A 71,422-nucleotide genomic window follows, 5' to 3' on the forward strand; every position below is an offset into this window, starting at 1 on the left:
GCTACAGAGGTAAATCTGTTCTGTCAAAACATGGGATTGTTACTCTTGGGCTGTTACTCTGAGATCCAACTGAGAAAGTACAACTTTCACACTGAGATATGTTTCACAATATGATTTTGATTTGTAACTAAATCAAAAAATAATAATGGTAAGTGACGGCCAGTGAACTTTGCAGAACTCTCTGCTCAAAGTCTTTAAGCGATAAACCAAACTCTTCTTGTCTTCTGCCGGGCTACATTTTAGCAATGAAAACAAAAACGGACAGGAAAAAAAGACAAGCACCTGGACTTATTTATGTTGTGTACTCAGATGATCAAAGCCCACAACACCTGACCACGAGGTTCAAAGCCCCAGCTGTTCCCAGTGTTCCCGGCACTGGAATGTGTGTGTGTGTGTGTGTGTGTGTGTGTGTGTGTGTGTGTGTGTGTGTGTGTGTGTGTGTGTGTGTGTGTGTGTGTGTGTGTGTGTGTGGCAACAGAAGAAGACATTCATTACAGGATTAGGCATCCCACTTTGTACGGACAAAGAATGAGGGCGATGAAAGCGAGATTCAAGCGGCGTTTCTCACATGGGAGGAGACGTGGGTGGTGTGAGGGTTGTGTCAAATGGTGGACATCAAAACGAAAAGGTGCAAAGACCTCTCCCCGCCTCCCCACACAAACACACACACACACACACACACACACACACACACACACACACACACACACGCACACGTCTGAAAACCAAACAAAAAAAAAACATGCATTTTGTGAAACGTGCTGGCGCTTTCACAAAACCCTTCTCAAGTCAATGCTTTCGTTTCATGTCTTGTTTCGGAGGGCTTCCAGAAAACAAGGCATCCACTTAGAATAACACACAGTGGGAGAGAAAGAAGGATTCATATTTGATGAGGGAGAGGGAGACATCCCATAAAGCACAGGGAGTCTCAAACCCCTGGCAATTCAAGGAAGAATCCACAAAAATGTTTCAGGAGGGGAAAAACATTTCATGGGAATGCTTCTAGTCTTCCAGAAGCTTCCAGTAAGAGCAGATTTTTCTGTACAACGGGGAGGGGTCGTGGCGTATGTGCTGTTCTTCAAACGGTCCGTTCTTGTCATGAAAAACCTATTCCCCCCCCCCCCCATACCCCTGACCCCCCCCCCCCCCCCCCCCGCACCCCAACCTAAACACAGCCACTGCATATCAGCTGCTGCTTGTTTATTGAACGTTCCAATAAGAGGTCACTAGTCCCCGGAAACTAGAGAAAACCCTCCGCAAGCTAGGGCCTCGAAGGACGACGGGGGCCACAGCATGTGTGGTCCCCGGCTACCGTTGTTACCGGCCCCCGAAGGCACGAGGACCAACACACAGAACGTATGAGTGGTGAACTCCCAGTAGGGGAGGGCTGGCCAGAGCTTGGGCAAAACATGGCAGGCCGGGAGTCTTTGTACTCTCACAGCCGGTGCCAAATCGAAGGAATGGCTTCCATTGGCCACGTATCAGTTACCCACTCTAAACAAACTTCCCAGGCTTTTAAATATCAACACGGTGCACGCATGCATCCCAATAGGGGCTGCTGATATTAGGAGACCACACACAGGGACCTGTATCCTCTGGCCCAGTCATCGCACCTCGGTCATCGTTTCCCACACACACACACACACACACACACACACACACACACACACACACACACACACACACACACACACACACACACACACACACACACACACACACACACACACACACAGACCACCCCCCTGAGCCACTGTAAGCCTGGTTTATACAGAGTAAGCCCTGTTTTCCCGCTGATGTTAATGATGATGATCCGTAGCTGGCTGCTGATTGCAACGGTTGTTGTAAAACTTGCACTCGTTACTGTGGGTGAGCTTGTATGCGTGTACCGAGAGGACATATTGATGGCATCTGTGGGAGAAAAGGACAGTATACGGCCGAATGTTCTTCAAAAATCTGTGCGGTCGAATTTTTTACACGATTCCTCAAAATAGCGCATTAGGAAGCCCATAGAAATTGTTTCAGCAACCCCCCCCCCCCCCCCCCCCCGCCACCACACACACATACACTACCTCCTCCCATCTGGTCTGGATATGAGAGTCACTTCAAATAACCGCACTCTAACGCTAACGCACACCAACCCTCACGTTACATTTGATACGGAGACGGCCTCTGTTATGATGAAACTGTGAGGAGGAGAGAAAAAGTCCATGATGATGAAGCGTCAACCACAGGGTGAGAGACAGGCTGTGTGTGTGCGCGCGCGCGCGCGCGCGCGTGCGTGCGTGCGTGCGTGCGTGCGTGCGTGCGTGCGTGCGTGCGTGCGTGCGTGTGTGTGTGTGTGTGTGTGTGTGTGTGTGTGTGTGTGCCATTGAAGGTGTGCATCGTACAATGGATTCATAGCTAAAGAGCGAAGCCGTCAGTCACCGGACGTGAGGCGACGAACGGCAGTGCGGTTAGCCGTGAAACCCGGAGCGGCACTCTTTACGTCTGCAACAATGCTGCATGCTTTAGCAACGGTTTGAAGAAAGGAAGAAAAAAAATACAAAAACACGAAGGGTCGAAAGTACATCGCCCAGCGAGAGACCGAATACATGGCCGCGCTTTTCGACGAGGTTCGACAGCGGGAGGCGACCGGATAGGATGAAATGAAAAACTAGAACCCCGCCCCCCTGATGGGGTCCCGGAACCCGAGCCTGTGTCCGGGCGACAGGGTTTAGACCCTCACCGTGGGGGGGGGGGGGGCGCACACCGTTTGACGGCGCTCTCCGCAGCTCCGGATGATGTCATTACTTCATCTTCACGAGGAGAGTGGTTTCGCGTGTTTTGATGGCGCTTTAAGCCGCGTCTGGTAAGGTAACATTACTTTGAGTGACCTTAAATTGAATTTTTTAAAAGTGCAGAAGACAGAGCCTGCTCTGTTGACTTCTGTTTCATCCATTATAACTCTCTGATATATATATATATATATATATATATATATATATATCTCAACTGTCCACCTCCACTGCCTAGAATATTTATCTGAACAATTAGACATTAAAACACACACACACACACACACACACACACACACACACACACACACACACACACACACACACACACACACACACACACACACACACACACACACACACACACACACACACACACACTGCCCCCCTCCCCCAATATAAAACCAACACAAAACATAACCAAACATTGGCAGTAGTTGATTCACTGTTCCACAGAAATGGAATCCAGGTGAGAAAACTGAAGCGGATCTCACAGTTTTGCACAAGTTTGGGGTTAAACAAAACCACAGTACATCTAAAACAAATAATGGGCCTACGTCTTTAGTGGGCCTGGTCAGTCAGGAAATGATTTGAGGCTACGGATTGGAGGAGGAGGTTAGAGGGGAGGGGGGTTGCGACACAAAAGGAGAATGGTTCTCAAGAAAAAAAAAGCGAAATTAAAAACATGGCAACTTTCCATGTGAAACTAATAAAAGTCATATGGAGAGAAATTGGCATGGGGGGGTGGGGGAACTGATGTGGAGGGCTGAGTGAGAGATCATGGCAGAGCTGTGTTGCTGCGGTTGCCGTTGCGAACACACACACACACACACACAAGCACACACACACACACGCTCTGACTTCCCGCCAGTAGCAGGCTCTCCGCACACACATACGGTGGGGGAACTCAATGACTCACTGAACAATAGCAACTGTTAATACTCTGCACTCAGGCCTAAAATCTGTCCGTCAATCAGCTCTCTCCCTGTCTCTGTCTCTCTCTCTGTCTCTCACCTCCTCTCTTTCCCCAAAATCTCTCTCCCTCCCCCCTCTCTTGCTCTCCCTCTCTCTCAACTGCAACAAAATAAATACTAGTGGTCAGTTTACAACATTTACATTTACATTTACTTTTAGGGCATTTAGCAGACGCTTTTATCCAAAGCGAATTACAATAAATACATTTGTCATAAGAAGTGCATAAGGCTAGTGTCGAGGTGGACAACATGCATGGTCATCATCACCCTACTTTCATATTCATTTAATAAACTGCTGCTCTTTAATATGTATTTAATATAGGCCTACTTCTGTATTTTCATATATATGTATTTTAGAGCTGTCAGTTAAACGCGTTATTAACGGCGTTAACGCAAACCAATTTTAACGGCGTTAAAAAAATTGTCGCGCGATTAACGCAAATATTTTATTTACAAAAAAAAAAAAAAAACTATAAGACGATAAGAGAATTAAAATGAGAAGAATTATGGGACAAAAAAATCAAGGGATATTTAGCATAGAAAAAGAATTTGTGATTAATCGCGATTAATCGTGAGTTAACTATGACATTAATGCGATTAATCACGATTAAATATTTTAATCGCTTGACAGCTCTAATGTATTTACTTCTGTGCTTTAATATATATTTCAATAACCGCTGTGCTTTAATAAATATTTGACATAGGCCTACTGCTGTGCTTTAATATAGCCTACATCTTATACACTGTGACTGACATATATTCAATACATAGCCGACGTCATGCTTCAAGACGAAAGGCGGTTGGCACAGCCCTCTGCCCCGCAGTCAGCATATCTGCGCTTTTACTGTGAAATGAGGCGGAGCGATGTGTTCAACAGAAAGCCGCCGCAGAGTCGACGGGAGGAAAACCATTTACCCCCCCCCCCCCTTCCCTTTCCGTTGGTTTATCTACCATGCCTCCGTTTCACTGGGAACCCTATCAGTTGCATCATGCTACATTTTTATATGCTGACGGTTATTTCTGGGAGAGAGAGAGAGAGCAGAAGGAAAAACCATGCAATCATAACCCTACAGTGGGAACTTCTGTTGAACTTTGATATGAAGATTTCGACGTGCCAAGGAGATTGCGCCACCACTTGCAACCGGACTCTGTAAAATAGGTATTATTTTGTATATCTATGACAAAAACTTGTGAAGCGAGCACTCACATTGACACATAAACCCAAACTACTGTATCAAATACACTTATAACCTATAAACAGTATATTGAAACACTGCGGCTTAACGCAAACATGCCGGGTTATAGAGCCCAGCACGGTTGAGTTAACCAACGCTGGGTGTGATGATAGTCTTTATTTGGACTCTTCTCTCCCTGTAAGCAGTTGGCTGCTCCGAGTTGATGCCGGCTCATATGTTCAGTGTCCTCGCCCGGATCAGAGGATGGCCAATCACTTGTTAAACAACCTGGCCTATCACAGTAGATGATGTCACTTTTCCAGTGTCTTTTCTATTATCCCCGGTGATTTCATTCTCCGTTTGCGGTTTATTCACTTGACTTTTTCCAGAGAGAGAGACTCATTTCACCTGGCTCAAAGCGAAGACATGAAGCGTTTACAGTACACCGATCTCAAAGCTACACAGGGCCAAAGGGCAGACGGACAACTGATGCGACCAATCAGAGATCTCGCCGATGACTCACACGCGTGTTTCGTCCAATAGTTGCCGAGCCTGCCAGATGATGCTGGACCGGACCGGGAATAAACAGGCCAGAGAATGACTCAACCGCAGGCTTTTGGCGGGGGCCGAACGCAAAGTTGTACAACACAATGTCACGTGATTCCTTCTCTCCTGCCTCAGACTTGAACCCTTTACAGTCAGATCCTGTGCGTTCAGGACACTTCTTTGAAGAAGTAAAGTTTGCGTCAAAGTTGTTCTGCCTGACACACAATGAGGCCAGCGTTGGTGTCTATAATGTGCGGGTCCAACGAGCAGACCTTCTGGTGGTCATGCGCACGTTCTTTCAGTTGTTATATTCTCGCGTTTCAGACATTTCCAGTCGATTCGCTTGATTCAAAGAACTTTCCCAACGATATCTCTGATACCCTGTGATTTAATGTGTTTATTGCAATGCAAAGATAAAGATCACACAAACAAATCCAAATTAAATATAAATCATAAAAAAAAAATATTCTTAGAGTGCAGAACACTGTGCACAAGCTACCGCGATGTGTGTTGTATTCTGGGCTGCTGTACAACAGATGTACGATTTGATGGTCAAACTACAATATTGGCCATGTGTTGTGAGCCAACTGCAGATGGCTTTGTTTGGTGAATCACTGGGTGTGTATCTAATCTCTCCCTCTCATCTCTCTCAGCTTGGCTCCATCCTCGACCAGCTGATGGATGTCTTATTCGTAGTAAATCCTAAAATGATTGGTAATCAAATCGTTGCTATTTCAATGGTTCAATGGTCAGCTCCTCCCCTCTGCTTTTAAGAGAAGAAATCAAATGTGTTTTGAATGACTCGTGTCATTCATATCGGAACGCATGCTGGACAAAAGTTCAGGAGCAAATTTACTTACTTTAAAGTTTCCCATTTCTGAAAAAAATCTGCGTAGAAAATATATTAAAGAGCATCACTTTTATAATTATATTTCACAAAAGCATTATTTTGTAACAGTAACTTTTTATTTTTTTACACTTCATGAATGAGTGAAATGTAATGAATGCATTCCCTGTTCCCTGGGGGGGGGGGGTCAGTAGGGGTGAGGATTAACAGGAGTCCAATACGCGTTTAAGTCAAACAAACAGTCGACCGGTCACCCAGCACTGAGCTCATTATTGGCGGCCATTGATAGCGGCTGGCGGCTAACTCAAGCTACCCTGGCACCACAAAAGCTGGAGGAGGATTTGGGAATGAAAAACCGAAACAAGAGAGTAGAGAGACGTAGAGTGATGGGGTGGTGGGCTGGCTGTGTGTATGTAGTCAGCGTCTCGCTTAAGAGCGTATAAAAGGAGGTTCTGGCAGCACAAACCTTCGACATATGAATAAATGACACCCACTTGTTTTGAGAGAAGAGCTTGTTTTTAAAAGAAAGGCCACGGCTGGGATGTTCCCCTTGTGCTGTAATCCAAGTCCGATAACAGACGTGGATGCGCGCATGTTGGCGCGTTTGCCGCGGGGATAACAGCAGCAGGGAAATCAGTGTCCAGGGGAAGTCCATGACGTCCCCACGTTGTTCGGTACGACAGCCGTCGGTGAATCCATCCGGGAGATTTTGAACAGCTTCCCATCGCTATTGATTGTGATCGTGTGAATGTTTCTGTTTTCTGATTGTACCGAGGCGTGTTTGTTCGTGTTTGTTTGCGTGGTTACTAAATTAAAGCAGTAGTCTACATCTTCTAATTCGTTACTCTGTCTGTTTTAGGGTGTTGCGGTGAGTACGACTCCACTCTGCATCCCTCCTCAAGATTTCTTCCTTGCTAATTAACAGAGTTTTTTCTTTACCTCTGGGGTGCTAGGATCAGGGGGGTGATGACATGAATATACGGCCTGTTAAGCTCTTTGAGACTGGACCTGTGAGTGAGGGCTATACAAATACAATTCAATTGAACTGAACTAAGTACAGAGAGTACAGAGAGCTCCTCCCCAGAGTGCATTACAAACCTCTGTTCCATAGGGTTGATTCGGGTTCACACAACGGTTGAAATCACGGCTACTGCTTCGGACTTCTGTCTGAGCTGCCAGACTTGCATGGAAAAAGAAGAAAGTGCAGCGATACAGCCCAGGCCCAGATGAGAGGTCAGGCCATGCAGCACCCAGGTATTAAGTGTCTGATGTCTTACGATATGTAATTCTAAAAGCCCAGACTACAGAGCTGATTGTAAAAGCATGCGGGGAGTGGGTCATTATATTCCGATGTGTGAACGCTGTTTATTATCATTGGAACCGAACGAGGTAGCCAAGAAGAATCGTTTTCTAATCCCGCCGGGTCGAGTGGAACAGCAATTACCGACTACAACGACCGAATTAAGGGTGGGACAGCTGCTGCATTAAGAGTAATCAATTATTCCCCAAAAGCAGGCCTGGAAATAAATTCAAAACGAGGCCCATAATTCAGGGCCGAGTCGTAATGTTACCGACACATGCTTCCAGGGGCGAACCGGGGGTCAGGCGGACGAGGGGTCCACCGGTCAGGGGGTTCGAGCTCAGAACCGGGGGGATACGGGGGACGGGGAAGGCTCCGAACCGGGGGTAGACGGGACGCCACCGGGGCTGATTGAAGCCAGGCTCCGTCGTCTTGGGCGCGGCTGGCGAGGACTTACTGAGGTGCTTTGGTGCCTGAGATCCGGTTTTTTCGAGACCCGTTCCCCCCCCCCCACACACACACACACACACACACACACACACACACACACACACACACACACACACACACACACACACACACACACACACACACACACACACACACACACACACACACACACACACAGATCAACATTTGGCAGAGGGCTAAATTATGAAGCGAGCTAGCTTGGGGGTTCCCCATACACAAACACCGGCTCTGTTGTTTACCATACCCACTGCCGTCGCCATGGGGACCTGGCGCCACGGGGACTCAGCTCGACCTCACTGCCCCCCCCCCCCCCCCCCCCAACCAGATCATACAGCCACCTGCTTACAATGTACCCATGCAAATCATCTACACACACACATCATCTTCATGTACACAACAATGACCTACTTATTCCCACAGAGGGGGGTGGAGAGAGAGAGAGAGAGAGAGAGAGAGAGAGAGAGAGAGAGAGAGAGAGAGAGAGAGAGAGAGAGAGAGAGAGATTTAAACGGCGGCTCTAGATCGGATCTCAGGCTGCCCGTTTTGATGTCGTGCTGTTGGTACGGGAGGAGGAGGTAAAAAGGAGAACCAGGGGAGGTCTAATTAGCGTCGGCCAGGTGTGGTGCTCGGGTGGTGGTTGGTGATGGTGCCCCCGCCTACACCACTGGCGGTGTGACGCTCCCCCCCCCCCCCCCCCCCCCCCCTTCTCCCTCTCTACATCTGACCTAATTGCATCATCAGGAATGGTAGCGGTCGCGGCGGCCGTGAATCAAGTAGGATCATGGAAAAGCAACAAGCAATAATGCACGCTTCATTCATGCGAGGCGTTCATGCGTTTGCCAAACCATGAGTGCTGCCAAGGCTCACACGGCCTCGGATCCCAAAGCCAGCTCTGCGGCCGGGGGAGAAGTGCCTTGCTCAAGGGGAACAAATCGGACAAAGGAGCTTACTATTTTGTAGTCTACCTTTAATGGATGCCTTCCGTCAGTCTCGGTGTGCATACTGTGGACAATAAAAGATGGAATGCCACAAAAAATTTTACTTTCTCTGAAGATGAGGCGGGAGGGAAAGGGACAGTAAAGTGCTTAAGCCGGCAAACATGGCTTTCAACCCCTAGTACAGCAACAAGCTGTGGTGTTCGTCTTTAGGGTGAACCACACTAATCCGAGGACACACACACACACAAGGTTAGGCTGTAATAATAACATATTACAGAGCAAGCAAAGCAAATTCTACATTCTTGAATGTCTATTTCCAGCCACACACACACACACACACACACACACACACACACACTCTTTAACTCTTTAACAGTGTGTGTGAGTTCACCGTGTTGGGGTGTCTGTGTGTGTGTATGTGCGTGCGTGGGTGCGTTGGAGTATAAGGTAAACAGTGGTACCTTGCAGAGCTGTTTGGCGTTGGGCCAGCGCTAACTGTCATGAATCACTTCACAGTTCAACTTCCCCAGCAGCAGCAGCAGAAAAAGGCCCCCCCTCCCCTCCTCCTAACCGCCTTCATCGGTGAGTGAGTCGGACGAGGCCCTCACGTTCAATAGCCAACTCAAACTATAGCCACTTAACGGATTAAATAACGTCTTACAAACGTCTTACATCATCTCAAAACGCCGCAGAGGAAGGCCAACATTTGTGTTATGCCGTAAAAACTTTTTCCACGTTAGTTCAACCTTTGCATTGTTAGTAAATCAGGATTACCTTGTGTTGCTTGTTTTGCTTTCCGTAGTTCCGGATCGATTGTTGACAGAAAGCAGCAGTTTTTTGCGTGTATTCCGGCACCAATTTTCAATGTAAGGTGAAGCAGACATACGTTTGGTTATAGAAAAGGCATTTTTATCAAAGTATACGATAACTGTTCAATTAAAAACTCATTAAAAACTCTTTGGTTTCAATTGCCATGCAGAAATCGACGCTAATTGATGATCTAATCTCCTTTTTCATTTCCAGTCTCACCACTAGAAGGCAGTGTTGTCGCATATTCACAAATTCGTTTTCTTTATATGCAAAAGTAGGTAGGCCTACATTTAATCCCTCGTTTCCATGTCAATTATTGAATAAAAATATAAATGTATTCAAAATAATCTCACACCTATTTGATTCACTGTCACTGTCATGTAACTCCTGGCTTCATCATCCCATGTGTGTCCTGATCAGTTTAGAGACGTGATCATTCCCCCCTTTACACAGGACCCTGCCAACAAGACGGTCTGCAAGTTAAGAAAAACAAAAAACTCGTAGTTTTACTCCACACACCAACACATACCAAGGAACAAGCCTGTCTATATTGCTACACCATGTGTGTTTATGCTGCAAGGTGTGCAGGCCCACCTCTGGCCTGATGGGCCATGCTTCGATTCCACCGCCCGAATGTGTAGACGCTCTCCCCGCCAATATGCCTACACCCACCCAGACATATATACACACACCTACACACTTAAAGGCACACATCATAAAACTAAAGGAAACATCTAGAGACGCCACCCATACTTGCATGCGTATTAATGCAACAGTCATCGTTTTGTCTATGTGTGCTCTCTGGGAGTTTTAATGCAAGGTTTCGGCCCACGTCCGCCACACAGCCAGGTGGTAGTCGATGGTAATGCCAGGGAAACCCTAACATACCTGCTTTTGGAGGAATTTCAACTGTAGGCTAATGTTAGTGTTTTGTAGTATAAGGAGTCAAGCTGTTGGCCTATGCATTAATAATCTCATAGGCAGTCATAGGCCACACGGATACTGCATTATAAGCAAACGACAATTATTCTTAAATGCAACTCTACTGATCACAGGTTTTAATGTCTAATTGGCCTTCATATCTTTAATAGGCTTCATGCTAGCGTTTATCCCAGTTAAAACGTTGAGTCATTGAAGCCCCTGTAAACTGGATTGCAACAGTGTCACCGTGTGGTCTGAACACGTTATTGCATTTTTTTTTTTGGACGTTTGATATACGAGCAATATAAAACAGTTTATTGCAACTTGAATGATGTCGTTGAGTTCGCTTTTTCTTGATTCATAGCCAGCTTTTCGGTTATAAACAGGTAATTAACCAGTTTGGAACATACGTTTACTTATAGGTTACTTTATTAAAAAGAGGAGCTCAAAATATTTAACAACAATGTGTTCTTCATGAACCAACCAAATTGAATCCAATCTGCTGATGAAAAGATATAGAGAACAAGGCATGTGTGGTTCAATTGTGCACACACACGTTCACATGAGCTGCGCTCATACAAACGTAGGCTACGTGCGGCAGCCATTGTTGTGTTAAATACAGATTACTATTAACTGCATTTTGATACGATGGTATTGTATGTGATATCTTCACCACTTATGAAATTATTTTCATCCCAGTTCAACATGTTTAATGTCATGTTTCCAAAGATATGGCATGGTTTGGAAGACTCACAGAGACTTCGAAGTAGACAGCCATGATTGAAGATACAACTAAGCATATTTTTCATATTTCACAGATCTGTTGCTCTTTTAAGGCATTTTTAAAATGTAAAAACATACAAACCACAATAATAGCAGATTATTCTTCACAACAAATTAATCTTTTTCCCTCACAAAAATAATAAAATAACTTAAGTCATTAAGAAATAACCTACACAATTTCATTTCTGCTGTGTGGTTTCCCAATATCTTAACAATCAAGTTTGAACACATTTTAAAGTGATAGAAGTTACGTATAGAAAGACATTGAATTGTACTCTAATACATACAAAAAATATTTAGGCACTGACATTATCCAGAGTGCAATGATTTTGTGATTTCTGTGGTTGAGATTCCATACAAAACATACCAAGTACAAGAAAGATTAACAAACTATGTGTACAACAATGTTAATTAGAAACCTTTGATATAGGTATAAATTAATAATGTTTAACACTTTTTTGAATTCAGTCATCTTAATTTACTTTCACATTCTGTTTGATCATAAAATGATCGTGTGTGTGTGTGTGTGTGTGTGTGTGTGTTATTAACACTTGAATTCCCTCAAAATGGTTGTTGAAGGTGTGCCAGTCATAGAGTCAGGATCCTGTCAAGTAACAACAAGGTTATTTTTTCATCAATAGTAGTTAATAAAAATATAGCCTTTGATGGGCATTTTCTTTACAAAAGTGTTCTTCCTGCATATTCCCAAATGTTATGTTGATATTCTATAAATATACATTGAAAGAACTGTACTGGTAACCGTGTGTCATTTTATCCAACTGACATCCATGACTGGTCGTTTCGTTGAGTGACCGTTCAGTTGAACATGCACACACCAACCACCAGGTGGCAGTCCTAGGACGGGTGTTTTAAAGCTTCGGGGAGGATATTGCATTCAAAATACACGGAATACTCAAGGACATGTAATAATCAACCAACCCTAATGTTAAAAATACATTACTCTTATATTACCTACTTATTATTTGAAGACTGACTATGTCACTGATACTGTAAACCCAAAGAGCAAAATACAGTACAAACAGTGTGGAATGACAATAAAAACAGAAGATGTGTAAAAAAGTTGAACAACCACTTAGAATCCACAGAGAAGTATCAACTAAAAATGCTGGTCGGTTTGACACACTGTGTACCAATAGTTCGCTCGGGCGCATCTCCACATCCTAAAGTAGGTAACGCGTCCGTGATCGTACGAAAACACAACGCAGGAACGTGAATCATCGATGGAAGAGGAGAAAGGAAGAGTTAGTGGGATGGGGAGGACATCCAACAGGCAGGTGTGTGTGTGTGTGTGTGTGTGTGTGTGTGTGTGTGTGTGTGTGTGTGTGTGTGTGTGTGTGTGTGTGTGTGTGTGTGTGTGTGTGTGTGTGTGTGTGTGTGTGTGTGTGTGTGTGTGTGTGTGTGCAGCGTGCTGATTACCAGTAGCGTGATGGGATTGGGGGTGAGGGGGGGGTTGGGTTGGGTGGTGTCAATAGTCGGTGTGCCTCAGCCGTGACCTACCTTCGCTCGTCCGCGGGTCGCGCTAGGATTTGGTTCGATTTTGGTTTTTGTCGAACCCAACAAGTGTTTGCTTGGTTTTGGAAGTGAAAGGGTGGGGGGGGTGAGGGGTGGGGGCGGGTGTGATGGTGGTTGATTGGTCAATCTCTAGAAGGAGGCGGGACGCTCTGCGGCTGGATCATTGGGGTGACGGCCCTGCACTCCTTGCCCGGGTCCGTCATCGCTGCTGCGGCCTAAAATACACAGCTGGTGGTCAAAACTCAGACCCCCGGACCACCACCTGGGGGCCTACGGGGGGGGGGGGGGGGGGGGGGGGGGGGGGGGTCATGCAGGAACGAGGCGCCACAGAAAGACAAGTACACCCGGGCCCCATGATGGGGTAATGCAGGACAATACTCAACAGAGACACACGAGCCAGCGGGGGCCCTACCGCTCCTAGAGTCATGTAGGAACCCGGGCCTTAGGGATAGTCATGCACGGACCAGGCTGCACAGAGACACACCAGTGAACTGGGGCCCTACATATAGAGTCATGCACGTACCAGGCTGCACAGAGACACACCAGTGAACCGGGGGCCCTACATATAGAGTCATGCACGTACCAGGCTGCACAGAGACAAACGAGCCAACCCATATGCAAATGTTTGTAGTGTGTTTTCTTTCTGCAATTCAAATGATTATCATAATGTTTGTAAGCGGAATACCGGAAATGACTTGAATAATTATTTGTCTATTAATAATATGTTATGGAAACGTTTGTCCTTTGTATTTTCTTTACAGACTTTTTGCATATGGGAGGTGTAAGCGTAATTATATGTGATGATCTCACCACGTATAATAGTATTTTAAAAGGTTTTTTGGATTCATTAGTTCTCATTAGTAATGCATAATAATTAGTGGTTATTAGTGACATTAGCCAATAAGGGTCTCTCAAAAGGTGAATATAGTGAGACTCGAACATGCATCATATCACTGTATCAAGTGAGCCGAATGATCATAAACCCATTCAACGCATTCTGAATTCAACGTAATCCCCTCTATCACGAACACAATCATCCGCCGAAAGTTTGTAACCACAAACATGTGTTTTTTTCTTTATTTGTTTGTGTACCATCCTTCCACAAAGTCATGTGAACTCTCAGGTTTTGAGCGACTCGGTAGAAGATCAGAATCAAAGTTCTGTTTAATTTCCGTTTCCTTCTTACTTAGTAATTCAAAACGCATTATTGTTTGTCGAACTGCCACAACATAATCAGCGACACTGGTGCCACGTCATACATCATCACCGTGACAACCTCTTGTCTTGCTTGGCCGCTGTCAAACACACCAATAATCCACAATCACTCTACATCCCAGTGTGTGTGTTTTATCGATTATGGCTAGACACATGAACACACGTTTTTGGACTTGACCCATCAGACTAATCTTATCTCCAAAAGCCAAACAGCAGGGCTGCGCCAACACAAGGTCAAAGTTCAGGTTGACGCATAGAGAACAGAGAGTTGGCTTCCCGCTTGCGGGGGCGTACCTTCTTATCTGAGTAAACAAGAACAGTTCAGACCACGACTATTGCTCTCCCCTCTATTCAAAAGCCAACACCCCTGCCCGGCTCATGAGCAAGGCAATGGCACCGAAACCTACCCTTCGTTCCCGTTTGCTGTGCTGGACGAATTTCTCCCACAGGGATTAATGAAATAAATCTTCTACTTCTCCCTTAACTCTGTTCCAAGCAAAGCACAGTGCGCTCGGCTAACCCTGTGAGGGGCTGAGCGTTCCACGGGGGCACGGTGTCATTTTGACATATGGCTGTCGTAACGTTACGTAAACAGTGCAGAGATAGCTGAAATATTTGCTTTAATGGTCAGCAGGAACTGTTAGTGCTCAGGAGACCCTCAGAATCGGACCTCTTGGAAAGGTCTCCGACGTCCAAGTCCGGGAGATTTGTTTTATGTATATAAATGTTTCATAAATAGTACAAAGTTCTGCTGGTGTCTCAGAATATCCCAGCCCGGCTCTGTCTTCAAGCACGAGCAAACAGACATCCCTTGATGAATCAAACAATCAATCAATCAGGAGGGAGTGAATGAGACGGTCAGAGTGCTCACGTCAAGTTGTTTTTGTCTCGTGCCAGGGAAGCCCTCCCTTCTGTTTACTGTATAATGTTTAACACTTTTTGAATTCAGTCATCTTAATTTCTGTTCACATTCTGTTTGATCATAAAATGATTGTGTTTACTGTCGCTGTTTAATTCAGATCGTTGTTTATCATTGTTGAAAAATGACTTATTTTAAATTGTGAGGCAGTGTGCGTTGTGGAATATGTTCTTGCTCAATGCGAGTGCGCTTTACTGTTGGACATTGCAGATTTTCCCTGTTAAATCTTTTCTGTTTAATCTCCTGGAATCCAATAGAAACCCGTGACTTGGCAGCCGTGCTAACGATTAATATCTTTAAACGGCCCGCCGAAGTTTTCTAAGGCCAACCGTATCTGTCAGGCCACATATAAAGCGATTAGTCTAACGGTCTCATGCTCAAGGTTGAAGTACAAGCCAATGTTGGAAATGAAGGACGTTCGCACATCGGATTATGGGTCTTAACTTTTTGTACTCGCCAGGTTAACAATATGACAGGATCAAGAATAAATTCACGCAGAGCTCCTTCTGCAAAGTAAACGACACATATTCTCCTAGGCGGGGGTTCATTATTTCATTAGAAACAAATGAGGGGAAACTATCTGGGCATTCAAGTACCTAACAAAGCGGTTGGTCAAAAGGCTGCTGTGGTACACGGTAACTACTGTTCTTAGCGGATGAACACAGGAGTTCAATAAATCTTTGTTTAGCAACAAAAGAAAAGTGGCGGGGGAACATTTAGAAAAAAAAAAAAATGATAATCTTCCTCATGATACTCCTGTGAGGTAGTAGTGACATCACACAAGGTGACAACCCCAGTGAGTGGAATAACTTGCATCGCTTTGAACGGCCAGAAAGGTCATTAAAAATAGACGAGGCCAATGTGGTGTTCAGCACGAGCCCTTCATAGCAACACACACACACACACACACAAACACACACGCGTATGTATATTTTGTTATAGTGCTAATCACGTGACTGTACAGAGTTTCAGCAGAGGAAGAATCAGAATGAGTACAAAGCAGCATACGGCGGCTGGCCTGCGGTTATATCGAGTACTGCTAACACGAGGCACTACTGCTAACACAAAGCAATAACACACAGCATGACTCTACGCTGCTCTGATCAAGTTTACAGAACCATACAAAAATCATGGCTGGTCCAACTGTTGTCGTACAGAACCAATCACTGCTCCGATCTTTGCTTTCCTCCACCGTCATTTCTAAAACTGCTTTGCGTACTATTTGAGGAGAGGAGGAGAACTTTCTACACCGACAGACAGAACCAGGGACGAACTGCCCCGGGATTATAATTCTCCAGTTTGATACTCAATCAGGTCAACATGCTGTTGGGAAATCTTGAGCAATGGGAATTGTCAAGTTTCATTGACTAAAATATCCACATATTTAAAAAGTTCCACCTCGTACTGGTGAGTTTTTCTTTTGGTATTTGTAGTGCAAATATTGTCTAAATAAGGTTGTAATTTTATGGTATCTAATTGAGTAGCATCAGGATAAGCAGCTTCAGGATTAAACCAAACCCACCCATTAATTAAGTCACCCATAGGACTTAATTTACCCCAGCACATGCATTGGTTAATGACGGATCCAAACACTTACTGCTATTTTGACCAGCTTGTTGGCTTTTTGTCGACGAAGATCCGATTTGATCAGAGCTGTGGGAACGAAACAGACACACTTCGAAGTTAGATGAATGACAAGTGAATGTGAGTTACTGTATTAACCCCTGGGTTAAAGAAGTCTTTAAAGGCACCCAGTGCAACTTTATGTAAACATTCAATGAAAAATAAACATTCAATTTCTAGTCTTTTTTACACGTAGTAAGTTTCAATAACTCCATACCATTACATATCGACATTCAAGGAGCAAAGATGAGACGTCGTTGTGTGGTGAGAACTGATAGAAAATCGTAAACAACAACAATCGCCGGTGGGGAGAAGCCATTTTTCCATTGACTGGAAGCCTGCTTTATTTATTGTAGGTTACAAAAAATAAAGAAAATGGCGGCATTGTTGTTGTTATCGATTTTGTATCAGTTCTCACCACACAACGACGTCTCATCTTTGCTGCTTAAATGTCGGTATGTAATGGTATGGAGTTATTGAAACTTACTACGTGTAAAAAAGACTAGAAATTGAATGTTTATTTTTAAGCCTCGAAAGTTGCACTGGGTGCCTTTAACCCAGTTTCTTCGCGTATAAACATAACATGTGAAACACATAGATTTGTTTTTTGTCAAGCTATTACAAATATGAATAATGATTAATCATGGATTATGTACAATTTATCATGAATATAATATAATATAATTATATAATTTGATCAATCGTCTTTTTTTAACAACAATGTAAAAATATAAAACAGTGAAAGTACTGTAGACCGCCAGCAGGTGGCTCTCAAGCGCAGCGAGACTCTTCACAGAAAGTTGGCACCGCAGCATTCCTCCATCAACGCTTCTTTATAAACAATGCATTATTGTTGACAAGGACAAAACTTTCTGTCTCCTCCGAGTCAATTTTGTGTACCGAGGAAGAACGACCTTTGTTCCAGAAAAGTTTTCCAAGGTAACCGATACATAACTCCTCTATGGCCTCAGAGTTATTCCTTTAGGGTTAAAGCTAGGAAATCATTTCTCGATCATGTCCAGACTAAGTGAAAGGGCTCCGCTTTTATTCCCCAGGACAAAGATGGCAATGTGAATCTGGGCACAAAGTGGTGCATTAGCAGTGGGTGTCTCTGAATAAGTTAGGCATGGAAGAAGGAGGTCTCTGTGTGGTCTGATCTCTGAGAGGAGAATCATTGTGACCGTCGGCGTCTCTTGCCCTCCTGTTTCCTAGCCAAGTTATTTATTGCTCATAGAGCGTTAAATGGACCATGAAATGTAAGCTACCTAACCTTAATCCGTATTTAAGACAAATGTGTAACGGTGCCAAGTGGGGAACAGACGTGAAACTAGGTTGTAGTTTGAATAAAGAAATGTTTTTATGTGTTATGGTTGATAATGGCTTCATAAAAGTACATTATCAAACGGCTGTTGACGCTAAAGTCCAGATCCTCCTACTAATCTCAACGTGGCCCCTGGGTAAATCCCGGTGACAGGGCGGACCGGTGCGTTATTGCGCTGTTCGTATCGCGTCGTAGCGCACACACGTGTGCGTCCTAGTCAGCGTTGAGGTATGAAGATGTCATTCTGGGAACAATAAAACGCAAAGGTGACCGCACGATCGATCAGCAGAACGTCTTTGAACCTCTGGAGTTAATCAGTAACCACGGTGACCAAAGTCGCCCGGCAAAAACTGTTGGCAAACACCTTTAAAGTATCCTCTTATGATCCCTTGTATTTTAAAAGTACAATATGTAATAATTAGCAATTTCAAACTAGCTTCATTCTAATAAAAAATAATATTAAACCCTCTGCCTCCCTCCCTTTCTCCCCAACCCCCCCCCAAAAAAGAGAGGCTGACTCAGTAAACGTAACATGAGATTAACAAGGCATTTCAAACAAGTGATTTAGCACACTGCACCTTTAAAAGGGTCACGAAACCCCCAAAACCGTTTGACCTCTCACCTGTCAGTCCGGCGCCGATCAGCAGGAACACGCAGAGGAAGATGTTTCCCGGCAGCGTGCCGTAAGTGTCAATGATCTTCCCCTGGCATATCGTGAATATGATCCCGAACACCTGTCGGCACGAGGGGAAAGGGTGAGTGGCACACACACACACACGCGCAGACGTAGGCTGACATCTGGGCCGACAACTACAAAGACGGCAGCTGGGGCCGTCACCTGTGCGGAACAGTTGAGCAGCCCGGAGGAGGTGCCCTCTGACTCGGGGTACGTCAGCTCCACGGCGAACTCAAAGCCCAGCGGGAGGTACCCCGTCATGAAGAACCTAGAAGAACACACGCAGGGACGGACCACACACACACACACACACACACACACACACACACACACACACACACACACACACACACACACACACACACACACACACACACACACACACACACACACACACACACACACACACACACACACACACACACACACGGTTTTTAATTGGTTGCTCATGCGGACGGGGAGTGGGGGAACTGTTTCAATTAAAATAAATTAGGAGCAGATTAGGTAAGAAACAAATCCCAGATGCAAGCAAGTATTTTCCTCTCTTAAGTCCTCACAACAGGAAGGCTGCATACTGACATGGCTCTCGAATGGTTCTCCAGTTCGTTGCCTCAAGGATATTTATACATAGAATGCATGTTTACCCGTACCTCAGAGTAAGTATGCAAACGCCCGATTGAAGAGTATGCATGTGTACACAAACAGACACAGAATATTTTAAACTCAGTCCATCTGCTTGAGTCTGTGCATGTGGATACAAATGGTGTGTGCATGTCTGCAACACCTATGAAATAAAGTGACAGGTTGTTGTTGAAAGATTCAATACATATACCACTTTCTTTTTACATTATCCACCTTTTGCCAACAACAACTAAACCCCTTTCCTGTGGTTTTGCTCCAATAACCATAACTATGGAATCACCTGCCCAGAGGTGAAGATCTTATGGGTGCGCTGGTCTTGGCCTCGGCTATGTTTGCAATGGGCCTGAAGCTACGATCGACGTCCCTGCCCCTGTGTGTGCACACGCTGGACAAATACTGCCACCGTATAGTACTGCCCCGACGGCTGAACGAATAGAGAGGTGGCCGCTGGCTGTCTTAAACACACACGTACGGAACCTTCTTGTGTGTGTGTATGTATATATATATATATATATATATATATATATATATATATATATATATATATATATATATATATATATATATATATATATATATATATATATATATATATATATATATATATATATATATATATATATATATAGATATAGATATAGATATAGATAGATATAGATATAGATATAGAGAGAGAGAGAGAGAGAGAGACCAGTTTTGATTCAGTTACAAAGGGTTTCCTTGATGTGAGTGACCCACATTGACGTCCGCAGAAAACAACACGATGGGCCGCGATCGAGGAAGTCTGAAATGTTGAGTCTGTTGCTAAATGTTTGCCAGTTGGGTATTTTACTGTCTTTTCTACATGCTGTTAAAAACAGATGAAACCCTCTCGTTTATAGCCCTGGAAAAGTTTTAAAAAAAAACACGGTAGTTGGTATGTGAACCCAAACACATGTTTAGTGCGGACTGCCAGGAAACCCTGCATGTATTCTTTATTCTGATTTGTAGACCTGCTGTGGTTTGGGTTGCCAGATCAAAAGGATTGAGATAGAAGGAATCATCTACTCTTATCTGATCTTCAACGGTGACATTTTCAACATTTAAATAACAAGACAATCAGATGCATGGAGGAGGGGTTACCCGAGAGATCCGGCCGTGATGAAGACCACCCATAGGTGGCCCAGACTAAGGGTTGAGGTGTATACGACCATCCCCACCAGAGACATGAAGTACACCACCAGGGTCGTCTGCCTGGGAGAACACACACACACACACACAACCACACACACACAGATAAGTGTTGAAACAAAAACATACACTGGGTCCAGCTGGTTCCCAAGGTCTCACGGCCCGCTAGACATGTGTTTGTTTTACAATTTGGGTAAAAAGTGGGAGTTTGAATAGGCCGTTGAAGGTGTATCTAATGAAAATAAAATAAAACCTGTGTTCGGATCAGTCTGATGGAATCGGGAGCGATAATGAAATAGCTTAAATACATTTAAATAGACTTAGCCCGGTCTCGACTAAACTGCAAAGCTTAATAGACTTTAAGAGACAATACACTTCTGCTGCATCGCAATATAAAAATATACCAAAATCCTGCCCTCATAAAATAATCGAGGTGGACAAATAGTGTCACAATATGAAAAAGAAAAGCCAACATGTAGTCCCATATCCTAATCTACGATGAGATGAGATAGCCCTTTATTGTTTCCCGTCAGGAAATTGCGATCAAGATTATTTCAATATAGTGTCCCATCTTTAGTTCAGGCACCCACGCCTGTTTGGATAGCGCTGGGTGGCTGGGGGGGCAGGGAGGACTGGGTTGAGACCCGGGGGGGGCTGTCAGTGTCCCACCTGGGTCAACAGGCCCCACAGAGTCCCAAACAGCCACCGCGACAAAGCAACATCCACGCTCCAAGCCCCAGACGTCTGAAACAGCGCCGCGAGCACAACAACACATGCTCAGGGCGGGAGCCTGATGTGAAGGGAGGGCGGAGCCTGATGTGAAGGAGGGGCGGGGCCTGATGTGAAGGAGGGGCGGGGCCTGATGTGAAGGCAGGGCGGGGCCTGATGTGAAGGAGGGGCGGGGGCCTGATGTGAAGGAGGGGGCGGGGCCTGATGTGAAGGAGGGGCGGGGCCTGATGTGAAGGAGGGGCGGGGCCTGATGTGAAGGCAGGGCGGGGCCTGATGTGAAGGAAGGGGAGGGCGGGGCCTCTGGTCTCTCTTTGGAGCTGGGTTATGGCCTGGTGGTTTCCTTTGTAAAAGGTCACCTGACTGCGTTCTTCGAGGAAACCTTTTCACTGAAGCCATCGCTTTTGTTTCAAAGTCATTTGGACGTGACACTGACAATGACACGCAGCCACCAAACCGCCCATTCCAACCAGAGATTTGTCTTCGTCCCTAAAGACGACGTACATTTGGCATATCATCACGGTCGCAGTGAAAATCATGCACATGTTGTATATTCCCATTTAGTAATCTAGCCTTTAATCCAAAGCGACATACAGTGACATCAACGAGCAGTTTGGACTCAGACATCTCCTGACATGCAGGCTGCCGACAGTACTTATTGTATTCACCAGTCTGCTGCTAGTCCTCTTACTTGTATGTCTTGGTTTTGTCCAGCCAGATGCCACAGATCAGAGACCCCACCATGCCGGCGATCACGATGGTAAGTCCGATTCTCCCAGCATTCACCTCTTCACCCTGAACAAAGGTCACACAGCAACCCACAGATGTTAAAGGACGACGTCATCATTCTCTTCATTCTTCTGTGGTTGCGCTCTTAAAACCCAGTTGACAGGTAAAACAGGGCGATTGCAGATGTCAACTTGAACAGCATTGGGGGAGGTGCATGGGTGGGACAATTATTAGGTATCTTTCTAGGAGAACACACCTCACATACAAGATGGAAGACACACTTTTCTCGATCCGCTAGTCCGTATTGTGGCGACAGGTGACGTTCAACTTGAGTGTCAAAGAATCAAAGGAGGTTTTGGCCAAATAACTATATCCTTACTGGCAGAAACAATGGCTAAGTCTGTAGCATGGTGACTGGCCAAAAATAATTTGAATAATTTGAATAACAGCAGGTAGGGGGGGTTTAGGGCCTCTCACTCGAGGAAGCCTATGGGCAGACTGTGGACAGGGGTTCGATCTCACAACCCTGCAGCGGGGAGTCGAACACCAAAACCACCACTATTAGACTGCCCAAGGGCAGGACTTACAGGGTAGTGGATGATGATCATCCGGTTGAGGAGGGTGCCGACTGCGTAGAAACAGCCAACGTTCAGTCCTGAGAGAGAGAGAGAGAGAGAGAGAGAGAGAGAGAGAGAGAGAGAGAGAGAGAGAGAGAGAGAGAGAGAGAGAGAGAGAGAGAGAGAGAGGAGAGAGAGAGAGAGAGAGAGAGAGAGAGAGAGAGAGAGAGAGAGAGAGAGAGAGAGAGAGAGAGAGAGAGAGAGAGAGAGAGAGAGAGAGAGAGAGAGAGAGAGAGAGAGAGAGAATAATGTCATGGTAGAAAAGATAGACATATTACCAGTTACAAACTAGTTACAAACTGTCTGACGGCATGAGGATTCTTGGCAACAGGAAAGTATGTAATACCCTGACCAGCTATCCTCCATGAACCCAAACAAAAGTATGAAAAGAAGTCTGCATATTAGGACAGGAATTTGCCAGGCCTGTCATTCTAGATTATTCATAATGCGATTAGCAGTTCGTAATAATTAAACCAGTAGTTGGTGGTAACCAAGTACTATTTACTGAATATTGTATAATTTCTATATTTGTACTCAGTACTTCAAACAACGGGCAGATTTTATTTACACTGAGAAAGTCTTTTGAGGACATTTTAGTTTTATTTCAATGCTGTTTAAGTTTGGCTGCTGAACGTTCCATTAACAAGAACCAGTGGTCTCCATGGAGACATGATCAAAATACCCCCTTGCCTTTCTTTTCTGACCAATCACACACAATGTTCAAATCGCAGTCATCTGCCATGGACTCTACAAGTTAAACAATTTTGGAGGAGTAAGTTCTGACAAAAGTTTGGCAAACAAAACGTTTGTTTATTAACTCCGACGTCACATCATTCTGTCCCCACACCTCGCCAAGCTCATCAGCCAGGTCACATCTCATCTCGTACACTTTTTTCACACAAAGTATTGTGACCTATTTAGACGGGAGACAGTCTAGTTAGTAAAACGACAAATAACTAACGAGCGTTATCGCTAGATGCGTCTTCAGCATCTCCTTTAGCTGACCTTTTACAACTGGCAACCAAATCTATAAAATAAATATACCGGAAAAGCGCTGATAGCAATCTCACAATCTAATCTCTCAATAACTCAATAAATCCCCTGTAGATACCGCCATGACTACATCACCGTTGGGTGGAGTCGGCGTAAAGATACTCAATCTATCAAAACGTCTGCATAGGTTTTGAGATATCAAAAGTCCACGAAGATCTACCAGGAAGAGGAGTACAAGAGGGGGGGGTTTAGAAGGGAGTAGAGATGTTCAAATACCATTCTTTCCTTCCCGATACCGATTCCTGAACTTGAGAATCGGCCGATACAGAGTATATACCGATACAGCATTGTAACTGATGATGGCACTGGTTCTCTTACAATGACAGCAATGTCCACTTACTTTTGACTATCAATTTTTCAGAACAAGATCATTTACATTTCTAATCTGTAATTATATTAATTCATTTCTATTCTTGTAGTTAAGCAGAAGCATCCATGTTTTTCTGACTTGGTAGCTCAAACTCAAGTAGGTCGGAGATGGTAACCGTTAACGAAACATAGAACAACACCGTAGTGTTGTGATGTTCTTTGCCTGTATTGTAAAGGGGTCACGTGATGCATCGGATCGGCGCATAGACTAATCTACTCGCAAGTCATTTCCGACACTAGCATCGGTATCGGAACAACTGTAGAAGGGGGAGGGGCGTTCTCAGCGAAGGAACGCCTCTCCGGGCCACGCCCCCCGTACCGTAGGTGACGACGAGCAGCATGAAGGGCCGGTTCCGCACCAGGCGGAGGATGGAGGCCAGGTAGGAGTACTGCTCCGGGGGGAGGCTACGCGCCCGGGCCTGGGCCTGGGTCGGGGGCAGCTCCGGACGCTCCTGGAACACTGCGGAGAGAACCGGAATGTTGTTGGAATGCTGCACATGTTTAAGGAATTCACTAAAAACAAAACCCATATACATGTAGTCATATAAGATAAATAAAAACACTTTGTGTTATTACTTTCCCTTTGTTCGTTTGATTATATAAATATAAACAGCTCCCGTAGAAATCGGCAGGTACTTCCACTTGGAAGTCGGCCTCAAAGGTTCAGGAATAAACCCAGTACAATGCATCACGTCACAGGAGGACCGGCGTTTTCTTAGAGCAGTGCAGCGCTTTTTCATGTTTCCCTTTTTATGGAACAGGAAAAGGTCTGCAGGGGGGAGGGGGGAAGGAAGGGGAGGTGAGGGAGGACGAGGTATTTGTACATTCCTGGTGTTTATTTTTGTTTGACTAGACCGCCATTATTGTTTGATCTTCAAACTGTTAAATTTATATTTCCAATGCCAGCGAGTTTGAACTGAATGGCACCAAACTAGGCGGAGACGGTCCGACCCCCCCCCCCCCCCCCCCTGTGGTGCTGACTTTTGGGGACATAACATTCTGAACCCTGCGCCCCCTATAATCAACCCCCTACTGAGACAGACAACACAGGGTCCAAAATATCACTTAAAAAGAGAAGGTCTGTTGTGTTAGCGGAAGTACTTTGGGTATTAACGAAGCATTTCTGTTTGTGTTGTTATAAGTACTAATCTGGTTCTTAGTTTGGGTTGGGTGAAATGTCCGAAGGATGGACAGTGTGAACGCCAGCTGACAGACGGCGGAGTGAGATTAATACAATGACAAGAACCACATACACAGGGAGAAGAAATATGGAGGTTTTTGAACAAAGACTTTGACCAAGCAATATCTGAAACGTGACAAGACATGGATATCCCTCTTATCAGGAGATCCACTCTCTCTCTCTGTCGCCTCTCACCGCTAAACCCATGCGACTAAAAGGGGCGTCGCTTCCTCCGAAGATCCCGCCTTCTCTCCCTCTCACTGTTAAACCCCATGTTACTAAAAGTAACATGGGATCTCACTCTCTCTCGCCCGGAACCACACATCTGGAGTGACCCCTTCCTTGAGTTCAGTCATGTGATCGTCCTGAAGTCCTGCAGGAGAAGCCAGAGCCCGCGTCCCCCCCCCCCCCCCCCCCGTGGAGCCGATGAGACATGTTCTGGCCCGGGGCCCCGAACCACCCACAGCAAGACTGTTCCCAGGGGCCGTGACTCAGGGGGGCCCCAGATGGCCCCGCCAGCAGGGCAACCTTCACACATTTGGCATCCGATGATGTGTACGAGAGAGAGAGAGAGAGAGAGAGAGGAGAGAGAGAGAGAGAGAGAGAGAGAGAGAGAGAGAGAGAGAGAGAGAGAGAGAGAGAGAGAGAGAGAGAGAGAGAGAGAGAGAGAGAGAGAGAGAGAGAGAGAGAGAGAGAGAGAGAGAGAGAGAGAGAGAGAGAGAGAGAGAGAGAGAGAGAGAGATGGCTGAGTCACGGACAATGGACGCTTCACACCACTGACCAACTGGTACGTGTTGTTCACTTTCTCACACACACAGACACACACAAGTAAACCTTTGCATTTAAACAAAAGACTTGTGCTGCAGGACATTCGTACACTCAATTGTCTCAAGTGAAGCGGATCCGTCTCGTGTATTCAAAGGGTCCATGCTTCAAACAGGGGAGGAAGCTGTGTTAAAATCGTAGGTCAAACGGCAGTTGGGTAATCGCGTCAACACCGTCAAACATTGCTGTGCTTGGCATTCACATGGAATGCCCCGACCAGTCAACCTTTTGTTGACTGGAGACTTGACTGGAGACTAAAAGGTTTGGAGCCAGCCAGACACGCACCAACAAATGTCACACTTGGTGGACACAAAGTAAGAAGTCTCAACTGAGTAAGCATTTACTCACCTCTGGAAGTTCTCAAAACGCTGATTTTGAATACAGTTGTGTTCAAGATTGAATTTCTACAAAGATTACGGTGGTTCATGACCTCCAAGCTGGCTCCATGCATGGAGCCTTGCCTCCACCAAGACCATGACAGTGTTTCTACCATCTCGTCGGGTTCTGCCCGCGACCCGGCTGAGATCCCCCTCTCTGCACAGGCTTAGGGTACCCCTGCGATGGGGGTTTCCGTACCCATCACCCTGGCTGTCCCTAGGCCTCCCTCCAGGCCTTTAAACATGCATATACCCTACTGCATGAGAGTACGCATGAACTGAAAGTAACGCTCTCGTCGTTGTGAACCTGTGTCTCGTGACTTTGAGACATACATTACAAAAGGAACAAGTCAAAGAAGCCTAAAGCAGGCTGGGGTGAGTTTGTGTGAATGCAGCGTGGAAGAGAGGAGACTATACTAGTGGTCGGGTTGGTAGTGAGGAGAATGGTGAAGTAACAGCAGACAGGGATAAATTAGACACTCGGGGGCAGTGGGGTTCCGTTGTAAAACCCATTTCCTACCGCGTGAGTAACTTCCTCCATGACCACGTGTCATCTGACACCGCAACCCGAAAATGTCTTGAATGGAAAGCTCGTGATCGTTACTCCAGTGCAATATCTTTACGATCCAAAAGTCCAAGATAAGGAAGGGGCCTTGTCTAGCTGTGTACGAAAAACTCATTTTGATAGTTGTGATCTTTACACCTGATCATTATCGTTGCACATAAAATGTCCAAGATAAGGGAGTGGGCCTTGTTTGAGTTGTGCACCGGAAACTCATTTTGTTAGTGATGATCTTTACACCTGATTATTACATTTGCACTTCAAATGATGAAGATAAGGGAGATAAGGGAGTTGATAAGAGTGTTGAGTTGTTCTCTAAAAAAACATTTTGTTAGAGGATCTTCACCGTACTTTATCTTTGGGATTCAAAAGTCAAAGATAAGGAAAGGGCTCAGCGATGAGTTGTGTACACAAAATGTTTCGGTGTAATGCAGTTTGGTGGTCAAACTTTATTTTGGGAATCAAAGTTGAATTCCTCCACGATGACATTTGGTTCGGTTTCTCCATCACCATGACACTGACCGACAGTGTCAAATATTTCTAGTGCGGTGACTTGTCGACATTCACCCAGGACAACAGAGGCGTTGAGGTGTTTTATCACGCAGACGTTATATCCGCCGCTCCTGATCAAAAAACACAAAACCAGACGAGTGTCTCACCAATGATGACCAGGATGAAGAGGAAGGTGGCCACACCGGCCGTGATGTAGAACATGTTGCGGATGTGCCCGGCCAGCTCGTCCATGTCCTCCACGTTGGGAACCAGGATGGGCGGCAGCAGGAACCCGATGGCGATGCCCAGCTGGAGAACAGGAGAAATGTAAGCTTTATGGCAATTTCTACCAGAGGCCCTCAAACTCACGTGCGCCAGTTTACCAATCACCAATCACCTGCCTACACCTGCTTTATAAAGAGTAGTCCAACACGAGTTATTTGTTGCATAGGTATTTCGTTCGATGCTCCCCCTTCAACCCCACCACCACCAGGTCTGCCCCAGTCTACCGGTCCAGGGAAAGGCCGGCAGGATATGCCGAGTCCACACGTTGTCCTGGATACGTGACGGGGCTAACCCCAAAGACTTATCATGCAAAGACATTCTCTCTCATGCTATCATTCGAAGTAAATCTTTATTCGCATTTCTTGGTGAATGAGTCTTTATGGGAGAACAACAGCTGCAGGGTTAATCGCTGGCTGAGGAACCAACTGTGATGTGTTGCATTGCCACGAACAGTTGTTGTACAAAATGTTGCTTCAGCGGTCAACTCCACAAGGTCGGACCACGGGATTGACCCTCTTTGTGTCGCTTGGGTCGCAGCCCAGTGCCTACTCTGGCAATCTTGAGGATTTTCATGGAATTTAATGTTTTCGAGGTTGCTATCTCTGGCCGATTGAGGGAAAACAATGGTGACGGAGCCTGTGGCCCACTGATGGAAGCTCTTCTATTTGCTGTATTATGAATTCTAGGAACTGGGTGATAGCGACCCTATTTGTATTTTTGGGAAGAATTATCGCTTATCGTCAAAGAGAACGAAACGGAAATCTTTGAGATTGCCACTTTGAGATAGAACCGAATAAACTTTGATGAATGAATGAATGGTGGAACCTTAGTGGGCTCTAACAGTCCCAATAATAAAGTGATGGAAGACAGGATCTTAAAAAGTAACTATTCAACAGCCCAGTATTGGTATCCAAATTAGAGTATTGGCTAAAGAAATGAGCAACAGAGGACATAGAGAGGAAACGAAGATCTCACAGCTACCAGATATATTGCCAAGAAAATGTCTGAAACATTTCAAAGTAAAAGGTCCTTGGATAGTGGCTAGGCCACATCAGTGGATGGTGATTGGTCAGACACCTGGCTGCGTACCACGTAAGGAAAAATAAACTCCACGCTTTGAACGACTTGAAGGCAAAGAAGACAATTAAAAAAGGAGTCATGAGATTGCAATGGATTTCATGGAACATACTTTTCTGAGGCTTAGTTCACAACATTCTAATTGTGTGATTAAGGGTTATCAATTGGTGCATTGATAACCCTTAATAATGCGATAAAGGGTTGCTGTCCATTTATAACCCTTAATTATGTTATTAGTGAGGGACACTCCTCAGGAGATTAGAGCAGCTGACAGAATGCAGAATACTATCAGACAGTAGAACTTAGGGCTGGGCGATTAATTTAATTTTGATTGCGATTTTAGCGTCAAACGATCACAAAATTACTATAATCAAGTTTTTCGATTTATTTATTTTTATGTTTTTTTTTATGTTTTATAGAAAGGGCAGAACAGATGGATACATATCTGTATATTATTTTAGATTCGAACATTTGACAATTTGGGTATTTTTTTAAGGCAAAAATATCAAAGTTCTCAGTTACAACGTTTTTTTTGGAGAGACATGCTGAATAAATACAACATGTTTTCTAACTCAAAAATAATCGTTTGAATAATCGTGATTTCAATATTGACCAAAATAATCATGATTAGGATTTTTCTCATAATCGAGCAGTAGAACTATATACACGTCCAATACTATTGACTAATAACTTTGAAGAGCAGAAGTTCAGAATATCTGCATTTAAATTTGACCTGCTACATTTAGTACATTTGTTTATTAAACACTTAAGGAATTAACCATTAGTCAACATTCGTTGATGCAGTAATAAGCATTATTATATAGCATTAGGATAGCATAGGGGTTAGGGTTTGAGTTAAATAATAAATAATAGAAAACTTACAGAAATTAACACAATTAGGAAACATGAAGTAAATGATTACTAGACACATCAGTTAACTATTTATGAACTGTTAGTAAATGCTTATCATTGCATTAACTAACGTTAACTAATGGTCATTTAGTGCGCCCTTATTGTAAAATTGTCACCAATTTATTATAACATGCAAACCAAACACCGAAAACACAACACTCAAAGTTACCATACACACATTAACCACCACTAACCATTCACTGAGCAACGGAGAAGAAAGCATTGCACAACCCAAAGTTTGACTCAACAATAGTGGCATAGCTTGGCTTGATAAAACTGATACAGCGCAGGTATGAGGAGGCCTGCCCGGGCCATAACCTGATGCCGACCCTCACGCTAAGCCAATAAAAGTCACACCTTCCCCCAGCACCCGAGGCCAGGCCGGTGTGTACACACAAAACAAAGTGCCATTCACACATCCGTACACACTAGCTTCCCCTAACGGCACACACTACCTCAAAACGAGAGAAAAACACAGCAGGACTAAAAGAGGCACCGAAGATCGGAAAAGAAGTCAGTGCGGTGAGGTCCCCATTTCCGGGGAGACGCCCCTCTGACAAACCTGGTTCCCCAGCACCCCGACGGAGCAGGCAGTGGACACCTCCCTGGGCCCGAACCACACGGACGCCAGGTACGAGGGGATGCCCAGCACGAACACTGTGGCCACCGAGCACACGAACTGGCCGAAGAAGGTGACGGCGAACAGCTCGGGCCCCACGCTGCCGATCTTCACCCAGGCGCCGATGCAGTTGAAGGCGGCGCCCACTAGCACGACGTCGCGGACACCGCGGCGGTCCAGCAGCCACAGCACGGGCAGGATGAGGGGGATGTAGGTCAGCAGGTAGATCATGGACAGCCAGTCGACCGCAAGGGGGTCCACGCCGTAGAAGCGGGTGAAGATGTTGCTGATGATGCCGTACTGCAGCCACATGAAGGCGTTGCTCGCCGACACGGCGCTGAAGAGAACCAGCATGACCCAGCGGCGGCGGTACACCTTCGTCTCGGCGGCCTCTGGGGCCGGCCGGAGCTGGGGGTCTCCCTCGACCAGGTCCAACCGGGAGCTGGTGGAGAGGGACTTGCCTAAGGGCCCGGGGCTCCACACGATGGAGGCGAGGCCCGGGGCCGTCTTCGTCACGGCCGGACCCCCGGTCCAGTCGTCCCCGCGGGGCTCCGAGGGGTCCGCACAGCTGCGCTCGGTGTCTCCGTTCTGGGGCATTCCGAGGCCGCGGTGTTGGCTGAGAGAACGAGCGGTGTGATCTCTGACTGTACTCGGCAGACTCTAACTCCCTTAACCGTCTGTCGAGTCTTATTCCCAAGAATAAAATACTAAAATAGACACAGGCCAATGATTTGCTCAACTAAAATAAAATCGGTTTAACACGATGAACCATCTGATGTTTTAAGAGGAGATGCTGCACTCTGACCAATCCAAGAGGGACAGCTGCGACGACTCTGCTGTGCAATGTTGTCTCTGTAGGCTGTTTATGTGTCGCGCAGACCACGTTAACCCATTCCCACCCTGTTACATGCGTCCACTTTGATGCACGTGCATCTGTATTTATCCTAAACAGCATAGTGTTGCTGAACCCTCAGCCCCCATCAATTCAACATGAACACACTCGCATCACGGGCACCGCAGGCAGAACAGAAAAGTTGACCGATAATTGCTCAGGCAACTCTCGCTAACTGTTGAAATATATAACTAATCGTTGTAAGCATGTTTATAGGAGCTTAATACCTAAAAGTATCTGTAAACAAACACTTGGGTCAGCACTTTGAATCATTTGTGTCCTGCATCGTTACGTTTACGGGACGACCTAGAAGCCGCCAAGTGCTCAGTTATGTCCTTGCTCCAGTGATTAGAAGGATGATTCTCTCTGCACTGCAGCTCAGTGGCTCAACCTGCGAGTGTGTGACCATGAAGGCAATACGCATTGTAGCAACCCATTGCTAGGGTTCTCCTCAACTGCCCCGAGCCCTGTTAGCACACCCCCCCCCCCCCACCCTCCTCCTCCCCCACTGACCAGTCCTGCATCACCTCCACACCGATCCACCGGTTGACTCCTGGAAGCTACCCTGTGGAATTGAAACTGGTAATGCTGGTATCTGATTTAATAAAAGTCATGGTCTCAACAGGATGCAGCCCAGTCATGGAGAATCCATTCGAAGATACTGCCTGATATTCAGGCAATTAACCAGCCTGCCGACTGGAGCCTAGGCTGAACTGTGATGACATCTTGGCTAGGGTCTAAAGACCATATATAGACCATGCATTTCCTCACAATCGCCTAATTGTGCTTCTTTAAACAACATTCAGGTCAAGTTGAAGTGGCTCCTTTTCGCTAATATTTTACAGCACCCTGACCTGAAACAGTCAGGTCAGTGTCAATTTTCCAGGGATAAGGCTAAGGCTAAATATGAAACGGTCTGTTAATGGTGAACTGCTAAGCAATGACCATAATATATCACTGATGATAAGGGCATCACAACTAAAGTTGACAGAAGCCGAACAAGTCTAACCACCCATGAATGATACACCAATATCATCTACATTGAGTTGGAAAATACTTAGAAAATACAAGTGGGTTGTGCGTGTGGTTGTTCTGGATGTGTTTTTGCATTCTTGCGCGTGCGTGCGTGCACGCACGTGTGTGGTGGTTTCCATACTCCCTACTTGATAACGAGTTGAAACCAAGTAAGTACGGTTGGAACCAAGCAAATCCAACAGGATCTGTCGGTGTGCATGGAGACGTTGATGTGCACCCATGGCCTTCAGTGAGGGGCTTCTATCAAGAGCAGAGGGCCTGATAACATCCACAATGGGAGCCACTACCAAAGAATAAAAGTGTTGCCCAATATCAGCTTCTACTAAAAGAAATAGAGTACACTGCAGAGCAGCTTGTGGTTTAATTTACCTTTTTGTAACAATGCTGCCCAATGCTGAAACTATAAATTATAGCTGGTCCACATTATTTCACAGTTGAAATCACTGTCACCATGCTCCCATCGGTCCACTGATGCACATACTAGATTGACTGCTAATGAGCGTTAAAGCCTATAGTATAGAAAGTCCTAAAATGTACTATTACCACAGAACACAGGAAATTACCTCATCATCTCCCGCCGCCCCTTCCTGTGGGGAAGAATATTTGTATGGAAAAGGCATCCCTTTTATCAATAGCCCGGCGGTGTCATGTGACATTAAAGAAATATGAATTTTCATTCAATACATATACTAAAATAGAAGACGCACTAATGCCCATTACAAAGAGCGGTGTATCTTATTTGTGCAGTGTTGTAATATCGGTCATTGATTAGGAGTCACTGGGTCACATGACATGGGAGCTTTTAAAAAATATTGATGCATCTTCCATAAAAAGATTTGTAATGAATATTTATGTAAATATTTGAAATATTTATGTAAAACAAATTGATAGTACACTAGCAGTCAAAATATTTGTTCTACATGAGACCGATTTGTTAAAAAATATATAGATCAAAATTGTCCCAGATATAAGCCACAAGTCCCTATGAAGTTATCGAAATAAAATAAAAAATCGCGTAAAAAAAATGTGTTTATGGACGGTCCCTAAAAGGAACCCCCTGTGGTTCCGCCTTCGGAGTTGAGCTAACCGTCCTCTACTGACAACATTGGGGGACACTGAAGAAGCCACTGGATCCAGAGTGAATGTCTTTCGTGTATCCAAAAAAAAACTAACTTCAAGGCACTACTACTATATCGCACCTATTGATTTGAAATGGATGCTTTAATACCAATCGCGAACGCACTAACCGTGAGAAGAACTGGTCGTGGTCAGCTACTCTGCAGACGTAGCCAGAGGGTATTATTAGGTCAGTATTAGGGAACACCATCACGCAACGCTGAGATGGAAACTTTTATAACATTAAACGAGAGAACGGGGAGGTGTTGGCGTGCGTAATTACGCGACTTGTTCTGCATCGCCAGAACACCACAGAGATGTCCAAACGTTTGACCTGCCAGTCAACTACACCCTTGAATTCATTCATTCATTCACTCACCTACTCACTTTTAACCAATCGGTGATGAAGTAACAAGTTATATCAACAACAATTTGTTAATATTTCACTTAAAAAACACTACTCTCCGCCATACCTGATTGCCGAACACTCCTATTGAACAGGCGGTGGACACCTCCTCGGAGCCGAACCACACGGATGCGATGGTGGACGGCATGCCCAGGATGAACACCTGCGCGCACGAGCAGCAGAACTGCCCCAGGAAGGTGACGGCGAAGAGGTCCGGCCGCACGCTCAGCACCTTGATCCAGGTGCCCGCACAGTTCAGCGCCGTGGCGACCAGCGCGACCACCCGGAGCCCCTTCTTATCCAAGAGCCAGGTGACCGGGAAGATGAAGGGGATGTAGGTCAGCATGTAGATCATGGACATCCAGTCGATGGTGAAGGTGCTCACGTCGTAGTAGCGCATGAAGATGTTGCTGATGATTCCGTATTGGATCCATTGGTACGAGTTGCACAGCGAGTAGGAGCTGAACAGCAGCACGATGAACCAGCGCTTCACGTACAGCCGGGTCGGCTGCAGCGGCGGCTCGGCGGGAGGCTCCTCGACGTCCATCCTGCCGGGTGTCCCTATGTCCCGGGTGTACCTATGTCCCGAGTGTATTTATGTCCACATGGCTGCTTAAAGTTCTTTTTGGGGGGGTTTCTGAGTCACTGAGTGTGAGTGTGTAATGCCCACTGGCGGGTCAGCCCGTTCAGGGTGTTTATACTGTCTACAGCTGTAAAGACTAAAGTTTGCCCGGTTTAAAATGACAACGCGTAAACATACTATCCCTAACCCTAACACCAGAACAGAACACTATTAGAGTCAACAGACTTGTTGAACGTAAACTCAACCTAACCAGCGCAACCGGTATGGAACTCAAACTCCCCAGGAATAGAATTGACAAGCAGAACTCGTTTCACTCCCACTTGAAAGTCTGTCTTTGCTTTTAGTGAGCTACTTACGTGCCCGCCTAGTACCAGCAATCACACGTGATCATGATCTCCTTGTGTCACTCTAGGTCCACGCATGTAGTATTAGCACTGGGTCCGTTTGTCTAGATACAAGCCACTGTTGGGTCGGCACGTGGTACAATTTCCCTACCCGGTGACACAGCTACTCGAGTCGACAGTCAGCAATTCGGTTCCAGGCGTTCCCACTTCAAGACGGAGCGCACGGAACGGGGTGCTCCGAATTGGCGTTATCGGTGAGGGAGGGCGAGCACTCAGGACATGGGTGGCGGCGAGAGGGAGCTAGCTAGCTCTATTCGTTACGTGTTTCCGATATTACTTTAGTCCGATTCTACGTTCAAGCTATACATTTATTCAGCCTGTCATTTTGTTGATGTTCTTGTCATGTTGTATTATTTTCGCCCTTGGCCCGTAAACTGGCGTACACAGTTCACACGAAGTAAAGAACCGGAAATAAAGTGGGCGGTAGACCGGGATAACGCTACAACACAGTATCCTCTCTCGGCCTAACCAGATTGCTGCAACGAAAGTTTCCTGCCGTGGGATAGGCGGGGTTTATTTCCAAACTTCCCTCTTCTTTTCAATGAATAAAAAAAAGTGTTTGTTGTCATGCTTTTCGTGGCTGTTCGGATTATTATTTGAAAGTCAAGTTGGTATTATTTCAGAATGTTGTAGGTAATTTTCAGTGTTCTCTTATTTTAATTAAACTAATTAGCACTAGGTCCAAAAGGCGCAAAACAAATGAGACATCAGATGACTCACTTGCTAAGTACAGGGACATCGCCTATTTGGAGAAAATCAAACAAATACTCACAAGGTCAAACGAAATGTTTTGGCCTCCATGTTTACAATTAATCCAGAGATCCGGAGGGACGTAATGAGGAAGAAACTCAAACGAACTATTTACATCAGAGACGAATCAGAGAACATATTCTGTACTGCGAATGTTTTTTATACAAACATGCAAGTGAACCCCCCTGGCATAGGACGGGTTAAATGCAGAGAATGGATTTCCCCGTGGGGATTACCTGACAGTTATGGGGCTTATAATATTACTGCTCCACTTTCCTGAGCTTTGAAAAGTGCCAATCCGGAGAAAATTTCAGAGGTGTCAACAAGACCAGTGGGCAACACTTACTACCGGTAGTTTAGCTTTCACTTATTTTCTGTTTATGGGTAAACAGTGCCACCTATCGACCAAATGCACTCAAAACAAGTCTAAAGATATAAACTATGAATCGATTAAGTCGTCTAGACTAGAGATATTAATATACTTGTTCAATGGATGTAATCGTTCGTATACACTGTAGGCCTGTTTTGAGGCCAATTGCAAAATTAATTATATTAAAACTGATGAATTTTGTAGATAAACATAAATTGAGAATTGTATCTGGTGCAAGTTCCCTCTTGATATAAATAAATGATGTGTGAAATGGTGCATTTTGAATATCATGCACTGAACAGAGCAAGCGGAACCGTCTAAAGACACCACATTTAATAAATAGCTGTGCCTCTCATTTTTACAAATTAGCATGTATCACTTTTACAGAATATTTTACACAATGTTACCGTGTTGTTTTTTAACTGCTTTGGTTCACGAAAGCGAAATTGCTTTTGAGAAATACATTCCATACGTCTACAATCAAATATCCTGCACGTGTGAGGCTTCCCTGAGCAATAATCATAATCAATCAATAATTATCAGTAATCAATCAATAATCGATCAATCATAATCAATTAGTACATTCACAAAACAAAAACGTTAAAAACACAAAACTTTGCTTTCCTTCCGTGTCGGTTTGCGGTGCAATTCCCCGCTGTAGATTCGACATGCTCTATACTATAGGTTATTGATCATAGATGGCCTGAATCCAATAAATACTTGTGAATAGTGCCAAATGTCGCGCCAACTCCCCCCTTCGCAAACACCCAATAAAACACAAACAAAGTAAAAACAGTGCAAGAATAATCATCATTATTCAATACCTCCAATATGACTTCTATTCTCCTCACTGTATAGTATCAGCCAATCACGCTCCAACTCTCACAAAAAGGGGCCCCCCACCTCCACTCCGGCCCAGCCCCTGCCCAGCCCCTGCCCCCATCCCAAATGTTACGAGGGGGTCGCGATATTTTGTGTTTCGCGACCCTCACGACTTCCACAGGTTCCGGCTGGGCGGAGGGACGACATTCAGAGACGCCTCCCGCTGGTCAGTGCTGGTAGTGTGGGCCGGCCGCCACGTGCTGCTGGTGTTGATGGAGAAGGTGGTGCGGTACGCTGTGGGGCTGAGGGTGGTGCGGATGGGGGTGGGGGTGGTGGGGGTAGCTAGTGGCGCCGCCATGCTGCCCCGCTGCCGTCGCCGGGAAGATGGGCTCCGGGCTGTGGGCCGCGTGGCCCCCGGCGTGACCCCCCGTACACTGGGGTTCGTGGCTGCTCAGGATCGAGGACAGGTGCTTCTTCTCCTCGGTGAGCTGCTTCACCTCCTTCCTGAGGGCAGCGTTCACCTTCTCCAGCTCCTCGCTCTCCTGGGGACCAGAGACACAACACAACGCCGTGGGTTAGGGGAGTGGTTCTCAAATGGAGTAGGCCTACTGCAGGGGGCACTCAGAAAATAATAATTAAAAAGATGCTAACTAATTTCTGAGCAAGTTTAAATGCTGAAATCTAGACAAAGTCGAGAGAATAGAGAAGTGGTTGAAATGTGAATCTGTACAAATGGAGAAAGATAAATATACATCGTCAATTCCAGGAAGACGTATATTTGAATGGGATTCCCCTCTACATGCTCTGGCCCTCCCCTAGCATTGCGCTTCTTTTTTGGGGAGAAAGGAGCCAACAGTTGCATGAAGCACGGACCCATGTTTCTCACTAAATTGTAATTAGTTAGCATATCACTGACTGCTCAGTCACCACTCAGTTGACTGAGTGGTGGGAAATGCAGCAGGCCTGATATGTTGCTTGTGCATCGCAACGTAGCATCGCAATGACCGCCGCCATTCTGGGAGCGCTGCAGAATTGGAATGTTAGTAATTATGTAGGTAGAAATAGTTGTTTGGTCATTGTTCGGGAATTAATCCTGAATTGATTCCTCATTATGGGAAGAAGTGTTGTTTTAAAAGTGTTAAGAGTGTTTAATATGCGAAAAAGTTTTGATTAGCCTAGGATAAGGTATATTTACATTTACTATAACTAGAACTCTGGGGGTTTCTCCAAAAAAGATGATGTTAAAATACATTTGCCGGTACTACAACTGAAACCGCGTCGACCTCTGATCAGTGCAGAGGGAAGAGGAAGAGGAGGGTGCCTCGAACGCAACAAAATTCTCACGGGGATTGAAAAGGTCATCGTCTCGCGACCACATTCAGCCCGAAGCCACTCTGATCGTCAGACACAATCTTTCCTTGGGCAAACCCCATCGCCCCGGGTGACGTAGCCTGTCACCACGCAGTCCTTCCCACGCATGACATCTTTACCAGAAGTGATAACCCGCTGCCACTGCGGCCCCAAAACAACTGCCCACGGGCCTCGGCTCCTCCCCTGAATAACGTTTACACGGAACTCGCGACGCGACTCAAAAGCAAGTGTGAAAAAATAAACTACTCTGGACGAAACAGGAAACGCTTCTCGTCTCTCATAGTAAAGGGAAAAAAAAAAAGATACCTTCCTGTTTATGACAGAGAAGAACGACTAAAGAACCCAAAGAGCCACAAGAGGCCTGTCTGTGTGGCTGCGGCTCTGGCACTCTTTACACTGAAACACCTCCGGAGATGGGATCAGGACCGCGATTGCCGCGCGTGGGAAGACAGTCATTGATCGAGTTCACAAACACCAGAACTGCCGCCGCCCCCACAACGCCTAACCTCTTCTCTGTTGTTTCTATTCAGATAAAGTTCAAAAGAATAAGCGGTCTGCGTAAGAAACGAGGTGATGATGTGCTGACAGCAGCTTTGGTTCTTTGGAAATCCCTCCCTGTGTTTCCCTGCACGGCTCTACGTCACAGGGACGTGACAGCGCCGTGGGCTGGAGAGGGCTGCTTATCAGATCTCAAATATGAAAACAGTTACGGTAAATATCCCTTTTCAGAGACCGCTTTTGGACTTTGTTATGGCACAAAAAGTTCCTCTCTCTCTCTCTCTCTCTCTTCTCCCCCTTTCTTCTCTCCCTCTTCTTCTCTTTCCTCTCTCTCTCTCTCTCTCTCTCTCTCTCTCTCTCTCTCTCTCTCTCTCTCTCTCTCTCTCTCTCTCTCTCTCTCTCTCTCTCTCTCTCTCTCTCTCTCTCTCTCTCTCTCTCTCTCTCTCTCTCTCTCTCCCTCCCTTCCTCTCTCTCTATATATAAATAAATATAAGATTACACAGTAATGACCAGAAGGGGCAGTTTCTTATGGCCAGCTCTCATGTGTCGTCCAACACGTGCCGATGATGGCAAGAAAAAGAGCAGTGCCAGTGAATGAGACAGCTGTGTTTAAATTCAGTGCTATAATCTCAACCCGGGCCCACTTTCACTTGGCTCCGGAGGGGCGTGAGAGAGGGATGGAGACAGGGAGAGAGGGAGAGGGGGACAGAGGGGGGAGAGAGAGAGAGGGAGACGGAGAGAGGAACAGAGGAAGGGAGAGGGACTGGGGATTGAGGGAGAGAGAGAGGGAGAGAAAAGGAGAGAGGGAGAGGGTGAGAGGGATGGAGACAGGGAGAAGGAGATTGATAGGTAGGAAGAGAGAAAGGGGGAGGGGGAGAGAGAGGGAGATGGAGACAGGGAGAGAGGGAGATGGAGAGAGGGAGAATGGGAGGGAGAGGGGCATGGAGAGAGAGATGGAGAGAGAAAGAAGAGAGGGAGCGAGAGAGAGACAGCACAAGCGAGAGAGAGAGAGAGAGAGAGAGAGACAGCCCGAGAGAGAGACAGCACGAGCAAGCGAGATCGAGAGACAGCACGGGAGAGAACGTGAGGAGGAGGCCCACACATGCTAATATATTCCTGAGGCTTCTGTGAAAACACGCAGCGCTTGCCTCCAAGTGTGCAACACAACAGAAGCCGTGACACACCAGCGCCACATGGTCAGGTGGAGCCTTGTAAATATAACAGACCGCCCGGGCCAAAGCGCTCCCTGAGCACTGCATGGGTGCGGAGAAACATATCTGAGGGAGACTGGTGGAGGAGAGAGATTCATCTCTGCCTATATGGTAAATGGACTGCATTTATAGAGCGCTTTTCTAACCTGTGGCCACTCAAAGGCTTTATAATATTGACGTTCGCCCGTTCATGCACACATCCACACATCGACGGCGGCGTCAGCCATGCCAAGCGACAGCCAGCTCGTCGAGAGCAGTCAGGGTGAGGTGACTTCTTGCTCAGGGACACCTCGACCCTCTAAGGGGGAGCCGGGGATCGAACTAGCGACCTTCAGGTTATAACGAGCGACAAGTCCACCCAGGTGTGCTTTTCTTGCTTACTTCTGTGTCGTTCTGCACACATACAAACGTGTGTGCGTGCGTGTGCGTGTTTGTACGTGTGTCCCTACTGTCCCTAATTTGGCCAGATATCTCTCATCAGAGCTGTGACCTTCATCAGGGTGTCATCATTAGGCTGGTTCTAGGCTGGGCAGATGCACTCAAACACAGACGCACACACACACACACACACACAAGCACACACACGCACACACACACACACACACACACACACACATGTGCCCCTGAAAACACACACATGCGCACAGTGTACACAGATTGACCTGAAATCAACTGTAAGCTCCCCTTCCCCCCATAGGATACACAAACTAAACTATCTCAGTAGTTGAATTAGTAATAGCAGTAGTAGCTAATTTAGAGTAAAATTGAGAGACAAGGCAGGACAATCTAGTTTTGTGTGGAGAGGGTTTGACTCCCATTCAGAACGGCACCAGGTCGGATCTCCCCCAGGCCTACGGTCACGAGAAGCTGTGTTTCTCACCAGGTGTAGCGTGTCGGCCTTCTGGGTCTGCCTCATTCTGCTCTTCTGGGCCGCGATTCGGTTCTTCTCCCGTCTCATCACCCTCTTTGCATCATCTGAGGAACCCTGCGGAGAACACAGTACCACCAACCTTCAGCCTAGTGCGGAGAAGAACCAACAGCATTCAGTCTAGAACCAAGAACACTGGAACAACAGCCCTCAGTCTAGAACCGAGAACACCATTAAACCAACAGCATTCATTCTAGAACCGAGAACACCATGGAACCAACAGCATTCATTCTAGAACCGAGAACACCATGGAACCAACAGCATTCATTCTAGAACCGAGAAAACCTTGGAACCAACAGCATTTGTCTAGAATCGAGAACACCATGGGTTATTTATATAGTTTTGACCACAGGTAATTTCCCAAAGGTTGCTTCCTGGCCCCCTTGTCCTTATATGCCCCTGCCGCATTCAATTATATGCTAGTGTTTAGAACCAATATAGAACCGAGATGGAACCAAGACTGCTTTTGGGTGAATAAGGCCCATATATGGAAGGTAAAATATGCCTTACGGTTGTAAAATGATTAAGGTCATTATGGGATTTCACCTGAATAATAACGACGTGCCCCACCCAAATTACCTCGACATAGACAAATACTTTGGTTATTAACAGTTTGACAGTTTGAGACATAGGCGTTTTTTTTTCGTTGTACCTGATGGCACACAGTTAGGGGTGTGGCTGAGATATACCCTGGATTTCACACACACACACACACACACACACACACACACACACACACACACACACACACACACACACACACACACACACACACACACACACACACACACACACACACACACACACACACACACACACACACACACACCTGTTTCAGGTCCCAAACACCAGTAACTGTGACAGGCATCAGAATTACGGTGCACCCGCAAAGTGCTGACTCAACTGTAAAGCCACTAGCATAATGTGGGCCATTGAGGAGACACCAAGACATATCCCTCTCAATGGTCTCACTTCAAAATAATACATCATCTAGCTTGCATAACTTTAACAAAATCTCCACCTCAATGTTGCTTAAAGTGGTTCTCAGGAACTTCAGAAGATAAAGTCGGGCGCAGGAGACATAGCGCATGTCACAGGCATGTTGCATCGCACTGGGGGTTGGAAACATAATACAAGAATGTGGACATGAATGTGTGGGGAGATTTGAATAGGTACGCACACACAAGCCCAGACCGGAGCTTCTGATCTGACAAGTTAGCACAAGTGACTCGGAGATGAGCCATAGGTCGCGTTATCAAAAAACCACATGACATCTCAGGCAGCATTCATTCATTCACAGATTCTCGTACTGCGTGCGTTATGGGTCCCTGGCGCCTGTTGCTTTAGTCATAAACAACATCTCTGCAATCCCCGCTGTTTCCCCCATTCAGGCAACATTTGAATATCAACCAATATGAACACCCTCAGACCCATGCAATAGCTGGTTTCTTCTGAGTGTGTGTAGCTTTCTTGCCACCCCCTCCCCCAGGTTTAACGGTTCAAAAAGCCGAGCAGGTAAAGAAGGGTAGATTGAAAGGGGGAGAATAATTCATTCTACCCTCTCTCTCCTGGCGGGGGGCAGTGACGGAATATATAGAGAAAAAGAGAGAGAGAAACGCTACCGACTTACCGGTTGGCTGGCCGGTGAAGGAGACCTGTTGTAACTTGTGTCATTGCTGTCGGAGCCGTGAGCCATGCCGAGTGTGGCGTCTCCGATCCCGTCTCGCTCTGCACCGCTTCTGCTTTCACTTTGGCTGCAATGTGTCTGTGTGTGTTTGTGTGTGTGTTTGTGCGCGCGCGTCTGAGCATGCGTGTCTGTGTGTGAGGCTGCTCTGAGAGGAACCTTCTTTTCACTTTACCAGTGATGAATCTCTCTCATTCTAACAACCCTCCTCTATTATTTGACTCTCACCCACACTCTCTCTATCCCCCCCGCCTCTCTCTCTCTCTCTCTCTCTCTCTCTCTCTCTCTCTCTCTCTCTCTCTCTCTCTCTCTCTCTCTCTCTCTCTCTCCCTCCCTCGACTGTGCCTAATTAGCTGGGTTTTCTTGTAAGATCCACGTTATGTCATTACCCCAGAAGTCATGTGTCCGGTGAGGTCTTTATGTTCACCTTGGTAACAATAAGGTGTTTGTAAACTCCGACACAGAACCAAAACTCCCCGCTGCGTTTATCGTAAGACTGTGCAAACCCAGTCCATTTACTTTTATCATACAGTGTGTGGCAGAACACACACATTTGTGGATTGAGAAACAGTCCCAATTAAGGGATGTGTGTGTTTGATGATATTTGATTAATAAAGTTTTGACACTAAAACTTTATGTGGTTGCTTGTTTTTCTGTTTGACACTGAGTATATGTGTTGTATACTGTACTGTAATTATTATGGATAGTTACAGTACAGGTTAATAGGATATTACAAAAAACTAAGCTAAAACCATATTCTCTCTTATTTTTTCTAAATGCACTCGAAGCAGTCGACCTATTTGTTGATTTGTATTCTCGCATGATTCTTGCACTTTTTGGTTGGGGTTGACATAGTTCAATGGCCCTGGATAAAACCGTCAGCTGAATAAATGTAATGTAATTACCTCTTTCTGTTTTCAAGTTTCGACCAAATTCTCAATGGTCCATGTCTAGAGAGAGAGAGAGAGAGAGAGAGAGAGAGAGAGAGAGAGAGAGAGAGAGAGAGAGAGAGAGAGAGAGAGAGAGAGAGAGAGAGAGAGAGAGAGAGAGAGAGAGAGAGAGAGAGAGAGAGAGAGGGAATGGAGAAAAGGAGAAGCTGCGTGGATGAGGGTTTTGCGTATTCAGAAGCACTTTGTGGGCTTTTCCTCCTTGCGCTTTCTGGTCTCTTGAATCTTGTGCACCAGCTGTGGTGTCCCGAACAGCTCGCCATCTGAAGAAGAGGAGGCAGGGGGTTCCACCGACTGGCTGCCCACCTAGTGTCAGAAATCCCTCTGATTCACCAGCGCTCTCTGCCCATGCTTAACAGCGGAGGAAAGTGTGTGTGACCGCGACACAGTGTTCATGAGGGAAATGCATCATTTAAGGAGAAAGGGGTTTCCGAATAAGGCGAAAGGGGTAAGAGTACGCAGAATACTGAACGTCGGAGGGGTAGATTTTATTTGAAAATAACCTGACCCTGCAGAAAAGCCCTTAACGTGAAAAACGTACGGTTTATTATCAATTAGAAAACTTTGAATAACAATCCATAATAACGGTAACTTATATATTATTATTATAATTTTGATTAATTGCATAGGCTATAGGCTTTGTGTGTGTGTGTGTGTGTGTGTGTGTGTGTGTGTGTGTGTGTGTGTGTGTGTGTGTGTGTGTGTGTGTGTGTGTGTGTGTGTGTGTGTGTGTGTGTGTGTGTGTGTGTGTGTGTGTGTGTGTGTGTGTGTGAGAGAGAGAGAGAGAGAGAGAGAGAGAGAGAGAGAGAGAGAGCATATGTGTGTTTGTGTGGGTGGGGGGACACCATTTATCCGTAGGGACTTACAGGAAATGAGACATCTCATTAGAATGAGCCTGTAACCTATAGAACTCAATGCCGTTTGGTATAGGTCTGCCAGCCCTGACACCGCGGGATTACATATGTTTGCGTGTCTTTAAAATGGTGGTACCCATGCATGGTAAACTGAAGAAAAATATGAAATCAATTTTTTTTTTTATTATTGTAAATATTATTAAATATTTGCCTCGCAAGAAGCCTGGTGTAGTATAAATGAACTATCAATAACGATATATAATATTTGATACATGCCCACACATGTCCACAATTATTTGTTCCCAAAATCTCTATTGGGATGATTTCCTCTGTCCCTAAACGTTGGAACAAGGTAGAATTAGTGGCACAAGACCGAGTAGATCGAATATAAAAAAATAAAAGCTGAAAAGAAAAAGCGAAATCACGACGAAAACAGCTTCACTGGGCAGAACAGCCCTCCCACACAGAAACGTGTTTTGCGCTATAGCCGGAGTGTGCGGAGCTTGGCTGACGGACAGACGTTTCTGGTACTTGGCATTTAGAGTGCTCCAAAACTGTTGAATATGAAAAAATACATAAACAGAAACTCCTCAAATGGATCAACAGTCTTGATTCTGCCCAGAAAAACCTAATACAGAGAGTTGGAAATACAAGCTGCGTCTCTGTGCACGTGTGTGTGGTTGTGTGTGTGGGGGTGAGGATTATTTGGGGATAGTTTCAATAATTAATTCCCCTCATTCAGATGCATCTGTACATCGTGTAGGCGTCTTCTAGGGTTAATGTTTGTTTTAGGTGCGTGCGTGTGTGTGCGTGTGTGTTTGTGTGTGTATGTGTGGGGGTGAGGATTATTTGGGGATATTAATCATTAATTCCGCTCATGCATCTGTATGCGTCTACTAGTTAAGGTTTGTTTTATGTTCCTTGCCACTAATATTGTTTAGACGAGATGGCCTGGATAATACTTAACTTAGGCTTAAACTTACTAATACACCAAGAAAATGTCGTGTTTTGTCGTGTAACATTGTAAGCAATGGATCACAACGACACGCACACTTTGACATTAATGTAGCCGTTTGAATGTGTGGGCTAAATGTAAGGCTGTACAAACCATACAAGCATGATGGCCATGTATTGAAGACCCAGCAAATATTAAACTGGGAGTTTTAAAGAGCTGCCTGTCACAGGGGACTTTAAAGGGGACTTTAAAAAATAATTATGCAGTCGAGATTTAATCATGTCGAGTGATTAAATTGTAAAAAGAGTATAAAATCAAAGCAACTCTGAAATTATTGTTCACCTCAACCTTTAAGTTATCTTTATCATATGTATTATTATAAGCCTATATCCCTATGTTTCCCAAATACCTTTCCATGGGAAATAACATGCGTTTTAATATAATAGATCAGAACCAGTATACACAATCTTTGCTCCTTTTCGGTATTGAGGTGAAACATTAAAACATGTGAAACATTAATGCGTCAACACTGTCCACTTAGTTGAAAAAAAGTAAACTGCTGAGCTTAATGACAGTTGAATGGTAAACTAGGGACATCTGCTGGGTGGTTAAGGGAACTAGTTGGAGTAAATGTCATGCTTTTACACCCTTAACCAGTAGGAGATGCTGTTGGATGGGACGTTGAGCTTGCCATCGGCTATGTTGTAAGCGTTCAGAACATCAAAAGTAGTATGAAATAAGCCCCGTAATTACAATAAAGGTGGGATTGCCTCTTAAATGTTGAGTGAATTAGAATCATTCATAAAAAGCAAGGCATTTACTGTAATATTTATAATTTTCAGCATTGAGGGGAAAGTAGGTCATGGCAATTGCATACTATTTAAGAACAGTATGGTGAACTAACGTTTAACATTTAACTCCATTAAAAATGTAGATCGATTTTATCTTAAAAAGACTGAGTCCCGCTATATTGCCCAGGCTGCACTACAGCGTCTATTCACGGGCGCGAACCCACTACTGAGCGGCACGGGGGCTTTGACCTGCTCCGTTTCCGACCTGGGCCGATTCACCCCTCCTTAGACGACCTGGTAGTCCCGGGCTCCCCCAGGAGCACCATATCGATACCGAACTTAGCGCGGACACCCGATCGACATAGCCCACTGCAGCTCAGAACTCCTGAGCTCAAACGATCCGCCAGCCTCAGCCTCCCAGTAGCATGGATTACAGGCGCACGCCACTGCGCCCGGCGAGAGAGTACAGCGCTGGTAATGCTTTTGTCTTCGACAACCATGACGTCATCCCAACGCTCTCTCGCTCCATCTGGTGGTTAGATAATGATTCGCAGCTTGGGAGCGTTACAGCCATAGATATATATATTAACTAGATGTCGTCCGCGCTGCTGGCCAATGGAGTCGAACGTCACCACTGGCGGCCATCTTACCACAGTAAGCTGCTAAGCCATAACATTGTGTTGGTAGGGATTCATGTACTTTTTAAACAACCATAACTTGCTCAATTTACAACCGATTTTCGAACGGTTTGGTTTGTTATAATCGTCAGAGATGTAGTTATGACACTGCATACTTTTGATAGAATAATGAAATGTAGAATAATGTTCTAAAATACGTACAATATCATAACCACGTTAATAACGTTTGTAATAAACCAAACCGTTTGTAAATCGGTTGAAAATGGGTGAGCAGTTTACTGTGGTAAGATGGCCGCCTATGGTGACGTTCTAGACGCCGCCGTAGGGCATCTAGTTAATATATATATATGGTTACAGCCCCCTTGTCAAATATATCTAGAATTAACGTGCCGATTTATGCCACAGCACGATATTTATGTGTATGTAGGCCTACTTTATGTGTAGAGAGCCTATGTGAGATTGAAATGGTAAATATATACCTTTTCCATGTGTTGCCGATTGCTATGATTGTCAGCAAACCGCACTCCATGCAGGTAACCGCTTCTCTCGGGATTTTGAGGTACCTCATTAATTAAGTAAAACAGCAGATTTTTTTTCAGAAGCAGAACTCTGTTTATGATTGGCTTAGCCTGAGGAGGTTTAGGCAACAAAACCTCTGAAGAACAACGCTTTTAGTGGGCTTCAGGGGTTCATTATTTGAGATAACCCAGAGTAGGCTATTAAAATGAAGGCAGTTATGTTCAGCCAACGTGGATATTTCAGAGTGAGACCATCCTGATCTTGCGATTTCTGATTTGCGATTTCTCGCTTAACTGGCATGAACTCGCGAGATCATGTTCTCGCGAGGCATCGATGGAGTACTGACTGGGAACCTATAACTTTGTGCTATGAGTCAACCACCGTGGCCGCAACCAGAGCTATTAAGAGCCTTCTTTCTCTCTACAAAGCTCCGGCCACAACAGTCAACTACGAAACTAGTTCACGTTTTATTTCCTCTTAATCATTGTCTTCAGAAAACCAGGCAAAGGAATATAATCAATTTATTATGACGATATGGTTCAAAATCCAGGTGGTTTCATTCAACCTCCAGACATTTATAGGCTATTATGGTCACGTAGCTATCATATTTAAATTGTATTTTTAGTTCCCACTGCTAATACTTGCTATGGATAAAGGTGTTTATTGCATTTTCATAAAAGTACACTTAGTATTTACCCTAAATGTCCAATGGTATCTGATCATTGTACTTTGTGAATATTATGCAAAATCGTGTGCTTGATCATTTTTGGGTGTAAAGAAGGACACAACTTCAGGCCACATAAAAAAACACTGACTTTATATGGAGGATATTTTAATACATCCAACGTTTAGAGAAAAGTCAACAGTTCCACTTACACAAACCTTTCATAAAATGCATTTCACAAAACATGGAAACTAAAAACGTTAAGATCGGGGAACCAAGGAACCAACTTTAGAAAACGATATCAAAATTCTATCTGGTCGTCATCGTCGCAATACTTTCTTCTTGACGTCTTTGGATCTGTCAGCTTTAACTGCAGCGGAAGAAAGACGGACACATGGATTAGTATTCGACCAAATAGGAGTATCAAGACATGAGAGTTAACCTCGGACATGTTCAACTTCTTCCAGCCACGATGTTAAACCGTTGAAACAAACCTCTGTTTAACAACGACATCAAATGACTAAAATCATTTTAAAACCTGAAATAAAACAAACCGCTACTCACCATTAAAGATAAACAAACCCACGTTTCAGCAACACCAACCAGGCTTTAGAAAATCTTGAACTTTATTCATATTTATAAATGACGGAAATGGTGCATTTCAACACGTGGCCCAAATTCCCTTATTGGCAGTCAGTTTGAACTCAGAGCGGGCGGCAGTGAGGCAGGCAGAGCAGAGGGCCGGGCTGATGCCTCCCGCTAGAGGGAGTCCACGGGTCGTGAGTTGTGTGTTAGGGGGGGGGTCGTGGGGGCCGGGGCCGTACCTGCTCTGGGCCTTGGTCCACTTCAGGGCGTGTCGGGGCGGCAGGCTGGTGGTGGGGTGGTAGAAGGTGCAGCCCGCTCGCTTGCACTGGGTGGCGAAGCGGCACGGCTGTTGGGCACAACGACACCATGGCAACGGGTCAATGTCACATGGTGATGTGTCACATGTTGATGTGCGACATGTTGATGTGTGACATGTTGATGTGTCACACGATATGTCACACGGTGATATGAGACCTGTTGATGTGCGACCTGTTGATGTGCGACATGTTGATGTGCGACATGTTGATGTACAACCAGGTAACCGTGGTTACCTTGGGGTGATAGAAGGCACAGTCCATCTTCTTGCACTCTGGGAAGAAGCGACACACACTGCCAGACTGCGGGGCTGCTGCCGCTGTGGACACACACACACACACACATTGACATGTCAGCCAATCTCGTCAGCTCTTGGGATTTCAGCTTCAACAACAACTGCCTTTTCCAACTATGCTACCATGGCAGTTTCATTAATGCATTGTTCAACTGCCAAAGCGGGGGAACAATATTTATTTTATACAAATTTTGCATATACTTGCATCATCCTGTGAGCTCTCTGTTCATTATGATTACCCCCTTATACTACTCCTCTCCACTTCTCTCAGACCGTATACGAAAAAACGAATAATTACAGATCCTGGGTCTGCTTTATCTTCTTTGAATCTTCTCAACTCCTGAACTAGAATCTAAAAAACTTTTTTCCTGGGGTGAGGATAAAAGCTGATTTGGTCTCAGTGCGAGGGAGTGTGGGGATACGCGCGCATGCGTGGGGGGTACCTGGTCTGGGCGGGGGCAGGGGCGCGGCGGCCCGTCGGCTCACGTGGGTGAAGGGACAGTCGGGCTTTGTGCATTTGCCGTCGTATTTACAGTTGGGATGGACAAACAGACACTTCTCCCCGTATGTGCAGTTAGGGAAGGTCCTGCAAACAGGGCGAAGAAGAAGAAGAAGAAGAAGAAGAAGAAGAAGAAGAAGAAGAAGAAGAAGAAGAAGAAGAAGAAGAAGAAGAAGAAGAAGAAGAAGAAGAAGAAGAAGAAGAAGCATGGTTAGACTTCACAACTCAAACAAAAATGCAACCATTTGTAATGTCGTTGTTGTGGTCGATGTTGTTGTTGTCCTCCCCCGGCTACGTACTTGCACTGTGTGGTGGGGTGATGGTAGGGGCACTCGTCCCCACTCTTGCACACGGGCCAGAACCGGCATCGCTCCAGAACCTTCGCCCTCTTCTGGGGGACGGTGGCGCCGTCCTCGTCCTCTTCATCGTCCACCTCCATGCCGTCATCTGAGAGGAGGGGAGCAGAGAGAAAAGGAGGGGAGAGGAGAGGAGGGGAGCAGAGAGAAAAGGAGGGGAGAGGAGAGGAGGGGAGTAGAGAGAAGAGGAGGGGAGAGGAGGGGTGAGGAGGAGGGGAGGGGAGAGGAGGGGAGTAGAGAGGAGGGGGAGGACAGGACAGTGAGGTGTGATGCATGTGGTAGTCTGAAGGGCAGACCCTCAACCATTTAAAAGTTCAACCTCCTTAGGAAGGAGTAGCTACCCATATGAGGTACCGCCCCCACCCCTACCAGAAAGACAACCCAGCTGCCTTGCCTACTGTCGGCCATGTTGAACCCGCCCTGGAGCCTACCGTCGGCCATGTTGAACCCGCCCTGGAGCCTACCGTCGGCCATGTTGAACCCGCCCTGGAGCCTACCGTCGGCCATGTTGAACCCGCCCTGGAGCCTCTGCAGGATGCTGCCCTTGGCCTGCAGGCCCAGCCGGGAGGAGACGGGGGGCGGCCGGGGGTTCTCCAGCTCCATGTCGCAGTCCGCCATGTTGCCCAGCGGGCTGGGCACGCCATCCAGCGTCACGATGAACTTGGGGCTGCCGGCCTCCGTCTCCTTGCTGAGAGCACAGAGCGGACAGGTGACCCGGGAGGAAGTGCTGACGGGACTCACGGCGGGGTGTGTGTGAGTGTGCCAGTGTGCGTGCGTGCCTGTGTGATGACGTGTGTGCGCGTGCGCGTGCCTGCCGGTGTGCATGCGTGCTTGCGTTGGTGCGTGACGTTGTGTGTGTGTGTGTGTGTGCGTACCTGGCCTGGACGGTGCGGGGTAACCCCGGTCTGACGAGGTCCCCGGTCTCCTGGAGCTGAAGCCGGCTCCGGACGGGCGTGTCCTGGAGCGCGGCCCGGCTCATGATGAAGGAGCGCGTGTCGAAGGCCTTGGTGTCGAAGGCCTTGGCGCCGTTGCCCCCGGTGACGGCCACATCTGCCATGACTACAGCAGCGACAACAACAACAACAACATCATCATAACGTGAGCTCGTGGACCGAGCGGCCGTCGAGCCGCCGGGACGGACCGCCGCAACAATCGGATAAATTAGACTCACTGGGGTTGGCCGGCTCCTTTGGGACACTGGAGACGTTCTGGGGCTGGTCCAACTGAAGGCGTGAAGCTAGAGACCTCGGCGGGGGCACTAGAGGAGAACAACAGATGAGGAGAAGAGGACCGTCGGGCCGGGCGGTTAGGATCTGATCCAGGGATCATCGATTCAAAACGCAGCCGACTGAATTATATTTACAATACGTTTGGCGCATGCTTTTATGAGGCTTCTCTGCGTGACGCCCCACTTTCTAAAAAGAAACAACTGCCCGGACAGAGTTTAGATTAGCTAAAGAATCAGTGTACACACACACACACACACACACACACACACACACACACACACACACACACACACACACACACACACACACACACACACACACACACACACACACACACACACACACACACACACACACACACACACACACACACAGTCCTCCGCGATGTGCGTTCTCAATCCAACACGAGCGCTGCAAACAGCACCGATCTAAGCAGCGGCTGCACATGTGCGTTCTCTGGAGCGGTTTCGGCAGGGACGCGTGGCCTACCCAGCGTCCGGGCGGGGGGCCCCTCGGTGGGGTTGTAGGAGGGGGCCTGGGGCGCCAGCGTCTGGAGGTGCTCCTGGACCAGCTGGATGGCCGCCGTCATCTCCTCGCTGCTCGCCAGGCGGGTCCGGGGGGCCACGGGCACCATCTGCCTCTGGGAGTCTGGGGAAAACCGGGGATCGGGTTCAGAGCCCAACAGGTTACAGGGCAATCCCTCTGACCCCCCCACGCCCATCTTATGCAACCATTGTATGTTGTACGTCCTGGCATTTTAAAAATGGCACTGAGCATTGTGTAGCGTCTTGTCCTAGCTCTCGCGCTTGTCTACGGGGAACGGGTTAACCTAGTGATTGTTAGTGCTTGGTTCTACGAACATCCTTACTGTACCGACAGCGATATAGTGCAGTTTCTCTTTCTTATGACAAATGTACCTAATGTAAGCCTCTTTGGATAAAAGCGTCTACGGTACGAAGAGAACGGTACGAGGTGGGCGTTGATGTCAAAACAGATCAACTCCACGGTAGGGCTGGGCCATATGGAGAAAATCTTATATCACGATATGAGTAATTTATATCACGATATGGATATATATCACGATATGGTATTTTTGAAGTAAATTAAAATAATAAATGGCTTAAAATAACCATACTTCACATTTGATCAGTTTTTTCTTTTATTTTGAACTTGAATTTCCATGCTTACAAAGGAGTAAGTAGCGAACAATCTGTCATTAACTGATCCATGATTCCTGCCTTCCTCACCTCAAATTACGTGCAGGTTACGTTACCTGAAAGCACATTGGCTGGTGAAGTTTCTTCTTCTGGGAATAGTTAAATGTCTTACAGCTAAGCACTCTTCTGCAGGGCCCCGTTGTGGCGCAACTGCAGTTACCTGCAGTTCCATCCACCGCCATTTTTATTTTTATTTTTATTTTTTCTCTCGGTATAAACTATATGTCCAAATCTCTCCCGGTAGACACTTTCATATCGTCCACGGTATGATATCGTCATATCGCCCAGCCCTACTCCACGGTTATGAAAACACAGCGGTAAACGTTTGTGTCCTTCTCTTTAGTGCCTACAACTCCTCCACGAGGTGCCGCGACACGCATCGTGGTTGTTGAATAGCCAAGCCTCAGTGTGGACCTACTTGCGGTGAAGGCGGTGGTCTTGGTGATGGAGTCCTGGGCCTCAGAGATGGCCTTCAGGATCAGGTTCCTGTTGGCCTGCTTGCCCGGCGGCAGGGAGGGTCTGGAAGGGCATCGGTTGACGTTTACCTTCTGTCCACATGTCGTTTGACACTATTGCTCCATGCAAGTCAATAGGATGGTGATCGATCCAGGCGTGTGCGTGCGTGTGACTCACTTGCGCTCCGGTTTGGAGGGCAGGGACACGCGGCTGGACATGCTCCTGCCGGCGTAGCCCTTTTCTTCCTCCTCCTCCTCCTCCTCTTCCTCGACGTCGTCGCTGTCCTGCTTCTCGGCCCGTCGGTTGACCCACCCCACGGAGCTCGCCACCGGCGCCTTGCGCTTGCGGGACATCTCCCCCTGGACAAAGACAAGATGATTAGAGGGTTTGTACAACAGCGTGCCGTGCATCATGGGGTCATCATGGGCATATTGAGAGGGCTCCAGAGCATTGTATGGAGGTGACTGGAGAGTTATCCTGAATAAAAAGGTTAATACACCGCAACCCAGGCGAATGAAAACCTTGTTTTACAGCATCTCACATGAGAATCATTGCAGGATTTTCAAACACAACAATCTCTCCCCAAAACGATAAAAAGTTTCCAGGATTAAATTACTAAACAACAACCAAAACAAACATAACGACAATGGACAAGCCCCGTGAATGGCTACTCGAATGACGGACATGCCCCGTGATAGGCTAATCGAATGACGGACACGCCCTATGATTGGCTAATCGAATGACGGACACGCCCTATGATTGGCTAATCGAATGACGGCCATGCCCTATGATTGGCTAATCGAATGACGGACATGCCCTATGATTGGCTAACCCAACCCCTACCTGGGTAAGCTCCTCTCTGCTGCTGGTCTCATAGCGCCCCAGCCGGCTGGAGGCCGCCCTGGTGCTGCGCCCGCTGCCGCTGCGGCTGTCCTGGTGGTGGTGGTGGTGCCGGTGGCTGTCTCCGTGCTGCTGCCTCCCGCCTCCCCCCTGGTGGGCCGTGCCCTCGTCGGCGGACCGGCCCGAGGCCAGCCTCCCGCTGCCGTGGTGGGCACCGGACTCGTCCGAGGACCGCCCCAGCCTCCCGCCGTGGTGGACGCTGGTCTCGTCTGAGGAGCGGCCCCCCGAGGCCAGCCTGCCGCCGCCCCCGTGGGAGGGCCGGTAGAGGGGCGCGGTGGGCCGGCCGGAGGGGCCCCGCTGGCGGACCTGATGGGCCGACTCCGGGGGCGTGTCCTCGTCGATGAGGTCGTCGTCATCCATCTCGGGCTTGATGTCGAGGACGGCCTCCAAGGGGGGCTGCTCCATGAGGGGCTTCACGGCCGAGGTGAGGCGGGAGGAGGAGCTCGTCCTGGGGGGGGGGGGGGGGGGGGGGGGGGGGGGGGGGGTGGTTGGTTAATGAAGAGGTCAGGGGAAACAACAGGTTTGTTTTCCTCCTTTTTCTTTTTGTCAGAGCATCTTCGTCATAGAGCGATGGATTCAGCAATGCATTCGATCGGGCGGAAAGTTGGTTAGGGTGCTTCTGACTGGGTTCGGGGCTGAACCCCTGTATCCTCGGCTCAACCCCCCCTGTCCCCAGTTCAACCCCACTGTCCCCAGTTCAACCCCCCTGTGTCCCTAGTTCAACCCCCCTGTGTCCCCAGTTCCACCCCCCTGTCCCCAGTTCAACCCCCCTGTCCCCAGTTCAACCCCCCTGTCCCCAGTTCAACCCCCCTGTCCCCAGTTCAACCCCCCCCGTCCCTAGTTCCACCCCCCTGTGTGCCCAGTTCAACCCCCGTGTCCTCAGCTGAACCAACCCCCTACCCGTCCTGCTCCACAAAGAAGCGCCTCTAGAGCCATTCCCTGGAAGTCCCGTTGGATGAAGGCCTCGGCCACACAGGGTAAAGGCCTGATTATGGTCCCACGTTCGCGCAACGCATGGGGGTGACGGACCCCTTACGTCCTTGCGGACGCTCCACCGCAAGGGCCTGACGTGCGCCTCCCAAGAATTGTAACCTTCCATCGAGGCGACGCAGCAGCAGGGGCTGCGATTGGTCCGCTCACTAACACCAGACGCAGAACCATAAAGGTTCACGACTGCCATTTTCAGCCCTTCACAACACATTCTAAAACAGAGTCACCACGGCTGGCCACTGACACTGGGAAGGAAGCAGCACATCGACCCAGCCCTACCTGTGCTCCTGGGCCGAGCTGGACACGCGCGTCTCGTTGCGGTCGGAGCGAGAGCTGGACACGGCCAGGGCCTTGGCGGGGTCTGCCCTCTTCTCACCGCCGGAGGAGGAGGACTGCGTCTTCCCCGACACGGAGATACTGTCCAGCTGCAGCTGAGACGACGCGGGGTCTGTGCGCACCGAGAGAACACACGGGTTAGCGAGGGAGAATTGAGATTCACCGTCGTCGGATTCAAGTGATTCTCACTATGTTTACATGCACCGATCATGTAAAGAACGTAGATCGGTTTATTCTTGGGGTATAGTAACAGAGACACCTTAATAGCTCTTGATTCAATCTTTCCATTTACTTTATCACGTTAAACATGAGTGGCCATGTGAACACAGTAATCAACATAGAAATAATGTACTGGGATCACGGCATTGCTCTGTTTATCCATCTAAACTGTGAGTAAATATACTGACATTTGGGCAAACCTTTGCATTAGAGTTCACTTACCAACTGCCACGGATCTCAATTTCTCAAGGACACCATGTAACCTATAAAATAAATGTAAAAGTGCCAATTAGGTAAAACTAATATTACACTATTTTAAATACAATGAATAATCATTTACTGTTTCAATCATGTTTCTGCAGATCATGTGATCTGCAGTTCCATCAAATAAGTTGAAGTAAATGAGGGTGGGGGGGGTCGTTCTTCTTGAACAAAACTTTAAGAAGAACCCAACACCCGGGTGAAAGAGTCCCAAGACTTCGATACTTTAGCGGGGGAACCATCCAATTATTATCATCATGATCGTCGCTATTATTACCAGACTGTGAACTTGATCGTGTTGCCCCCTAGAAAGAGAGATAGGTCGTCCCCCATTTGCTGAGACGTCTTCTTGTTGGCAACCATCACCATGATGTAGTCAGGCAGCTCCTCGTCTGAGGGGAGAAACGGGGACACGGGGTCAAAGAGAAGCCTCAACAACACATGCAAACACGCAGTGGGTGTCGCAGAATGAACGTCTGCGGTGCATTCGTTAACTTACCGATATACGCTCCCAGTTCTTGCAACTTGCCCTTTATGGCGGCCTGCAATGAAATAACAAGACATGTTGGGCAGGTTTGAAAACAATCTGGTCGCTTGACCAGATATGGTGCTGCTGGCTCTGCTAATAGCTAGCGTGGTGCAGGCAACCTTATGAATGGGCAAGTGCTCATAAACCAATCAACAGTACTTCATTCAACAGTACATCAAACATGAGTGGATCAATGAGATACTGTACACCAGGTAACAGAATCGGCTGTAGTGTGTGATAGGTGGGCGTGGATACGATATCAACACATAACACTATAGCTAGTAGGCTAGCCATGGTCCAATCGTGCTATGCTAAGCTAACGTTTACTTACTCGGGCCTAGATGCAAAACAAGTAATTCAAGGGGGAAATCTCCTACTCACCCTTATTTTCTTGCTAATCTCCGTCCCAATTTCCATGATTGCGTTATCCTAAATTGAATACAGTATTAGGGTTAAAGAGTGGAGTTAAGTTGTTAGTAGTGTTGCCCAAATCAACACTCCGGTGAAACGTTAAAAAGTGGTGCACCTTCTACGGATCTCTGCTGCGGACATTTCTCACACAGGTCGTCAGTATGAAAATACTGCCACCTGGCGGTTTAAATCGTCACCGTCCTATCTCACACAGATAGGACAGCGTCTGCTTAATCTATGTGGAATTATTAACTAGTTCATTGAAAAAACAATTAAATAGTTTGGCACTGCCTAGTCATGGAAAATGTCTTTCAAATAAAGACTAGGCTACATTTTTAATCAGAGGCAGCCTATATATTTTTTTAAGGGAATTTGTGTCCAAAACTACAAGTAGCCTACAACATATAAATCAGTTTGGCAGTTCCTAATGATGAGAAATTGATCTCACATATGCGGTCAGTTTTTATCAGACGAAGCCTTTTTTCAATAATGTAATTGTGTGTCCACTAGATGGCAGAATACAACACTCCAAATCCCTGAAACTTTAGATCTGTTTAGAATTTGAAATAATTAAAACCACAGTTCAGATTGGCAACAATGGACTTCGAATAAAATGGTTCGTGTTGCTATTTGATAGCTTCTAGTCCAGGGGAACAGTGAAGGCCATTGGTAAAGATTTGGTATAATCAACAATGAGAACGTCCAGAATGCTCACCTAACATCACATGTCGTCAAGGGGGTACATGCTAGAGAAACATGGGTTGGAGGATGTATCGAATATGTGTCATGCAGCGGGGCGCCGTTGCTGAATTGTCAGCGCAACTGCAAAAAGAAAAAGTTTCTGCCAAGTTCAAGGCACATTTGCATATGATCTGGTCTCAGCAGACACCTTGACTCTGTTGGTTATGTCATATTTGGAAGCTCAATCTGTACATTTTCCCCAAAAACTCTCACCAGAAGTAACCATTTTTTTTTTTCACATTTTCTTCCGAGAGGGCATGCCCCAGGACCCCCTAGCGTTGCAAGGCTACTCACAGCACCAATGCTACAAAAAAATCAAGGGGGAATCACTGTGTCATGTGTCAAATATGTTATTTAACCCCATGTCTCTTTAGCCTCTATACCCTTGATAACATCATACATTTACAATTACAGTTAGGGCATTTAGCAGACGCTTTTATCCTAAGTGCAATTTCCCCCTCTTCATTAACAGAACATATGTGAACAGCAACGTATCAGTAAAATCAAAAATAATCGGATGCGTTATAATAATTCTAAGGAGCTTTAGGTTCGCCACTGGGTTTTATAAAAGCAGCGTCCCAGAACTGCGTTCCTGTTATGAGCCTTTCAATGCCGACCAACAATGACAGGAAGGATCAGTCTGTTGTCTAGACGCGCGTCTAGCACACTCTCGCTAAGGCTACCTCTCCCTCTCTCTCACTGTGTGTGTGTGTGTGTGTGTGTGTGTGTGTGTGTGTGTGTGTGTGTGTGTGTGTGTGTGTGTCTCTCCCCCACCCCCCTCTTTCGCTCTCTCTCACTGTGTGTGTGTGTGGGGTGTGTGTGTGTGTGTGTGTGTGTGTGTGTGTGTGTGTGTGTGTGTGTGTGTGTGTGTGTCTCTCCCACCCCCCTCTTTCTCTCTCTGTCCCACTGTGTGTGTGTGTGTGTGTGTGTGTGTGTGTGTGTCTCTTTCTCTTTCTTGTCTTTCTCAAGGACAAAAAGCCCGCACACACGCTCTGTTGCCAGTTGCAGGTTTTCCACGCCGCGCGTCGGGGAACTCAATTACTCGATGAACAATAGCAACTGTTAATACTCTGTACTGAGTCCATCTATCTGTCCGTCAATCAGCTCTCCTTCTCGCTCTCTGTCTCTTTCTCTATCTCTCTCTCTCAAGCCATTTCTATTTCATTTGCTGTAGAAAAAACGTCATTTTCATTGCCAAAGCACAAAAAGAAAGATGTAAAGTAACTGATCAATAATGACACATTTAAATTAAAGAAAGATGACTCAATTCTACCCCGCCCCATTTTCTAGGTCTCTCTGTCTGTTTATCTATCTGTCTGTCTGTCTTTATCACGCATGACGTCTCGACGTCGTGGTACAGTCTGTATCTTAACAGCGTCCAGAAACCTGATGTACAAGACTCAAATATAGAGAGGCCCCTTAATTTCTTCCTTCTTATTTGTTGTTCTTTCTTCAGAAACTCAGCACAGATCATATTCTGCTGTAAGCTCTACTTCTTGAGGCCAATTCAACCGATGCCGCCTATTGTGTCTTTAGGGTACTTAAGTTATGTCCATGTACTGTAGTCAAGCACTTCAAACTGAACATTATGAATCTTTTTTCCAAAAACTATTTGCGTTACCATTCTGAACTCTTCGTGGCTCTCAAAACAAATACTGTTCAACAGTGTGTGTGTGTGTGTGTGTGTGTGTGTGTGTGTGTGTGTGTGTGTGTGTGTGTGTGTGTGTGTGTGTGTGTGTGTGTGTGTGTGTGTGTGTGTGTGTGTGTGTGTGTGTGTGTGTGTGTGTGTTTGCTTGGTTTGAACGGCTGATCACACACGTGTATGTTTGCGTTGTGTGAATAAAGCTACAGGGTGTTAGTATCGTCCTGCCGCCACCCTCCCTATCCCTGCTTTGGAAGTGTCGCTTCGCATGAGACATTTTCTCCCCCATCGCTGTTTGAGCCTCACAAATATTGCCCAACAAGCAGTGGCTCAAACGTTGTTGGTAATCCTAAAAGCAAGCCCATTATTCTCCTGACCTTTCCTAAACTCTTCGTTGCTCTCCCAACAAATAACGATCAACAATGTGTGTTTATGCGTGTGTGTGTTTGCTTGGTTTGAAGGACTGCTCACGCGTGTCGACATGACTCAGTCGATACTCTCCCCGGTCTAATGAAAATGTTAGCGGTTACAAGAACCATGAACCCGAGGAGTATCTTCCTTCTCACACTGATAGGAGAAATGCTAAACCTGTAAACTGTGGCTCAAAATTACATGGCACGTAAACATCGATTCGAACAGTCAATAATTAAACCCAAACATTTTGAAGCCAAAAAGCCAAAGAACGTTGCTTTTTTAACATTTTTAATACAATAAGCCAAAGCCTGTTGCTTTTGGCAACAGGCTTTTTGCTAGCCTTCATGCTTCTTTCCTAGCCTTCCATTACATGTGAGGTTCATGCAGCCCGAGTCTTGACCCCTCCTGGAGCGTGTAAGGGGAGAGACGGGGTGAGACAGAGGGAACAGAGGGGTGAGGACGCGGACAAAAGCCTCCGCACAAAGAAGCTCTTCAAGGGAGATCATTCCCGGCACCTGTTCTGACATTGTCCTGCAACCTGACCCAGGCCTTCTCGGACCGGAACACCTGCACGGGGAACGCTGCCCCCAGCTGCATGCCTGAGCGCGCGCGCACGCACGCACGCGCGCGCGCGCACGCGCACGCACGCGCGCACGCGCACGCGCACGCACGCGCACGCACGCACGCACGCGCACGCGCACGCACGCACACACACACACACACACACACACACACACACACACACACACACACACACACACACACACACACACACACACACACACACACACACACACACACACACACACACACACACACCGATATATACACAAACCCCCCAACACACCCAGACGTTCCTGTACTCACAAACACACATTTAAAGGCGGGGGTTGTGAGGTGGGGGGAGGTCAAGCTGGGCTCCCTCCACCCAGATGGGGTCACTCTCATCCCAAACACAACACAAATCACTGCTTTATGCTTCAGTCCCATCATATGCCAGAAATGACCTCTTCCACAAACACAGCAGAGCATATCGTTGGATTAGCTGGCATACTTTACAGTAAGATGAACACAGCCCTTCCTTCCTCTCTCCAGTTCTGAACAGGAGAAGATGAATGAAGCGCTGTCTTGGCCTCATCTGGAGTGGAGGGCCCAGGGCTGCAAAGGTTCGACCCTTGTTCCTATGGGAATTTAAAAGCTTAAAGGAGAAATCAAGTGTAAAATGGATCTGGGATATGTTTGGTATGATAACGAGTTGGAATGTTCGCTTGGGAGCAAAAAAGCGCATATAGACCCGTTCTTAAGTTGGCTGTTTTTAGCCGATTCTACCAAAACGCAAGAACTTGGAACGATAGGGGCATGTCCCATGGTAAAAAACTAAATCGCTACTTTAAGCCATTTACAAGGCTAGAAGTAGCATGACACTTCTTTGGTAGTATAATAAGGGTCTTAACATATTAAACGAGGCATTGATAACTTTGTAAGTGTGCAGATTGTTTATTAAAAAATACATTTTATACACACAATACCATCAGTAGTTCACCCGTCAACGCCATCTTGTCTTAAAGCCTCGATAGGTAGATTGGCAAACACAGAGCTTGGGACTTCCGTCAACAACACGCAAGCTCTATGTTTGCCAATCTAATTATCTATCGATCCCACACACTCACGCTCTTTCTGCTTTTTTTTTATTGTTAATATGAAAACAATTATCTTTATTGTCCACAAATGTGGAAATTTGTCTTCGGCTTCACAGTTAGGTTAAAATACATCACACTTAATAATAATAAATACAGTTTGGATAAAACACATCACATTCAGAAAAAAGTAATTGAAATGTAAATCTGAAAATATATAGTATTTGCACCCTTTTAATGTTCATGTTTACACTGCCAAATAGAACACAAATACATTATTAAAGTTTTTTCTCCCAACATTTCTTTGTGCCGGTGAAGGGGAGAAGGAGAAATCTCTTAGAGGGGGTACGCTAGTAGAAACAACAGCGTTATCGCTGTTGTTTCCCAACAGCCACTGAAACACACAGGTACACATGCAGATCAACACACAGGTGAACCAGGTCCACTGGCATACATGCATTCAATCGCACAGCAACACACACAGTGCACGCAAGCATGCACTCACGCACACATGCACACACTCACTCACACACACAAAAACACAGTCATTAAATGTATAAAGACACTCAGAGCACACCGGTTGGATGGGTTTGTCTCACTGGCTGTGATTCAGGAGAGCACAACACATCCCCATTGTGCCCTCGCTTGCCTTCAGTGCCAGTACCAGGGTTATCAGCGATACAGGTGGCACACCTTTGCACGCTAATAAGCATTGCCCTCAATTTGACCCCCCCCCCCCAAAAACACACATACACACACCCACACATATCTGATGACACATACTTCTGATGACGTTGTGTTTTTTTTCTTTATGTAGCCTCGAGAAAAACGTCTGGTGCCGCTGGCAGCGGCTCTCTCTCTCTCTCTCTCTCCCTCCCTCCCTCCCCTCTCCCTCTCCCTCTCCCTCTCTCTCTCTCTCTCGTCGGTGTGCTCCATCTCGTGTGTCTCCGAGCCATCTCGTCGCTGATCATATGGTGGATGTTAAGGAAATCACACTTAAGCGAATACATTTCTTGAGACGATCGTTTAGCGCTAATCGTTTAGGATAATCATCTCAGTGATTAGGCATCGCTCTTCGACGATAGAATTGTGACTCTCGTCGACGTAATCCTCTTCAGAGTAAAAGAGAGGCCTGTGTTGCTTGGATGAATGTGTTTGTAAAGGAGGGGTGGACTGTGCTTAGGCAGACTGTGTTTGCTTGTGGAAAATAGTGTTAATAGGGAGAGTATGGCTGATGCTTATCATCATCTGAGTCACCAAAAGGAAAGGCAGAACATTTTTGATTTTTTTTTTATTGAAATATCCTGCCAGGCTGTTAATGACTGTGTTGTGTTAAAGTAAGGCTCTTGCTTCCCTCTCTCGCTGCCCTCCCTCGCTGCCCTCCCTCGCTGCCCTCCCTCTCTCTCTCCTACACCACTTCCTTCATTCTCTCTCTCTCTCTCTCTCTCTCTCTCTCTCTCTCTCTCTCTCTCTCTCTCTCTCTCTCTCTCTCTCTCTCTCTCTCTCTCTCTCTCTCTCTCTCTCTCTCTCTCTCTCTCTCTCTCTCTCTCTCTCTCTCTCTCTCTCTCTCTCTCTCTCTCTCTCTCTCTCTCTCTCTCTCTCTCTCTCTCTCTCTCTCTCTCTCTCTCTCTCTCTCATGGTTAAGGGAGGGATGTATCAATCTCTCCACAGTTAGATATGGTTTCTCCTTGCTCTGTTTTCCTCCCCCTCTCTGACAGATTCCTGTCTCTGAACCCCACTTTAGGTGGATCAGACCGTAAACATGTTCTCCTCCTCATCCCTGCCGGACCTCTGTCCCTAATCCTCTACTGGTCTTATAGGAATTTATTAAAAGAGCCACTGAGGGGATGTTATCAGCATCAAATGGCCCTTCTTATGGCTCACAGCCCGACGACATCTTCCCCCTCAGACCAACAGGTCAGGGCCCATCTTGCCCCGACATCTTGGTGTCACACCCCGCCAAGTCCTCAGCCTAACCAGGGTGAAGGCGATTTGTGATTGGCTTCCTTTTAATAACGCTAAGCCAATAGGAGTCAGTGGGTCACACCTTTCGGTAGTTACTTGAGGTGAATGATAGCCTCGCCCTTTTCACATGTTTGGATATTCTGTGTTTTGTGATGCATGCAGGATTAACACGCAGAATAGGATCATTAAAATGACCCTGGAGGGACTGTGGTGGTTGTTCTGGGAGTCCTGCGCTAGCTCAAGAATAAAGCGTTGAACGAGAAGTGTTGACTCGGCTGTGTGTTTGAAACAACAGACTTGAAAGCTTTCAACTGGATCAGATCAGACTCCTTCATTTGGCGAGCTATAGTAAACAAGAGAACCACATAATCCTACTTCCTCACGTGTAATGGTTGGCATTTTATTTTTTAGAATAAAGTTCACCCACATCGTGTACAAGTTTGATGTGCTTTCTGATGTTTAGGCCTACATAGCGGTTGATTGCATGCATTAATTGTGTCTTATCCAATACCTATAATTAATATAACCGCAAGCGGTGATTAACAGGGTCCGAGCAAAATTAAAAGTCAAGAACACACTAATGAAAGATATACAAATATAACATATAATTGTCATATTTAAGGAAAGATGTTCCACTTATAAACCTGAACTGCAGCCTTATTCACATGGTCAAAATGTCTATTGGTAAGCACACAACATCCAGAAAACCCAAAGCACACATTTCTCAAGTGAATTAAGGGCTTTCTTCAAAGCATATACCTGAAACATCTTTGAAATTATGGGGAAATTAAACATTTGTAGTCAAGAACACTAACCGAAGAAACTAATGAGCCGGAATGTTGATTGCCTGATGAATTTCAGGTGCTGTTCAATGTTGTGTTTCTTAAATGAGTTGCTATGACAGAATGTCATGTTCATAATGCTCTAATCAGGATTCAAACTCTCGACCCTAAGGATCACCAGTGCACGGCATTATCCCGTTGAGCCACTGACATTCCTGGACTGCATGAAGCCTCATTCACGTGGTGAAAAGGTCGATTGATAAGCACACAACATCAAGAAAACTCCAAGTACACATTTGACAAGATAATTAAGGGCTTTCTTAAAAGAGTACAGATCTGAAAATGTGCACTGTTAATGGTATCCACCTAATGATAGCCGTAAGGTAGTTATACAATAACAAAATGGTCATATAGGCCAAATGGGTTGAGACTGTGGACGTTTGGCTTTTCAATGAAATTGTGAGAAAAGTAAACATTTTTAGAGCAGAAGACCAGGGTGAAAAAGACGCATCTGATTTTAGAGATAAATATGATGAAAGAACTTTGAGTCCAGGTCAATCTAGTAAGGAGAAATAAGGCTAGTTCATAATTTTTTTAATAGAGCTGCCTTTGGGTGCAGTACCACAATTTGGGTTTATGGGAAGTGGGGGGTATTGGTATCCACCTAATAATAGTCATATGTTTTTTTTTATAAAATAACAAAATGGTCATATAAGAAGAATTTGCTGCTCCAACTTTATTGTAGCCTGGCTCCGCCCGCCTAAGTACTTCCGCTCAATTTGAATTTCCCTTCAGTACTAGGTCTGGACCTGCTGTATGTAATTTGGTTTTCTGGTGCCGCCACAGCGGCCGCCAATCAGCGAACAGAGGGCGTGTCTGAGAACAATGACGATAAAGTCGTACGCCAGTTTGAGTTGTTGTTGTAGGTCGGTAGTTGATTTACAATGTGCAATTTTTCCCAGATAAATTAAATTCGACGAACAAAACCTGCAGCTGTCGTTGACGGACATTTTCGTGCAGACGCGCAAGGTGTTTGGTTTGTGTACAACCTGCGCGTGATTCCCGGCGCATGACATACGTCACAACTAGGGATGGAACGGTTTATGAAAACACTCCGAACCGTTCGGTTCGACTGTCTCGGTTCAATTCGCGTGTGTTCCGTTCGGTTCATGCACTGCTCCTTTTTCTCATAGGCGAAGCGTGTACACTCCAGAGCAGAAGGTGGCGGTACTGCGCCTAAAGTCAACCGCCAGTAGTAAACAAGAAGAAGTAGCAAGGCAACCTAGGCGGCAGCAGATGAAAATTAGTTGTGGAGAGTTGTGTGGGGATGGCGAGTGGGAAAGGACAGGAGCTGGAAGACGCGCCAGCAGCACATTATAGGTCTGCTGTATGGGAGCATTTTGCTTTCAGAGTGACCTACGATGACGGCGGCAAGAAAATTGTCGACAAAAGTGCCACAGTTTGCAAACATTGTGCAACGCGTGTTGTGTATGTTAATAGCAACACAAGCAACATGTCGGCTCACCTGCGGAGACATCATCCCAGTGAGAAAATTGGCAGTGCAAGGTGGAAAGGGGCAGAGGCGAAAGGACAACTTCTACTCCCCGCAGCTTTTAAACAGGCATACGGTGACGAGTCAGACAGGGCGAAATGCATAACTAAAGGAGTGGCATATTTCATCGCCAAAGATATGCAGCCTTATTCCGTGGTGGAGGGTGCGGGATTCCGTCACATGATTAAAGCACTGGAGCCACGATATAAAATCCCCTCCCGCAAACACTTCAGCAACACGGTAATACCCGCACTTTATGAAGAGACCCGACAAGAAATTGTTAAAGAGTTGTCTGACACAGCATCAGTAGCGCTAACTAGTGATGGATGGACCTCCAGGGTCATATTGCTAAATTGGCTCGACGTTACCTTGCAGTCCCAGGTACATCTGTACCAAGTGAGAGAGTTTTCTCTACAGCAGGAGACATTGTCACTGCAAGTAGATCTCGTCTTTTGGCAGAGAATGTGGACAAACTGATCTTCTTGCAGAAGAACATGAGAATACAATGAGTAGAGCCTTGTTGTTTAAGCAGTGCAGTATGTGTTAGTTTGGTTTATGCTATATTTTATATTGATGATTATTTACTGGATTATTTATTTTGTTATTTGAGATAACACAGTGGCACTTTAAGTTTGTAAGAAATCCAGCCTTATTTTTCTTTGATTGTTTTTCAAACACTGCACTTTCAGTTCAAGAGAAAGTTTTGAGTTTTGAGTTCTGTTTACCAAATAAATGAAGCACATGTTGGAACTAGCAATGTCTCCTCTCTTGCAGTGCCAGAATCTCAACCTAAGACTGTCACAATGATGTATCAAATGTCAGACTGCTTCATTCTTTCAGTTTTAACTTGACTATACAAGACATAATAGATTTTCCTAATAATCAACATATACCGAACCGAAAACCGTGACCACGAAACCGTGAACCGAACCGAACCGTGGATTTTGTGAACCGTTCCACCCCTAGTCACAACCAAACGTTAGCGATTGGTTATGGCAGATTCAGAGTGGCACTGGGCAGATCCAATCATTTTAAACTTCAACAGACACCCGCCTTCAAGTGAGTTAACGTTTGTCAATTGATTAGGTCCAGACTCTCTGTACAAATGAAATGAAATGAAGTGAAGTACGAGAGTCTGGTAGAACCAGGCTAACTTTATTGGCCAATATTTCTCAAATGGAAAAAAAAAACGTCACAGAAACATATTTAGGGGTCCTAAAATATTTGTTAAAATGTACAAATCTGTGTCAAAAAGATTTTCATTTATTTCCATGAGTAAATCAGAAGAAAATACTACAGCCAAAGACTGTGGCCTACAGGTAAACACCAAAAAGTAAACTGTTTTTCAGCTTTGAAAAAGGGAACATGGTAGTAAAATACAGTCATAACGTAAATAAGAGCCACAGTTGACTGGTCTATCATTTCCTCCATCAGGTGTAACGAGGAAGATACACCTCAACGCATGGTTTCTGAGTGAGACCGCTACCATTTCAACCACAGACCTGAAACCACAGCCCACTTCTGACCTCAACACAGATGCATCTGTTCTGTTTCCACCAGAGCAGAAAGCAAAGAAGATTTTGGAAATAGGACCATTCTGATGAATCAGCTAAAGCTGCGAATAGAAAAAAGAGAATAAGCAAAAAAGAGATGGTAATAGAGAGAGAAAATAAGCAAATGAGTTCCAGGATACAGGTGCGTTGGGGCAGCAAACGTCTTCACCCATGACAAATGTAAAAGCGTGTGTGGGAAGGGAACTAATGTTTTGTTGTAGATCCTACTGCACAATAAGCATAGGCTGATAACGAAGTAAATCGATCGATAAGGCAAAGATGACCTAATAACTGACATATGACACAATACACAAGACAAAGCACTTATTTCATTTTAAAAGTAATACTACGTATTTTCAGACACACACACCAACACGTATGTTTTGGTAATCCGCGGAATGCTTTGGTGTGTAATCCGACATCGGAATGCCACAGACGACCATTCAAACAACAATGGCCGGCCAAGTAGGTAAGTAATTAAGGATTTAGAGGTGGAACCACTTGGCCTGCAGGCGTGAACTGTGACCTTGCCCTTGGTACGTATCTATCAGTACCATCTCTACAGAGTAGCTTTGACCTTTGACCTCCTCCCTTCCCCCTTCCATCTCAGAGTCATCACCTGGGTCAACAACATGCATCACACCAATGCTTGAGTTTCATTAGCAGTCTGTGTTACTCAACTGTGTCTGTGCCTCTATTTAAGCCATGTCAAGTCCAATTTGTTTCTGTAGACCTTAATCCTGATTGCTTCGACCACATTGTGCGACACACCCAAAGTGAAACTGTTATCTTCTCATGTTAAGATAAAGTCGTTATTGTATGGTGAATCACACTACAAAATAGTTGTGTGTTCTTATAGCTATAATGCTCTCCTCTCTGTACCCGGTGCAGTGGAAAAAGATGGACTCCACCTCCTAGTCTGGAAACTCAAACCTTCTCCCTATGGTGAGAGGCGGATTACCGGAAGCATTAGAAAGTTTCACATACACGTTCACCGCATCCGTTTGGAAACAAATAGTCGGATTGGTAGTTGACCTTTACGAAAAACTTGTTGACGCTTAACTTTGGTGAGAAAAACGGAAACAGGAAATCTTTTAGAAAAGTCTGAAAAGCCCTGTGGCTCTACCACACACGTTCTGGATGCAAACAGTCGGTTTAGTCACTTACGATAAACAAACGAATCTTCCCTTTAGTGAGAGGACAGGAAACATGAGGCGACACAGCCCTAGAATAACACAGCCCTAGAGCTACAACAACCTTTATATGAACAGAAACGGATATATGTTATGAGGAGCTGCTACAACATCTTAATCACACTACCTTCATGACGGGATTGAGAAAAGACTCAAGACTCACTTTTTCACCCTGACTCTGCATAGCTTTACCCCCCTCCCCCCTTCCCCCCCCCCCACACACACACACACCCCTGACCCCCCTCTTACACACTTATTGTATGTGTACGTCCTGGCACTTAATGTACGCACTCATTGTATGTTGTCCCTCCTTGCACTTAACATAGTACTTAGTAGTTGCAGCATCTTATCCTAGCTATCTCTGTTGTATAAGGGGGAATGAGTTAACCGAACAATTGTTAGTTCTTGGCACTTGATTCTATGAACATCCTTACCTTAGCGGCAGAGAGATATTGTTGTTTCTCTTTCCTCTGACAAATGTACTTATTGTAAGTCGCTTTGGATAAAATATATTATCAATGGTGGCCATTTCCCCCCGTTCACATGTTTTTTGGAACAGACGCTCGCATTGATGCTTGAACCCTCTAGCTACACATCAGTGCGGTAACCCCCTGGTTCACCAGTGAATATCCAGTGAGGCTTCTTGGGCCCTGCCGTCGTGGGAGGGGGGGGGATTGTAGTGAGGGCTAAATATAGATCCATAGATCCATACACTGGTGTTTAGGTCTTGCTGTTAATAAATTATCGATGGGAAGGGGAATACAAACAAAATGTGTGTGTGTGCGTGTGTGTGTGTGTGTTTGTTTGTCTGTGTGTGTGTCCGTCTGTGTGTCTGTCTGTGTGTGTATATGTTTTCGTTCAGTCTGTGTGTGTGTGTGTGTGTACGTGTACGTGTGTGTGTGTGTGTGTGTGTGTGTGTGTGTGTGTGTGTGTGTGTGTGTGTGTGTGTGTGTGTGTGTGTGTGTGTGTGTGTGTGTGTGTGTGTGTGTGTGTGTGTGTGTGGTATGTTCAGGAGGAGGGTTGTGATTTAACAGCCTCATTAAAAGATCATTAGAACTATCCCAGCTGGGCTTTGAAGAAGGTATTTTGATTTAAAACCGTTTTTTCAATAAAAGAAACCCACAAAAACAAAAAGCCAAAGACAAATGTCCATTTGGGGAACTGCCACTTTCAAGTTTGGAAAGTTGGGTTCTTTCTATCGGCGTAACTAAGGGAATCAATATCCATGCTGATACTCCTCGCTGACATTAGCTAAACACACCCACGACCACACTAACACATACACATACACACACACACACACACACACACACACACAGGCACGCACGCACACACACTCACAATCCCACACACGCACACACATTCTCGACAGCAGGGTCGTATTGTCGTGATTACAGACAGGAGTGAGTCAGAAGTTGCTCGGCCAATCAGAAGCCTGGCTGCTGGCCTTTGTCTGGGAACATCCAGACAGAGAACCAACTGTAGTATTACAGTTGTCGTTGTATTTGTCTTTCCATAGAGAAAGCAAGCTGTCTGGAGGAGGTTTTCAGCACCATCTCACAGAACAGAACACCCCGGGCCATAAATATGGATGACTACCTACCCAGTCACATGACCACCTGATTCACCTGGCTCAGGTGTTGAAATTAAAAGTTCCTCTTTGTTTTTTTCTATAAACAGAGCCAATGGGCCAATGTTGTAAAATCGTGTAGTGTGATGCATTGTGATATATTTATAGAGAGAGACCTTCAGAAATTAGAAATACACACAGGCACACACTTGCATGCATGTACACAAACACTCACACACGCATACAAATACTACTACACACAAGTATACATATTTTTTTATGTGTTAGCCATGTGTGTGTGTGTGTGTGTGGTGTCTGTGTGCGTGTGTTTGTGTGTGGGGGAGGGGGATTGTGTGTGTGTGTGTGTGTGTGTGTGTGTGTCCAATCGTTAGGAGAGCTGAGATGGCTTGGAATCAAAGAACAGCCTCCCTTCCTCTCTGTCCACACGGCAACAAAGCTTATACAATTCAGCCTCGGCCAATCAGGAGGCTCGGGAGGTGTCAGGCCGGGAACAGGTCTTCCTCTTCCTCTTTCTCTTTTTTTGTCTTGCCTCTATTTTTGCGACTGTGGTTTATATAAAAAAAAAGAGCGAAATACATGTGAAGCAAGAGAGACCGGGACATGGGCGAAGGGTTTCGGCGTTAGGCTTGTGGTTGAGTAAATTGGGGCACATAGAGTTTCTCACCGTAAACGCATCATGTTGTTAACAACGAAGCGATACAGAAAGCCCTCGGAAGTGGTTGGAAGTGGAACGCACAGCAGGTTTATGAAACATCATCCCTCACTGCAGCTGAGATAAGGTGCAGCGGATGAAAGTTTGCCAGACGCTAGTCTGCAGCCAATGCGTGTTAGCATTGGGGCACATAGGGCCGTCTAGAAGTGGAACCGCGCCATACGCTCTTTGCATCGGTACATGGTCGGGCTGGTGCTCCCCGATGGGCATTAACCGGCGTAACCGTTCGTTGAAAACTATATAATTGACGATTAAAACAACAGAGACCGCTAATGGGAGAAGGTACCCAGTGCAGGTCTAACCCCCCGTCCCCTCACAGCGCGAGTCTCTGTTGCCGCTTTCACACCAAAAAGAACCGAGAGCCAGTTCCGGGCTGGTGCTAGGGCCAGTTCCAAACTGGTTCCAGCCTTACCCCAGTTAAGAACCGGTTGGTTTCACACCGGCGAGAGCCAGCCACGGAGCCGGCGAGAGCAACGTCATGACGTCACTGCAAACGTTTGCTTACGTCTCCGCTTTACCAGCAACCCTCGCAGTTTCAAACAACAAGAACAATGGTGGAACTTTTTCTGGACCTCGGCAGAAGACCAAAATCCAAGGAGACAGGTTGTCTCCTCCACGGTCCACTGTGATTTTGTCTTAGCGTCCATCGTTCACTTCGGTGATTTAAAAATGCCGCCCTTCGTTGGTCTTCCTGGGATAACCCCGCCCCCTGCCCCCTGCGTAAAAGCGTTCTAGCCCAGCTCTAAAGTGGGGCCAGAGTTGAACCGGTTTTTAGGGGCCGGAGCCGGTTCTTTGGCGGTGTGAAACCAAAGCCCTGGCCCTAGCTCCGAACTGGCCCGGAACCGGCCCCGATTTTGCGGCGGTGTGAAAGGGGCACGAGTGTCAAGTAGAGACTCTACTTGCTTGGTGATGCCTCGCAGCCCAGGGCGCCGTCGTAGAAAAAGTCCCCCCGGGCAGAAAATTATCAGCCCGTCACAATGGATTTACTGTGTGTCAGTGAGTCAGAAATAGAGGAGATCACGTCAGGTGACACAGTGTCACCTGACGTGATCTCCTCTATTTGGTGCATGTGGGTGCTTTTGTGGGTGTGTGCGCGTCACCACAAGGGTGTTTTTTGTGTTCATCTGTAGGAGTGGGTGA

The 71,422-nt window shown here is 46.1% G+C and overlaps 3 protein-coding genes across 8 annotated transcripts; all 3 read right to left on the reverse strand.

Annotated features, from left to right (window-relative positions):
• Window positions 1-11,443: 11,443 nt before the first annotated feature.
• Window positions 11,444-35,436, reverse strand: flvcr2b (FLVCR heme transporter 2b). Of its 4 annotated transcripts, XR_009523815.1 has the most exons (11): window positions 30,408-31,783; window positions 27,739-27,880; window positions 24,455-24,595; window positions 22,684-22,751; window positions 22,059-22,162; window positions 20,594-20,704; window positions 18,992-19,097; window positions 18,776-18,887; window positions 16,807-16,862; window positions 13,061-13,290; window positions 11,444-12,146 (listed from the first exon to the last, which is right to left on the reverse strand). XR_009523815.1 is itself a non-coding variant. In XM_060042270.1 (10 exons), the coding sequence occupies exons 1-10, from the start codon at window positions 34,458-34,460 to the stop codon at window positions 13,198-13,200; spliced, it is 1,413 nt and encodes a 470-aa protein (XP_059898253.1). In that variant the 5' UTR covers window positions 34,461-35,436; the 3' UTR covers window positions 11,444-13,197. The 4 variants fall into 4 exon arrangements, 3 of the variants coding, with proteins under 3 accessions (XP_059898253.1, XP_059898252.1, XP_059898251.1); XM_060042270.1 differs by lacking the exon at window positions 30,408-31,783 and adding an exon at window positions 33,981-35,436 and having other exon boundaries at window positions 11,444-13,290; XM_060042269.1 differs by lacking the exon at window positions 13,061-13,290 and having other exon boundaries at window positions 30,408-31,787.
• A 902-nt stretch (window positions 35,437-36,338) lies between these two features.
• On the reverse strand, window positions 36,339-42,775 carry batf (basic leucine zipper transcription factor, ATF-like). Its single transcript, XM_060042304.1, has 3 exons — window positions 42,481-42,775; window positions 40,803-40,907; window positions 36,339-37,384 (listed from the first exon to the last, which is right to left on the reverse strand). The coding sequence occupies exons 1-3, from the start codon at window positions 42,544-42,546 to the stop codon at window positions 37,070-37,072; spliced, it is 486 nt and encodes a 161-aa protein (XP_059898287.1). The 5' UTR covers window positions 42,547-42,775; the 3' UTR covers window positions 36,339-37,069.
• A 5,265-nt stretch (window positions 42,776-48,040) lies between these two features.
• On the reverse strand, window positions 48,041-56,653 carry zc3h14 (zinc finger CCCH-type containing 14). 3 transcript variants are annotated; one of them, XM_060041578.1, is made up of 17 exons: window positions 56,471-56,653; window positions 56,060-56,102; window positions 55,838-55,952; window positions 55,522-55,562; window positions 55,024-55,192; window positions 53,698-54,202; window positions 53,032-53,213; window positions 52,817-52,917; window positions 51,671-51,829; window positions 51,124-51,210; window positions 50,828-51,011; window positions 50,450-50,640; window positions 49,896-50,043; window positions 49,541-49,683; window positions 49,039-49,121; window positions 48,727-48,833; window positions 48,041-48,272 (listed from the first exon to the last, which is right to left on the reverse strand). In XM_060041578.1, the coding sequence occupies exons 1-17, from the start codon at window positions 56,504-56,506 to the stop codon at window positions 48,269-48,271; spliced, it is 2,298 nt and encodes a 765-aa protein (XP_059897561.1). In that variant the 5' UTR covers window positions 56,507-56,653; the 3' UTR covers window positions 48,041-48,268. The 3 variants fall into 3 exon arrangements, with proteins under 3 accessions (XP_059897561.1, XP_059897562.1, XP_059897563.1); XM_060041579.1 differs by having other exon boundaries at window positions 50,828-51,002; window positions 56,471-56,647; XM_060041580.1 differs by lacking the exons at window positions 48,041-48,272; window positions 48,727-48,833 and adding an exon at window positions 48,928-48,976 and having other exon boundaries at window positions 49,007-49,121; window positions 56,471-56,647.
• Window positions 56,654-71,422: the final 14,769 nt, after the last annotated feature.

This window comes from Gadus macrocephalus, chromosome 21 (assembly GCF_031168955.1).
Source record: "Gadus macrocephalus chromosome 21, ASM3116895v1".
NCBI classification, from domain to species: domain Eukaryota; kingdom Metazoa; phylum Chordata; class Actinopteri; order Gadiformes; family Gadidae; genus Gadus; species Gadus macrocephalus.

Excerpts from the sequence above, each read along its gene's own strand:
- flvcr2b (XM_060042268.1), bottom strand. The coding sequence starts at position 31,061 with ATGCCCCAGAACGGAGACACCGAGCGCAGCTGTGCGGACCCCTCGGAG. Across the intron at positions 27,881-30,407 it reads TCGGGGTGCTGGGGAACCAG|CTGGGCATCGCCATCGGGTT; the intron begins GTTTGTCAGAGG and ends CCTGTTCTCCAG. Across the intron at positions 22,163-22,683 it reads TGATCATCATCCACTACCCT|GGTGAAGAGGTGAATGCTGG; the intron begins GTAAGTCCTGCC and ends ACCTTTGTTCAG.
- batf (XM_060042304.1), bottom strand. The coding sequence starts at position 42,546 with ATGGCTCACGGCTCCGACAGCAATGACACAAGTTACAACAGGTCTCCT. Across the intron at positions 40,908-42,480 it reads CTTCACCGGCCAGCCAACCG|GGTTCCTCAGATGATGCAAA; the intron begins GTAAGTCGGTAG and ends TGTTCTCCGCAG. Across the intron at positions 37,385-40,802 it reads AGGCCGACACGCTACACCTG|GAGAGCGAGGAGCTGGAGAA; the intron begins GTGAGAAACACA and ends TCTGGTCCCCAG.
- zc3h14 (XM_060041578.1), bottom strand. The coding sequence starts at position 56,506 with ATGGAAATTGGGACGGAGATTAGCAAGAAAATAAGG. Across the intron at positions 56,103-56,470 it reads AGATTAGCAAGAAAATAAGG|GCCGCCATAAAGGGCAAGTT; the intron begins GTGAGTAGGAGA and ends ATTTCATTGCAG. Across the intron at positions 51,830-52,816 it reads GACCACCGCCTTCACCGCAA|ACTCCCAGAGGCAGATGGTG; the intron begins GTAGGTCCACAC and ends GGTTTTCCCCAG.